We start from the raw sequence: 72089 nt of genomic DNA, 5'->3' as shown, positions 1-72089 counted from the left end.
AACAGAGCTGAAGTTACTTCAAAGTGTATTCACCTTATTGTTTACACCTATCCAGTTGTTTCAGATCTACACAAGTGCTTAGTGAGGAGGGGTTAGGGTTCACTTCTGGACAGGGCCTAACTATACTGGACCAGAAAGCACATGCCCTAGGGATATTCCTTATTGGAACAGTGGTTTGGGTGTTCGTCGCTGGTGACCTGAGTTTGAGTCACGTTATTCTCGCACATTCTTAGCAATACTTGTTAATGTCATTATTTGGCAACAGTTACAACACCCCTAAGTGATCTTTTAAAGGGGAACTGCACCCGCTGATTTGACCTCATTTTTTTGGCTTGCTCCTGAAGAAATTCTGGCGGCCATGACAGAAGCTAAACCTGAGTTGGCCTGGGGGTGTGGTTTGATGTGGGTGTTTCTTAGGTGTGTCCTTGCCACCACCAAGACACACCCATCTGGAACCTTGCCCGCAGTTGCCCCCCCCACAGAGTAATAGAAGAATGCAATTGCTGAATTTATGTAGATATTCTAAACTGCACTTTGAAGTAGATTTCAGCTCTGTTAAAAGGTGCACTCAAGAACAACTATTTTACTGATCATAGTGAATCAGTAACATTAAAACAAGGTAAAATGCCCCACCAACATTAGATCACTACAGAAAGCAAATCAAATCAATGATGAGAGAATAGTCATACTAATTGTAAATTGACACAGATATGGTGATGTAGCAAAAATATTAGAATGCCATGAACCAAGAGGTTGAGAGTTCAAATCCAAGGTGAGGACATGCTGAATCATAATTACTTCTTTTTTTTATTTGTGTCAAATATGTCAGTTGAAAACAGCGTGTGTTAAAACACTGTGTATGTGTGTCTTTAACCTTGCCAACAGACAAAGAGCTGTGAATGTATCAGATCAGTAGTTCACCAATCAGGGCCTTGATGGGCTCGGCAACAGTAACAAGGCGGGATTTGTAATGAAACCATTTTGGGGTGGAGGGGGGGCACTTCTTTGGGACCTGACGTCCTGACAACTGATACACAGAAATGTTCCTGCAACGTTCCCAAGAAATGTGTCTAAATCATTAATATTTTACCTTCTGAGAACATGACAACCATGTTCTGTGTATGATTGGTGGGAAGTTGATGCAACATTCTCCTAACCCTCAGAAAATTGGACAAAGAAATGTTCTTGCAGTGTTCCAATGAAACGTGTCTAGAACATAAATATTGGATATTCTGAGAACATGTCAATCACGTTCTCTGTAAGTTCTCTCTGACATTGAGGGAATGTTCTACTATCTTTAACAACATACTAAATAGGTTCTCAAGATGTTTTTTGTTAACATACATAGAATGTTCCCCTAACTAACGGAAAACTGAACACTCAAACATCTGGGGAACATTACGGTTAACATTATAAAAACGTTCTCTCTCCCTAGAATTGTTAGCTGGGAAGCCTGTCACTTTCCACTGTGAGGCCAGAGGATAGTCAGACGACTATCAATCACACAACTTAAGGAACACACCACCAACACCATACAGGAGTGTTTGCTTGCAGGGGCAGTGAGAAACACAAGATAGCCCATACATTTGTAATCCAAATCTTGGATGTCATATGTTGTAGTGTAGCTAATGTCCTTTACTTTTGAAAAAAAACAACCGCCTTAGATCAAGGTAGAATAAAGACATGGAGGATGTGTGTTCGGTTTTGGTGTGTGTTCGGTATTGGTGTGTGTTCGGTTTTGGTGTGTGTTCGGTTTTGGTGTGTGTTCGGTTTTGGTGTGTGTTCGGTATTGGTGTGTGTTCGGTATTGGTGTGTGTTCGGTATTGGTGTGTGTTTGGTATTGGTGTGTGTTCAGTTTTGGTGTGTGTTCGGTATTGGTGTGTGTTCGGTATTGCTGTGTGTTCGGTATTGGTGTGTGTTTGGTATTGGTGTGTGTTCGGTTTTGGTGTGGGTTCGGTATTGGTGTGTGTTCGGTATTGGTGTGGGTTCAGTTTTGGTGTGTGTTCGGTATTGGTGTGTTCGGTATTGGTGTGTGTTCGGTATTGGTGTGTGTTCGGTATTGGTGTGTGTTCGGTATTGGTGTGTGTTTGGTATTGGTGTGTGTTCAGTTTTGGTGTGTGTTCGGTATTGGTGTGTGTTCGGTATTGCTGTGTGTTCGGTATTGGTGTGTGTTCGGTATTGGTGTGTGTTCGGTTTTGGTGTGTGTTCGGTATTGGTGTGTGTTCGGTATTGGTGTGTGTTCGGTATTGGTGTATGTTCGGTATTGGTGTGGGTTCGGTATTGGTGTGTTCAGTATTGGTGTGTGTACGGTATTGGTGTGGGTTCTGTATTGGTGTGGGTTCAGTATTGGTGTGGGTTCGGTATTGGTGTGTTCGGTATTGGTGTGTGTTTGGTATTGGTGTGTGTTCGGTATTGGTGTGTGTTCGGTATTGGTGTGTGTTCGGTATTGGTGTGGGTTCGGTATTGGTGTGTGTTCAGTTTTGGTGTGTGTTCGGTATTGGTGTGTGTTCGGTATTGGTGTGTTCGGTATTGGTGTGTGTTCGGTATTGGTGTGTGTTCGGTATTGGTGTGCGTTCGGTATTGGTGTGCGTTCGGTATTGGTGTGCGTTCGGTATTGGTGTGTGTTCGGTATTGGTGTGTGTTCGGTTTTGGTGTGGGTTCGGTATTGGTGTGGGTTCGGTATTGGTGTGGGTTCGGTATTGGTGTGTTCGGTATTGGTGTGTGTTCGGTTTTGGTGTGTGTTCGGTTTTGGTGTGTGTTCGGTTTTGGTGTGTGTTTGGTATTGGTGTGGGTGAGGTATTGGTGTGGGTTCGGTATTGGTGTGTGTTCGGTATTGGTGTGTGTTCGGTTTTGGTGTGTGTTCGGTATTGGTGTGTGTTCGGTATTGGTGTGGGTTCGGTTTTGGTGTGGGTTCGGTATTGGTGTGTTCGGTATTGGTGTGGGTTCGGTATTGGTGTGTTCGGTATTGGTGTGTGTACGGTATTGTTGTGTGTTCTGTATTGGTGTGGGTTCGGTTTTGGTGTGGGTTCGGTATTGGTGTGTTCGGTATTGGTGTGTGTTCGGTATTGGTGTGTGTTCGGTATTGGTGTGTTCGGTATTGGTGTGTGTTCGGTATTGGTGTGGGTGAGGTATTGGTGTGGGTGAGGTATTGGTGTGTGTTCGGTATTGGTGTGTGTTCGGTTTTGGTGTGTGTTCGGTATTGGTGTGTGTTCGGTATTGGTGTGGGTTCGGTTTTGGTGTGGGTTCGGTATTGGTGTGTTCGGTATTGGTGTGGGTTCGGTATTGGTGTGTTCGGTATTGGTGTGTGTACGGTATTGTTGTGTGTTCTGTATTGGTGTGGGTTCGGTTTTGGTGTGGGTTCGGTATTGGTGTGTTCGGTATTGGTGTGTGTTCGGTATTGGTGTGTGTTCGGTATTGGTGTGTTCGGTATTGGTGTGTGTTCGGTATTGGTGTGTGTTCAGTTTTGGTGTGTGTTCGGTATTGGTGTGTTCGGTATTGGTGTGTGTTCGGTATTGGTGTGTGTTCGGTATTGGTGTGTGTTCGGTATTGGTGTGTGTTCGGTATTGGTGTGTGTTCGGTATTGGTGTGTGTTCGGTATTGGTGTGTGTTCGGTATTGGTGTGTGTTCGGTATTGGTGTGTGTTCGGTATTGGTGTGTTCGGTATTGGTGTGGGTGAAGTATTGGTGTGTGTGAGGTATTGGTGTGGGTGAGGTATTGGTGTGGGTGAGATATTGGTTTGGGTGAGGTATTGGTGTGTGTGAAGTATTGGTGTGGGTGAGGTATTGGTGTGGGTGAGGTATTGGTGTGGGTGAGGTATTGGTGTGGGTGAGGTATTGGTGTGGGTGAGGTATTGGTGTGGGTGAGGTATTGGTGTGGGTGAGGTATTGGTGTGTGTGAAGTATTGGTGTGGGTGAGGTATTGGTGTGTGTGAAGTATTGGTGTGGGTGAGGTATTGGTGTGTGTGAGGTATTGGTGTGTGTAGAGTATTGGTGTGGGTGAGGTATTGGTGTGTGTGAAGTATTGGTGTGGGTGAGGTATTGGTGTGGGTGAGGTATTGGTGTGGGTGAGGTATTGGTGTGGGTGAGGTATTGGTGTGGGTGAGGTATTGGTGTGTTCGGTATTGGTGTGGGTGAGGTATTGGTGTGGGTGAGGTATTGGTGTGGGTGAGGTATTGGTGTGTGTGAAGTATTGGTGTGGGTGAAGTATTGGTGTGGGTGAGGTATTGGTGTGTGTTCGGTATTGGTGTGTGTTCGGTATTGGTGTGTGTTCGGTATTGGTGTGTGTTCGGTATTGGTGTGTGTTCGGTTTTGGTGTGTGTTCGGTATTGGTGTGTTCGGTATTGGTGTGTGTTCGGTATTGGTGTGTGTTCGGTATTGGTGTGTGTTCGTTATTGGTGTGTGTTCGGTATTGGTGTGTGTTCGGTATTGGTGTGTGTTCGGTATTGGTGTGTTCGGTATTGGTGTGTGTTCGGTATTGGTGTGTGTTCGGTATTGGTGTGTGTTCGGTATTGGTGTGTTCGGTATTGGTGTGGGTGAAGTATTGGTGTGTGTGAGGTATTGGTGTGGGTGAGGTATTGGTGTGGGTGAGATATTGGTTTGGGTGAGGTATTGGTGTGTGTGAAGTATTGGTGTGGGTGAGGTATTGGTGTGGGTGAGGTATTGGTGTGGGTGAGGTATTGGTGTGGGTGAGGTATTGGTGTGGGTGAGGTATTGGTGTGTTCGGTATTGGTGTGGGTGAGGTATTGGTGTGGGTGAGGTATTGGTGTGTGTGAAGTATTGGTGTGGGTGAGGTATTGGTGTGTGTGAAGTATTGGTGTGGGTGAGGTATTGGTGTGTGTGAGGTATTGGTGTGTGTAGAGTATTGGTGTGGGTGAGGTATTGGTGTGTGTGAAGTATTGGTGTGGGTGAGGTATTGGTGTGGGTGAGGTATTGGTGTGGGTGAGGTATTGGTGTGGGTGAGGTATTGGTGTGTTCGGTATTGGTGTGGGTGAGGTATTGGTGTGGGTGAAGTATTGGTGTGGGTGAGGTATTGGTGTGGGTGAGGTATTGGTGTGGGTGAGGTATTGGTGTGGGTGAGGTATTGGTGTGGGTGAAGTATTGGTGTGGGTGAGGTATTGGTGTGGGTGAGCTATTGGTGTGGGTGAGCTATTGGTGTGTGTGAGGTATGGGTGTGGGTGAGGTATTGGTGTGTGTGAGGTATTGGTGTGTGTTCGGTATTGGTGTGTGTGAGGTATTGGTGTGTGTTCGGTATTGGTGTGGGTTCGGTATTGGTGTGTGTTCGGTTTTGGTGTGTGTTCGGTATTGGTGTGTGTTCGGTATTGGTGTGTTCGGTATTGGTGTGTGTTCGGTATTGGTGTGTGTTCGGTATTGGTGTGTGTTCGGTTTTGGTGTGGGTTCGGTATTGGTGTGGGTTCGGTATTGGTGTGTGTTCGGTATTGGTGTGTGTTTGGTATTGGTGTGTGTTCGGTTTTGGTGTGTGTTCGGTATTGGTGTGTGTTCGGTATTGGTGTGGGTTCGGTATTGGTGTGTGTTCGGTTCTGGTGTGTGTTCGGTATTGGTGTGTGTTCGGTATTGGTGTGTTCGGTATTGGTGTGTGTTCGGTATTGGTGTGTGTTTGGTATTGGTGTGTGTTCGGTTTTGGTGTGGGTTCGGTATTGGTGTGGGTTCGGTATTGGTGTGGGTTCGGTATTGGTGTGGGTTCGGTATTGGTGTGTGTTCGGTATTGGTGTGTGTTCGGTTTTGGTGTGTGTTCGGTTTTGGTGTGTGTTTGGTATTGGTGTGTGTTCGGTATTGGTGTGGGTTCGGTATTGGTGTGTGTTCGGTATTGGTGTGTGTTCGGTTTTGGTGTGTGTTCGGTATTGGTGTGTGTTCGGTATTGGTGTGTGTTCGGTATTGGTGTGTGTTCGGTATTGGTGTGGGTTCGGTATTGGTGTATGTTCGGTATCAGTGTGGGTTCGGTATTGGTGTGTTCGGTATTGGTGTGTGTACGGTATTGTTGTGTGTTCTGTATTGGTGTGGGTTCGGTTTTGGTGTGGGTTCGGTATTGGTGTGTTCGGTATTGGTGTGTGTTCGGTATTGGTGTGTTCGGTATTGGTGTGTGTTCGGTATTGGTGTGTGTTCGGTATTGGTGTGTGTTCGTTATTGGTGTGTGTTCGATATTGGTGTGTGTTCGGTATTGGTGTGTGTTCGGTATTGGTGTGTGTTCGGTATTGGTGTGTTCGGTATTGGTGTGGGTGAGGTATTGGTGTGTGTGAAGTATTGGTGTGGGTGAGGTATTGGTGTGTGTGAAGTATTGGTGTGTGTGAAGTATTGGTGTGTGTTCGGTATTGGTGTGTTCGGTATTGGTGTGTGTTCGGTATTGGTGTGTGTTCGGTATCGGTGTGTGTTCGGTATTGGTGTGGGTGAGGTATTGGTGTGGGTGAAGTATTGGTGTGGGTGAGGTATTGGTGTGGGTGAGGTATTGGTGTGGGTGAGGTATTGGTGTGGGTGAGATATTGGTTTGGGTGAGGTATTGGTGTGTGTGAAGTATTGGTGTGGGTTCGGTATTGGTGTGGGTGAGGTATTGGTGTGGGTTCGGTATTGGTGTGGGTTCGGTATTGGTGTGTGTGAGGTATTGGTGTGTGTGAAGTATTGGTGTGGGTTCGGTATTGGTGTGGGTTCGGTATTGGTGTGTGTTCGGTATTGGTGTGTGTTCGGTATTGGTGTGTGTTCGGTATTGGTGTGTGTTCGGTATTGGTGTGTGTTCGGTATTGGTGTGTGTTCGGTATTGGTGTGTGTTCGGTATTGGTGTGTGTTCGATATTGGTGTGTGTTCGGTATTGGTGTGTGTTCGGTATTGGTGTGTGTTCGGTATTGGTGTGTGTTCGGTATTGGTGTGTGTTCGGTATTGGTGTGTGTTCGGTATTGGTGTGTGTTCGGTATTGGTGTGTGTTCGGTATTGGTGTGTGTTCGGTATTGGTGTGTGTTCGGTATTGGTGTGTGTTCGGTATTGGTGTGTGTTCGGTATTGGTGTGTGTTCGGTATTGGTGTGTGTTCGGTATTGGTGTGTGTTCGGTATTGGTGTGTGTTCGTTATTGGTGTGTGTTCGGTATTGGTGTGTGTTCGGTATTGGTGTGTGTTCGGTATTGGTGTGTGTTCGGTATTGGTGTGTGTTCGGTATTGGTGTGTGTTCGGTATTGGTGTGGGTTCGGTATTGGTGTATGTTCGGTATTGGTGTGTGTTCGGTATTGGTGTGTGTCGGTATTGGTGTGTGTTCGGTATTGGTGTGTGTTCGGTATTGGTGTGGGTGCGGTATTGGTGTGGGTTCGGTATTGGTGTGTGTTCGGTATTGGTGTGTGTTCGGTATTGGTGTGTGTTCGGTATTGGTGTGTGTTCGGTATTGGTGTGGGTTCGGTTTTGGTGTGTGTTCGGTATTGGTGTGTTCGGTATTGGTGTGGGTTCGGTATTGGTGTGTGTTCGGTATTGGTGTGTGTGCGGTATTGGTGTGTGTTCGGTATTGGTGTGTGTTCGGTATTGGTGTGGGTTCGGTATTGGTGTGTGTTCGGTATTGGTGTGTGTTCGGTATTGGTGTGTTCGGTATTGGTGTGTGTTCGGTATTGGTGTGGGTGAGGTATTGGTGTGGGTGAGGTATTGGTGTGGGTTCGAAGTATTGGTGTGTGTTCGGTATTGGTGTGTGTTCGGTATTGGTGTGTGTTCGGTATTGGTGTGTGTTCGGTATTGGTGTGTGTTCGGTATTGGTGTGGGTTCGGTATTGGTGTGTGTTCGGTATTGGTGTGGGTTCGGTATTGGTGTGTTCGGTATTGGTGTGTGTTCGGTATTGGTGTGTGTTCTGTATTGGTGTGGGTTCGGTTTTGGTGTGGGTTCGGTATTGGTGTGTTCGGTATTGGTGTGTGTTCGGTATTGGTGTGTGTTCGGTATTGGTGTGGGTTCGGTATTGGTGTGTGTTCGGTATTGGTGTGTGTTCGGTATTGGTGTGTGTTCGGTATTGGTGTGTGTTCGGTATTGGTGTGTGTTCGGTATTGGTGTGTGTTCGGTATTGGTGTGTGTTCGGTATTGGTGTGTGTTCGGTATTGGTGTGTGTTCGGTATTGGTGTGTTCGGTATTGGTGTGTGTTCGGTATTGGTGTGTGTTCGGTATTGGTGTGTGTTCGGTATTGGTGTGTTCGGTATTGGTGTGGGTGAGGTATTGGTGTGTGTGCGGTATTGGTGTGGGTGCGGTATTGGTGTGGGTGAGATATTGGTGTGGGTGCGGTATTGGTGTGTGTGAAGTATTGGTGTGGGTGCGGTATTGGTGTGGGTGAGGTATTGGTGTGGGTGAGGTATTGGTGTGGGTGCGGTATTGGTGTGGGTGAGGTATTGGTGTGGGTGAGGTATTGGTGTGGGTGAGGTATTGGTGTGTGTGAAGTATTGGTGTGGGTGAGGTATTGGTGTGTGTGAAGTATTGGTGTGGGTGAGGTATTGGTGTGTGTGAGGTATTGGTGTGTGTAGAGTATTGGTGTGGGTGAGGTATTGGTGTGTGTGAAGTATTGGTGTGGGTGAGGTATTGGTGTGGGTGAGGTATTGGTGTGGGTGAGGTATTGGTGTGGGTGAGGTATTGGTGTGGGTGAGGTATTGGTGTGGGTGAGGTATTGGTTTGTTCGGTATTGGTGTGGGTGAGGTATTGGTGTGGGTGAGGTATTGGTGTGGGTGAGGTATTGGTGTGGGTGAGGTATTGGTGTGTGTGAAGTATTGGTGTGTGTGAAGTATTGGTGTGGGTGAGGTATTGGTGTGTGTTCGGTATTGGTGTGTGTTCGGTATTGGTGTGTGTTCGGTATTGGTGTGTGTTCGGTATTGGTGTGTGTTCGGTTTTGGTGTGTGTTCGGTATTGGTGTGTGTTCGGTATTGGTGTGTGTTCGGTATTGGTGTGTGTTCGGTATTGGTGTGTGTTCGGTATTGGTGTGTGTTCGGTATTGGTGTGTGTTCGGTATTGGTGTGTTCGGTATTGGTGTGTGTTCGGTATTGGTGTGTGTTCGGTATTGGTGTGTGTTCGGTATTGGTGTGTTCGGTATTGGTGTGGGTGAGTATTGGTGTGTGTGCGGTTTTGGTGTGGGTGCGGTATTGGTGTGGGTGCGGTATTGGTGTGGGTGCGGTATTGGTGTGTGTGAAGTATTGGTGTGTGTGGGTATTGGTGTGTGTTCGGTATTGGTGTGGGTGCGGTATTGGTGTGGGTGCGGTATTGGTGTGTTCGGTATTGGTGTGTGTGCGGTATTGGTGTGGGTGCGGTATTGGTGTGTGTGCGGTATTGGTGTGGGTGCGGTATTGGTGTGTGTGGTATTGGTGTGGGTGCGGTATTGGTGTGTGTTCGGTATTGGTGTGTGTCGGTATTGGTGTGGGTGCGGTATTGGTGTGTGTGCGGTATTGGTGTGGGTGCGGTATTGGTGTGGGTGAGGTATTGGTGTGGGTGAGGTATTGGTGTGTGTGCGGTATTGGTGTGGGTGAGGTATTGGTGTGGGTGAGGTATTGGTGTGGGTGAGGTATTGGTGTGTGTGCGGTATTGGTGTGTGTGCGGTATTGGTGTGTGTTCGGTATTGGTGTGGGTGAAGTATTGGTGTGGGTGAGGTATTGGTGTGGGTGAGGTATTGGTGTGGGTGAGGTATTGGTGTGTGTGGTATTGGTGTGGGTGAGGTATTGGTGTGTTCGGTATTGGTGTGTGTTCGGTATTGGTGTGTGTTCGGTATTGGTGTGTGTTCGGTATTGGTGTGTGTTCGGTATTGGTGTGTGTTCGGTATTGGTGTGTGTTCGGTATTGGTGTGTGTTCGGTATTGGTGTGTGTTCGGTATTGGTGTGTGTTCGGTATTGGTGTGTTCGGTATTGGTGTGTGTGCGGTATTGGTGTGTGTGCGGTATTGGTGTGGGTGCGGTATTGGTGTGGGTGCGGTATTGGTGTGGGTGCGGTATTGGTGTGTGTGAGTATTGGTGTGGGTGCGGTATTGGTGTGGGTGCGGTATTGGTGTGGGTGCGGTATTGGTGTGGGTGCGGTATTGGTGTGGGTGCGGTATTGGTGTGTGTGGTATTGGTGTGGGTGCGGTATTGGTGTGTGTGAAGTATTGGTGTGGGTGCGGTATTGGTGTGTGTGCGGTATTGGTGTGTGTAGGTATTGGTGTGGGTGCGGTATTGGTGTGTGTGCGGTATTGGTGTGGGTGCGGTATTGGTGTGTGTGCGGTATTGGTGTGGGTGAGGTATTGGTGTGGGTTCGGTATTGGTGTGGGTGCGGTATTGGTGTGGGTGCGGTATTGGTGTGTTCGGTATTGGTGTGGGTGCGGTATTGGTGTGGGTGCGGTATTGGTGTGGGTGCGGTATTGGTGTGGGTGCGGTATTGGTGTGTGTGAAGTATTGGTGTGGGTGAAGTATTGGTGTGGGTGCGGTATTGGTGTGTGTTGCGGTATTGGTGTGTGTTCGGTATTGGTGTGTGTTCGGTATTGGTGTGTGTTCGGTATTGGTGTGTGTTCGGTATTGGTGTGTGTTCGGTATTGGTGTGTTCGGTATTGGTGTGTGTTCGGTATTGGTGTGTGTTCGGTATTGGTGTGTGTTCGTTATTGGTGTGTGTTCGGTATTGGTGTGTGTTCGGTATTGGTGTGTGTTCGGTATTGGTGTGTTCGGTATTGGTGTGTGTTCGGTATTGGTGTGTGTTCGGTATTGGTGTGTGTTCGGTATTGGTGTGTTCGGTATTGGTGTGTGTTGAAGTATTGGTGTGTGTGCGGTATTGGTGTGGGTGAGGTATTGGTGTGGGTGCGGTATTGGTGTGGGTGCGGTATTGGTGTGTGTGAAGTATTGGTGTGTGTGCGGTATTGGTGTGTGTGCGGTATTGGTGTGGGTGAGGTATTGGTGTGGGTGAGGTATTGGTGTGTTCGGTATTGGTGTGGGTGCGGTATTGGTGTGGGTGCGGTATTGGTGTGTGTGAAGTATTGGTGTGGGTGCGGTATTGGTGTGTGTGAAGTATTGGTGTGGGTGCGGTATTGGTGTGTGTGCGGTATTGGTGTGTGTCGAGTATTGGTGTGGGTGCGGTATTGGTGTGTGTGAGTATTGGTGTGGGTGCGGTATTGGTGTGGGTGCGGTATTGGTGTGTGTGCGGTATTGGTGTGGGTGCGGTATTGGTGTGGGTGCGGTATTGGTGTGTGTGCGGTATTGGTGTGGGTGCGGTATTGGTGTGGGTGCGGTATTGGTGTGGGTGCGGTATTGGTGTGTGTGCGGTATTGGTGTGGGTGAAGTATTGGTGTGTGTGCGGTATTGGTGTGTGTGCGGTATTGGTGTGGGTGCGGTATTGGTGTGTGTGCGGTATTGGTGTGGGTGCGGTATTGGTGTGTTCGGTATTGGTGTGTGTTCGGTATTGGTGTGTGTTCGGTATTGGTGTGTGTTCGGTATTGGTGTGTGTTCGGTATTGGTGTGTTCGGTATTGGTGTGTGTTCGGTATTGGTGTGTGTTCGGTATTGGTGTGTGTTCGGTATTGGTGTGTTCGGTATTGGTGTGTGTCGAAGTATTGGTGTGTGTGCGGTATTGGTGTGTGTGCGGTATTGGTGTGGGTGAGATATTGGTGTGGGTGAGGTATTGGTGTGTGTGAAGTATTGGTGTGTGTGAGGTATTGGTGTGGGTGAGGTATTGGTGTGGGTGAGGTATTGGTGTGGGTGCGGTATTGGTGTGTGTGAGGTATTGGTGTGGGTGAGGTATTGGTGTGGGTGAGGTATTGGTGTGTGTGAAGTATTGGTGTGGGTGCGGTATTGGTGTGTGTGAAGTATTGGTGTGGGTGCGGTATTGGTGTGTGTGCGGTATTGGTGTGTGTTCGGTATTGGTGTGGGTGAGGTATTGGTGTGTGTGAGTATTGGTGTGGGTGCGGTATTGGTGTGGGTGCGGTATTGGTGTGGGTGCGGTATTGGTGTGGGTGCGGTATTGGTGTGTGTGCGGTATTGGTGTGGGTGCGGTATTGGTGTGTGTCGGTATTGGTGTGGGTGCGGTATTGGTGTGGGTGCGGTATTGGTGTGGGTGCGGTATTGGTGTGTGTGCGGTATTGGTGTGTGTGAGTATTGGTGTGGGTGCGGTATTGGTGTGGGTGCGGTATTGGTGTGTGTTCGGTATTGGTGTGTGTTCGGTATTGGTGTGTGTTCGGTATTGGTGTGTGTTCGGTATTGGTGTGTGTTCGGTTTTGGTGTGTGTTCGGTATTGGTGTGTTCGGTATTGGTGTGTGTTCGGTATTGGTGTGTGTTCGGTATTGGTGTGTGTTCGGTATTGGTGTGTGTTCGGTATTGGTGTGTGTTCGGTATTGGTGTGTGTTCGGTATTGGTGTGTTCGGTATTGGTGTGTGTTCGGTATTGGTGTGTGTTCGGTATTGGTGTGTGTTCGGTATTGGTGTGTTCGGTATTGGTGTGGGTGAAGTATTGGTGTGTGTGAGGTTTTGGTGTGGGTGAGGTATTGGTGTGGGTGAGATATTGGTGTGGGTGAGGTATTGGTGTGTGTGAAGTATTGGTGTGAGTGAGGTATTGGTGTGGGTGAGGTATTGGTGTGGGTGAGGTATTGGTGTGGGTGAGGTATTGGTGTGTTCGGTATTGGTGTGGGTGCGGTATTGGTGTGGGTGAGGTATTGGTGTGTGTGAAGTATTGGTGTGGGTGAGGTATTGGTGTGTGTGAAGTATTGGTGTGGGTGAGGTATTGGTGTGTGTGAGGTATTGGTGTGTGTAGAGTATTGGTGTGGGTGAGGTATTGGTGTGTGTGAAGTATTGGTGTGGGTGAGGTATTGGTGTGGGTGAGGTATTGGTGTGGGTGAGGTATTGGTGTGGGTGAGGTATTGGTGTGGTGCGGTATTGGTGTGGGTGAGGTATTGGTGTGGGTGAAGTATTGGTGTGGGTGAGGTATTGGTGTGGGTGAGGTATTGGTGTGGGTGAGGTATTGGTGTGGGTGAGGTATTGGTGTGTGTGAAGTATTGGTGTGGGTGAAGTATTGGTGTGGGTGAGGTATTGGTGTGGGTGAGGTATTGGTGTGGGTGAGGTATTGGTGTGTGTGAGGTATGGGTGTGGGTGAGGTATTGGTGTGTTCGGTATTGGTGTGTGTTCGGTATTGGTGTGTGTTTGGTATTGGTGTGTGTTCGGTATTGGTGTGTGTTCGGTATTGGTGTGGGTTCGGTATTGGTGTGTGTTCGGTATTGGTGTGTGTTCGGTATTGGTGTGTGTTCGGTTTTGGTGTGTGTTCGGTATTGGTGTGTGTTCGGTATTGGTGTGGGTTCGGTATTGGTGTGTGTTCGGTATTGGAGTGCTCGGTATTGGTGTGTGTTCGGTATTGGTGTGTGTTCAGTTTTGGTGTGTGTTCAGTATTGGTGTGTTCGGTATTGGTGTGGGTTCGGTTTTGGTGTGTGTTCGGTATTGGTGTGTTCGGTATTGGTGTGTGTTCGGTATTGGTGTGTGTTCGGTATTGGAGTGCTCGGTATTGGTGTGTGTTCGGTATTGGTGTGTGTTCAGTTTTGGTGTGTGTTCGGTATTGGTGTGTTCGGTATTGGTGTGTGTTCGGTATTGGTGTGTGTTCGGTATTGGTGTGTGTTCGGTATTGGTGTGTGTTCGTTATTGGTGTGTGTTCGATATTGGTGTGTGTTCGGTATTGGTGTGTTCGGTATTGGTGTGGGTGAGGTATTGGTGTGTGTGAAGTATTGGTGTGGGTGAGGTATTGGTGTGTGTTCGGTATTGGTGTGTGTTCGGTATTGGTGTGTTCGGTATTGGTGTGTGTTCGGTATTGGTGTGTGTTCGGTATTGGTGTGTTTGGTATTGGTGTGGGTGAAGTATTGGTGTGGGTGAAGTATTGGTGTGGGTGAGGTATTGGTGTGGGTGAGGTATTGGTGTGGGTGAGGTATTGGTGTGGGTGAGGTATTGGTGTGGGTGAGATATTGGTTTGGGTGAGGTATTGGTGTGTGTGAAGTATTGGTGTGGGTGAGGTATTGGTGTGGGTGAGGTATTGGTGTGGGTGAGGTATTGGTGTGGGTGAGGTATTGGTGTGGGTGAGGTATTGGTGTGGGTGAAGTATTGGTGTGGGTGAGGTATTGGTGTGTGTTCGTTATTGGTGTGTTCGGTATTGGTGTGTGTTCGGTATTGGTGTGTGTTCGGTATTGGTGTGTGTTCGGTATTGGTGTGTTCGGTATTGGTGTGGGTGAGGTATTGGTGTGGGTGAAGTATTGGTGTGGGTGAGTTATTGGTGTGGGTGAGGTATTGGTGTGGGTGAGGTATTGGTGTGGGTGAGATATTGGTTTGGGTGAGGTATTGGTGTGTGTGAAGTATTGGTGTGGGTGAGGTATTGGTGTGTGTGAAGTATTGGTGTGGGTGAGGTATTGGTGTGGGTGAGGTATTGGTGTGGGTGAGGTATTGGTGTGTGAGGTATTGGTGTGGGTGAGGTATTGGTGTGTGTGAAGTATTGGTGTGGGTGAGGTATTGGTGTGTGTGAGGTATTGGTGTGTGTAGAGTATTGGTGTGGGTGAGGTATTGGTGTGGGTGAGGTATTGGTGTGGGTGAGGTATTGGTGTGGGTGAAGTATTGGTGTGGGTGAGGTATTGGTGTGGGTGAGGTATTGGTGTGGGTGAGGTATTGGTGTGGGTGAGATATTGGTGTGGGTGAGGTATTGGTGTGTGCGAAGTATTGGTGTGGGTGAGGTATTGGTGTGGGTGAGGTATTGGTGTGGGTGAGGTATTGGTGTGGGTGAGGTATTGATGTGTGTTCGGTACTGGTGTCGGTGAGGTATTGGTGTGTGTTCGGTATTGGTGTGTGTGAAGTATTGGTGTGGGTGAGGTATTGGTGTGGGTGAGGTATTGGTGTGGGTGAGGTATTGGTGTGTGTTTGAGGTATTGGTGTGGGTGAGGTATTGGTGTGGGTGAGGTATTGATGTGTGTTCGGTACTGGTGTCGGTGAGGTATTGGTGTGTGTTCGGTATTGGTGTGTGTGAAGTATTGGTGTGGGTGAGGTATTGGTGTGGTTGAGGTATTGGTATGTGTGGAGAAGGATGTACACAGGGTCTTTATCTGCGTCTGGCTGCACGGCTGGTCGCTGGTCGTTGGTGGGAAGTGTGTGTGTGTACGTGTGTGTGCACTTCCATACATGTGTCTGTCTGCCTGCCGTGTGTGTGTCTGCCTGCCGTGTGTGTGTCTGCCTGCCGTGTGTGTGTGTGTGACTGAGGTCTCTTTGTTTGGTTTTGATGGACTCTGCCCGCCTTTGTTAGGGACGTGCCACTCTGTGGCTGTGCTGTGGACAGCTACCATTCCCTCTGAGGGAGAGAAGCCCCCAGCTGGCCAGCCCACCGCCACCGTCCTCTCCTCCCGTCCCGGCCAATAGCTGCCTCTCTGCCTGCTCTCCTCTCCTCCTCCAACCAGACAAGGAGGGACACCCCATGCCCCCCGGTGGAAGACACCTGTACATGCACCCCTTTCTACCGTGATGATGAAATACCAAGTACACTAGTGGTGGGGGTGATAGTGTGCCTCCAGTCTGAGGGTGCATCTGAAGCACTTTATTCCCTAAATAGTGCACTGCTTTTGACCAGAGCTCCAATGAATGCACTCTGCTGACTGTCTGTTACAGTTGGTTGGGATTTAAATGAGAATCATTCAGTGTGGATTTCCAGCTGACATCAGAGGGCAAATCGGTCCAGGTGGGAGGGATTAAAACAAATTCGAATCTCCCTGCAACCAGCATTCTGTTGGTATGGTAACTAGCGTGCCCACTTGTCAAGCAACAACGCTGTTGTGTATGCCTGCTGTTTGGGATATGATGTCATCATGGGTGGTGACATTGTCTTAAGTGGAATTTCCAGCATTTGAATAATATGGGTGTTCATGGTTATTAATGGACATTTAACTGGTTAAAGTCAGAGTCCTCTGGGCACTGGTCAAAAGCAGGTGCCATTTGTAACACAGACCCTCTATTTAATTTAGCCGCCATTCCAGTCTAATCTCCTCTCTCCTTTCCGTTTGACACAGAAAGACAACCAGACAGTCCCAATGCATAGCATGCCATGTCCTTGGCTTATTCTGGGACCCCTGCCCAGGCCTATCGGGCCATGCCACGATCTTTGTGTACTGGGGGGGGGGGGCCTAGGCTGGGAACAGAGCTGTTCTTCACCTACATCATTCTATAGTAGAGAGAGAGAGAGAGAGAGAGAGAGAGAGAGAGAGAGAGAGAGAGAGAGAGAGAGAGAGAGAGAGAGAGAGAGAGAGAGAGAGAGAGAATCCCTGCTTGTAAATGTTACTTTAAACTTCCCAGGGCTCAGAGTTCACCCTGAGACTCAGCACACACACAAGAGGTAGACGGCACTCTAATTAAAATGCGGAGGTGGTGGCACCTCTGTGGACTTTGATCATTACAGATGGACAGATATCTGCTACAACACTCATTTACTTCTAGTCTTTGAGCACTACCTCTGTTCTTAATTTGTATTCCTGTGAGACTCTTTTCCAAACTCTCTAAAGGTAATCTCGTGAATTTGAAGGGATTTCAGGATTTTATTTTTCTACGCTGCTTAAAGTGGATGAAGTATCAATCACATTCTGATGCTACAATGATGCAATGTTTCACTCTTTTTTCATCTTAAAGGAAGAAAGGTTACTGAGACTGAGATATTGATGTATTTCTTCAGCTAAATCTGACCTTTCCTTTGCCTTGTTAAATGTGTCTTGCCCTGGACATGACCACAGCTATAATAATAATAACAATAATAAACAATAATAACAGCTATAGAACCTTGCCAGAATATCATTGAGGAAATATGTGAATATTTCAAATAGAATTCATAACTGGCTCCACAGAGCATGGAGGCTGTGTATCTGAAAATATGATTCATTTATTTAGCCAAACCAGTTAAGAACAAATTCTTATTTACAATGACGGCTTACCCCGGCCAAACCCAAACAACCAATTGTGCGCCAATTGTGCGCCGCCCTATGGGACTCTCAATCACAGCCAGATGTGATACAGCCTGGATTTGAACCAGGGACTGTAGTGACACCTCTTGCACTGAGATGCAATACCTTTGACCACTGCGCCACTCGGGAGATACATTACTTGAATGAACTAAAAGTTTATTAACTAAAAGGTTATTAACTAAAAGGTTTATCACACAAAAGTTTACAAATGTCCAAGTTTTTGTATTTCGGTTGTGATAAGAATGACAACAAGTCAGATTAAAGTGCATGTAAACATTTACTTTTCAATAGAATTTAAAGCATTCACAAAAGAGGCAGTGTTTGCAGCAAAGTGCCGCAAAAAGCATTCCATTTAGAAATTCCTGCATTCAAGTGCATTTTCTTAAGTATAAATATAATAGAATATCTGAGTAATAATTATATAAATTGTCATGTAAAATCTAAAAACATTTCATAGTAGGAAATGTACGGGTACATAAAACAGAATATATTATTATTAATATACAGATAAAAAGTGGCTGATCAGCACCATGGACAGTATTTTCCCCAAAACTCCGTAGAAAACAGGATGCATCATCACAGAACTAGAAAAGGATTATAAAGCTACTGTATAATAAATTAAAATCAGCACATATGCTATTTGCTCTCATTCTAGAGTGAGACAGACAGAGCCAATTTGCTCCCTACTCCTCCCGCTCGCCCATAACCCTTCCATGTTTGAAGATCTGAAGGTCCTGGACAGGTATACAATGAACATAAGCAGTGTAGTGGTGAAGCTTCTATCATATTGCTTCCACCTTACAGATCTACAAACATCAAAGGGTTAGGACAAAAAAAGGTGTGGTAGCAAATTGGGACCTATCACAGGACGACAGTGCCACAGGACACAGAGAATAGATTGTCCTAGCCAGGATAAGAAGGGCAGTACAGAATATAAATATAATTTATAGAATGGACAGCCCCATTAAGTGCACCCATGGCTTTACCAGTCAAATTGCAGTGTGCTAAACAACTGTCCGTTCTATAGATTCTATTTATATACAGTACAATGCAGTATAAGGGCTCTAGTCACTCTTCTTGCAGCTCTCTGTCTCAGTGCTCTCCGACTGCACTTTGGCCTTCTTTGGTGAGCCCTTTCCCCTGTTGTGTGCTGCAGTCTTGGACGAGAACCCTGGGGCCTTGGAGGTCTCAGGGACCGCTGCTCTGTTCAAGCTCTCACCGGTGCCCTTCTTCACTACAGAGGTCTTGTTCTCAGAGGTGAAGGATGGCGATGGCCCGGCAAAGAACGTGCGGTGCACGACAGACTCGATAGGAGCGAAGGGCGAAGAGGAGGAGCCGGTCAGCATCATACTTGTCTGGGGGGAAAATAAATAGATGGAAGGATTTAAAGAGATGGAGAGACAGGATGGAGTGATGAGAATGACTACAGAATGACTAATAAAGAAGTAGACATACGATTTATCATATGATTTATCAGATTAAATGTAACTTTAATGAGTTGATGGGAGAACTCTAATCTAACAGTTGGGAGAGTTCTGAGAACCTGTGATTATATTTATAAGATGTCAAGAGCAGGAGACATCACTCAATGTGAGAGGATTGAGGAGGAATGATGCAACGAGAAGAAAATGATGCAAAATTCTCCTGCTAGAGGCAATACAAGACTAAAGTTGAGTCATAGCTAAATATAAGTATAAGATAGGTCATTCAAATAACATGGACTGGATGTTGTGAGACAGTCAACATGGAGAAAGAATGTTTTTGATTGCCATAAACATTATGTATTGGGAGGTTTCCCAGATCAAGATTGAAGCCATTTCTAGACTAAAAAGTATTTGAGATTCTCCATTGAGCATGCTTTTTGGTCCAGGTGTAGGCGTTACCTATCTTGATCCCAGATCTGATTGTGCCACAATGACCATAGGAGTTGGCTATATAGCACAAACAGATCTGGGACCACGCTTGATCTGGGTCCAGGAAACTGGCCCTATGTCTTTGTAGAGGCCCTGCCCTGTGATTGTTAGGGTTGAGGCTAGGGATAGGGCTAGGGTTAGGATCAGGTTAGTGACTGACTTTGTTGACAACGGTGAAGACGGTGTACAGCAACATGAGGTGGTGCTTCTGGATGGCCAGGTACTGGGTCTGCTGCAGGGCGAACAGCACTGCTCCTATCAGGGTGATCTTAGTTGGGCTGCACACAAAGTCAGAGGTCAGTCAGGTCAGTAACTTCATCATTATGGCTATGAACAGATCTCGATCTCTCTGTTTTTTTCTTTATTTAACCAGGTAGGCCAGTTGAGAACAAGTTCTCATTTACAACTACGACCTGGCCAAGATAAAGCAAAGCAGTGCGACAAAAACAACACAGAGTTACACATGGGATAAACAATCGTACAGTCAATAACACAATAGAAAAATCTGTATACAGTGTGTGCAAAATAAATAAGGAGGTAAGGCAATAAATAGGCCAATAGTGGCGAAGTAATTACAATTCAGCAATTTACACTGGAGTGATATATGTGCAGATGAGGATCTGCAAGTAGAAATACTGGTGTGCAAAAGAGCAGAAAAACAAAAACAAATATTGGGATGAGGTAGGTAGTTGGTTGGATGGGCTAATTACAGATGGGCTGCGTACAGCTGCAGCGATCGGTAACCTGCTCTGACAGCTGACGCTTAAAGTTAGTGAGGGAGAGATAAGTCTCCAACTTCAGTGATTTTTGCAAATCGTTCCAGTCATTGGCAGCAGAGAACTGGAAGGAAAGGCGGCCAAAGAAGGTGTTGGCTTTGGGGATGACCAGTGAAATATACCTGATAGAGCGCTTGCTATGGGTGGGTTTTGCTATGGAGATATTTACCTAGCAAAGACTTATAGATGACCTGGAGCCAGTGGGTTTGGCGACGAATATGTAGCGAGGACCAGCCAACGAAAGTATACAGGTCGCAGTGGTGGGCAGTATATGGGGCTTTGGTGACAAAACGGATGGCACTGTGATAGACTGCATCCAATTTGCTGAGTAGAGTGTTGGAGGCTATTCTGTAAATGACATCGCCAAAGTCAAGGATCGGTAGGATAGTCAGTTTTACGAGGGTATGTTTGGCAGCATGAGTAAAGAAGGCTTTGTTGCGAAATAGGATGCCGATTCTAGATTTAACTTTGGATTGGAAATGCTTCTCCAGGTTCATTTCTCTGTAGGTAATGGCTTTGTTATGGAAGGTTTGGTCTTCCTTTTAGGTGGTTGTAGAATTAAACGGCTCTTTTCTGGATTTTGATAACTAGCGGATATCGGCCTAATTCTTCTCTGCATGCATTATTTGATGTTTTACGTTGTACACAGAGGATATTTTTTTGCAGAATTCTTCATGCAGAGTCTCAAGTTGGTGTTTGTCCCATTTTGTGAATTCTTGGCTGGTGAGCGGACCCCAGACCTCACAACCATAGAGGGCAATGGGTTCTATAAATGATAAAGTATTTTTTGCCAGATCCTAATTGGTATGTCGAATTTTATGTTCCTTTTAATGGCATAGAATGCCCTTCTTGCCTTGTCTACTCAGCTCATTTACAGCTTTGTGGATGTTACCTGTGGCGCTGATGTTTAGGCCAAGGTATATATAGTTGTTTGTGTGCTCTAGGGAAACGGTGTCTAGATGGAATTTGTATTTGTGGTTCTGGCAACTGGACCTTTTTTTAGAACACCATTATTTTTGTCTTACTGAGATTTACTGTCAGGGCCCAGGTCTGACAGAATCTGTGCAGAAGATCTAGGTGTTGCTGTAGGCACTCCTTGATTTGGGACATTGGAGGGCCCCTCTCTCTCTCAAGAGAATAAAGACATACATCATCATTCATCACAGTGGTTTTAGAGGTCAACATCAACATCTACATACTCAGCCAGCCAGTAACCGATGTGTCACTCAGTGAATCTCCAATTAAATAATTGGGTTTGTGTGTACAACATCACACAGACCTAGCCTGGTCTCAGATCAGTTTGTGCTGTAAAGCCTACATCAGAGGTATCAAACTCATTCCACCGGGAGGCTGAGTGTCTGCAGGTTTTTCTTTTTTTCTTTCAATTAAGACCTAGACAACCAGGTAAGGGGGCTTCCTAAGTAATTAATGACCTTAATATTATAAATGCAACAGTTGGACAATGGATGAAGATACTTCAAACCTTATAACAAATAATGAGTCCAGGGATTTGTTGGAATTCAGGTATTTAATTTATTGTAAAATGTATTATTTTTTTTTTATCATAGATTGCACTCATATATACATTTTCTAATGTTATAAGGTATTTTGTGTTAAAATAAAAATAATTATATGTGCCTCATTTGCATAAATACACAGGTGTAATTGCATATATTAATACATTAACGTAAAGGGGTGGAGCGGGGCTGAAACCACCAAAACCTTGCTCTATCGAGGGGCCGAGGTCTACATGCAATCACCTGTGCTGTCTAGACTGCGTCATGAATTACTGTTGTTGTCACGTTCTGCTGCATAATTCAACAAGGTGTGTCAACAGCCGGATGCCCTCGGATTAAAAATCCACATGCTTGGCTCTAGATCACACCTATCTACACGTATACAGAATTTCCAATGTTTGTAAGATCAGACATAACATCACTACAATCTGAATGTTCATTTTCGGGAAGTAGCTTTCATTTTAAGGCATTTCATTGGTAATCACTTCAACTGTATTAAATTATTACTTTTTTCAATTCCACAAAAAAGAACACCCATAACAATAAAGTTATCTTTCTTCTCATGTAAGTGTTGAGACGATGCGTTAAATCCCGACTAAACTTTATTGTTCTTATAGAGGCAACGGAAAGTATTCCATTGAGTCCATTTCAGCCAATACTGGGATGAGTTTGACAGGTCATTACAAACATTTACGTGGTCGTAACGTTAACGGAAAAAAAAACGACAGAAGTATGAAAGAGTCACAGGAGTAAAAGGAACGCAATGAATCCAGCGAGATTTAAATGACAAGTGGATTTTGCACAGGAAATAGATGGCTGAAAAAGACAGATCCTTATGAGGGCGGGTCATGCGCGTTGCTTGTCATTGTCATGCCAAACATAGGAGTTAGCTATAAACAACGCAAACAGACGTGGGACCAGGCTAACACAGACACTCAACACATTATTCTATCCTCCTTCTAACTGATCCTACAGTACGAGGCCACAGAGAGGAGGGGACATACTAACTGATCCTACAGTACGAGGCCTCAGAGGAGGGGACATACTAACTGATCCTATAGAACGAGGCCTCTGAGGAGGGGACATACTAACTGATCCTACAGTACGAGGCCTCTGAGGAGGGGACATACTAACTGATCCTACAATACGAGGCCTCAGAGGGGACATACTAACTGATCCTACAGTACGAGGCCTCAGAGAGGAGGGGACATACTAACTGATCCTACAGTACGAGGCCTCAGAGAGGAGGGGCCATACTAACTGATCCTACAGTACGAGGCCTCAGAGAGGAGGGGACATACTAACTGATCCTACAGTACGAGGCCTCAGAGAGGAGGGGACATACTAACTGATCCTACAGTACGAGGCCTCAGAGAGGAGGGGACATACTAACTGATCCTACAGTACGAGGCCTCAGAGAGGAGGGGACATACTAACTGATCCTACAGCACGAGGCCTCAGAGAGGAGGGGACATACTAACTGATCCTACAGTACGAGGCCTCAGAGAGGAGGGGACATACTAACTGATCCTACAGTACGAGGCCTCTGAGAGGAGGGGACATACTAACACATCCTACAGTACGAGGCCTCAGAGAGGAGGGGACATACTAACTGATCCTACAGTACGAGGCCTCAGAGAGGAGGGGACATACTAACACATCCTACAGTACGAGGCCTCAGAGAGGAGGGGACATACTAACTGATCCTACAGTACGAGGCCTCAGAGAGGAGGGGACATACTAACTGATCCTACAGTACGAGGCCTCTGAGAGGAGGGGACATACTAACTGATCCTACAGTACGAGGCCTCAGAGAGGAGGGGACATACTAACTGATCCTACAGTACGAGGCCTCTGAGAGGAGGGGACTTACTAACTGATCCTACAGTACGAGGCCTCAGAGAGGAGGGGACATACTAACACATCCTACAGTACGAGGCCTCAGAGAGGAGGGGACATACTAACTGATCCTACAGCACGAGGCCTCAGAGAGGAGGGGACATACTAACTGATCCTACAGTACGAGGCCTCAGAGAGGAGGGGACATACTAACACATCCTACAGTACGAGGCATCAGAGAGGAGGGGACATACTAACTGATCCTACAGTACGAGGCCTCAGAGAGGAGGGGACATACTAACTGATCCTACAGCACGAGGCCTCAGAGAGGAGGGGACATACTAACTGATCCTACAGTACGAGGCCTCAGAGAGGAGGGGACATACTAACTGATCCTACAGCACGAGGCCTCAGAGAGGAGGGGACATACTAACTGATCCTACAGTACGAGGCCTCAGAGAGGAGGGGACATACTAACTGATCCTACAGTACGAGGCCTCAGAGAGGAGGGGACATACTAACTGATCCTACAGTACGAGGCCTCAGAGAGGAGGGGACATACTAACTGATCCTACAGCACGAGGCCTCTGAGAGGAGGGGACATACTAACTGATCCTACAGTACGAGGCCTCAGAGAGGAGGGGACATACTAACTGATCCTACAGTACGAGGCCTCTGAGAGGAGGGGACATACTAATTGATCCTACAGTACGAGGCCTCAGAGAGGAGGGGACTTACTAACTGATCCTACAGTACGAGGCCTCTGAGAGGAGGGGACATACTAACACATCCTACAGTACGAGGCCTCAGAGGAGGGGACTTACTAGGTCATCTTGAGAAGCTCATTGGTTTCTGGCTTCCAGACTCCTCTGACCAGCTGTTCAAAATTACTGATCAGACCTCCTCCAGCACCTGAAGAGAAAGAGATACAACCCTGCGTCATTGTCCTGGACTGGTATAACATCTTTATAGACCCGTTTGTGCTGTCTGGCTCCTATGGTCTGTTTGGCATAAAAAGGAGTTAGGCTATAAAGCACAAACAGATCTGCGACCAGGCTAGTAGCTGAATAGTCTTAAGGTCTAATAACACCTCAACAAAGTCAAATCAGAAAGCTCTATTTCTTTGTGATGTATAAGGAATGCTGGGCTGCTTGCTATTCAAAGCACAGAGCTGAACAGCGAAACTATAATCTTCAGGATCACAATTAGTGTCAATGCAACCTCATGTTATTTAGAAGTATTTGTACGGACCAAAAGGTCAGGACTAATAACCACAATAGTAATGGGTTTGATATCCATTACATTCCTGAAACTTGTCTTATGAATGATTACCAACAGGGCTCCTCCCAAATTGATTTATAACCAATTTATATTGAATGTGTGAGAGAGAGTTTATATATCTGTGTGTGTGTGTACTAGATCTGGCCATATCTTCCACATGCTTGTCAGTGAGCAGCACACACACAGTGCTACCAGTGATGTAGTGGTAAAACAAAATAGGTGGGTAAACTCTGACCGTCAGTCGCAGTGAAAAAGGTAACGCTCCCTATACTTTCAATGCATTTTCCTGCAAAAGGTGGGTAAACTGTATTTACTCTGAACTTCACCACTGAGTAGTTCCGTAGCATAGCGCATGGTGGCCAGAGGTTGACAGAATCATATCAAATTTTATTTGTCACCTGCGCAACAACAGGTGTAGGTAGACAACAGGTGTAGGTAGACCTTACAGTGAAATGCTTACTTACAAGCCCTTAATCTGTATGGTTGTGTGTATTGCATTCACAACACATACACTGTATGGCCAAAAGTATATGGACACCTGCTCGTCGAACATCTCATTCCAAAATCATGTTGGGTCGATTAGGTCTGGCTCGCAGTCGGCGTTCCAATTCATCCCAAAGGTGTTTGATGGGGTTGAGGTCAGGGCTCTGTGCAGGCCAGTCAAGTTCTTCACACCAATCTCGACAAACCATTTCTGTATGGACCTCGCTTTGTGCACCGGAGCATTGTTATACTGAAACAGGGAAGGGCATTCCCCAAACTGTTGAAAGCAAAGTTGGAATCACAGAATCGTCTAGAATGTCATTGTAAGCCGTAGAGTTAAGATTCCCCCTCCACTGGAACTAAGGGGCCTAGCTCGAATCATGAAAAACAGCCCCAGACCGTTATTCCTTTTCCACCAAACTTTACAGTTGGCACTATGCATTCGGGCAGGTTGTGCATTCGCCAAACCCAAATTAGTCCGTCGGACTGCCAGATGGTGAAGCGTGATTCATCACTCAAGAAAACACGCTGCACACTGCTCCAGAGTCCAATGGCGATGAGCGTTACACCACTCCAGCCGACGCTTGGCATTGCGCATGGTGATCTTAAACTTGTGTGCAGCTGCTCAGCCATGGAAACCCATTTCATGAAGCTCCCGGTGAACAGCTCTTGTGCTGAGGCAGTTTGGAACTTGGTATTGAGTGTTGCAACCGAGGACAGAGGATTTTTATTCGCTACGCACGTCAGCACTCTGTGGTCTCATTCAGTGAGCTTGTGTGGCCTACCACTTCGAGGCTGAGCCGTTGTTGCTCCTAGACGTTTCCACTTCACAATAACAGCACTTACAGTTGACCGGAGCAGCTCTAGCAGGGCAGAAATTTGACGAACTGACTTGTTGGAAAGGTGGCATCCCATGATGGTGCCACATTGAAAGTTACTGAGCTCTTCAGTAAGTCCATTCCACTGCCAATTTTTGTCTATAAAGATTCCATGACTGTGTGCTCAATTTTATTCACATTTCAGCAACAGCTGTGGCTGAAATAGCCGAATCCAATAACTTGAAGGGGTGTCCACATACCTTTGGCCATGTCGTGTACTTGTCAGTATACAATAAACAAAGGTACTTACCTTAAAAATAAATTATACTATACCATGAAGAGACTTTGTCTGTGTACAGTATATACTAAAACAGTGATATTCCCATCTTTAACCCATCCTATAGCGATCATCACCTTTAACCCATCCTATAGCGATCATCACCTTTAGCCCATCCTATAGAGATCATCACCTTTAGCCCATTCTATAGCGATCATCACCTTTAGCCCATCCTATAGCGATCATCACCTTTAGCCCATCCTATAGCGATCATCACCTTTAGCCCATTCTATAGCGATCATCACCTTTAACCCATCCTATAGCGATCATCACCTTTAGCCCATCCTATAGCGATCATCACCTTTAGCCCATCCTATAGCGATCATCACCTTTAGCCCATCCTATAGCGATCATCACCTTTAGCCCATTCTATAGCGATCATCACCTTTAGCCCATCCTATAGCGATCATCACCTTTAACCCATCCTATAGCGATCATCACCTTTAGCCCATCCTATAGCGATCATCACCTTTAGCCCATCCTATAGCGATCATCACCTTTAGCCCATTCTATAGCGATCATCACCTTTAGCCCATCCTATAGCGATCATCACCTTTAGCCCATCCTATAGCGATCATCACCTTTAGCCCATTCTATAGCGATCATCACCTTTAGCCCATTCTATAGCGATCATCACCTTTAGCCCATTCTATAGCGATCATCACCTTTAGCCCATTCTATAGCGATCATCACCTTTAGCCCATTCTATAGCGATCATCACCTTTAGCCCATTCTATAGCGATCATCACCTTTAGCCCATTCTATAGCGATCATCACCTTTAGCCCATCCTATAGCGATCATCACCTTTAGCCCATCCTATAGCGATCATCACCTTTAGCCCATCCTATAGCGATCATCACCTTTAGCCCATTCTATAGCGATCATCACCTTTAGCCCATTCTATAGCGATCATCACCTTTAGCCCATCCTATAGCGATCATCACCTTTAGCCCATCCTATAGCGATCATCACCTTTAGCCCATTCTATAGCGATCATCACCTTTAGCCCATTCTATAGCGATCATCACCTTTAGCCCATCCTATAGCGATCATCACCTTTAGCCCATCCTATAGCGATCATCACCTTTAGCCCATTCTATAGCGATCATCACCTTTAGCCCATCCTATAGCGATCATCACCTTTAGCCCATCCTATAGCGATCATCACCTTTAGCCCATTCTATAGCGATCAGCACCTTTAGCCCATCCTATAGCGATCATCACCTTTAGCCCATTCTATAGCGATCATCACCTTTAGCCCATCCTATAGCGATCATCACCTTTAGCCCATTCTATAGCGATCATCACCTTTAGCCCATCCTATAGCGATCATCACCTTTAGCCCATCCTATAGCGATCATCACCTTTAGCCCATTCTATAGCGATCATCACCTTTAGCCCATCCTATAGCGATCATCACCAGAAGTCCATCCTTGTACTTGCTGTGTGCCTCAGCCACGCCCCCCAGGACTTTCCATGTGCGGGTCACCTCCTTCATGCCGGTCAGCACCAGATGCACAGGGAAGAGGGCAGTACAGGAGTACACCATGTCCTGGGGGCAGTAGAACACCAGGTACCTACAACATAGACACAGACTGCATTTTTTCCCCCCCCAATGTTTTTATGAATATCGCTATCAACAACAGAATAAACTAATTTGGAATTACATTAATTCTAATGATATTTCTCAACACCTAATGTTGAGCATATTACACTCACTGGAGTATCTGACATAGGCTTTGAAAAATCACCCGCGAATAGGCTACTACCAGTCAATAGGGCCATACCAGTCAATAGGGCTACCAGTCAATAGGGCTACCAGTCAATAGGGCTACCAGTCAATAGGGCTACCAGTCAATAGGCTACCAGTCAATAGGGCTACCAGTCAATAGGGCTACCAGTCAATAGGGCTACCAGTCAATAGGGCTACCAGTCAATAGGCTACCAGTCAATAGGGCTACCAGTCAATAAGGCTACCAGTCAATAGGCTACCAGTCAATAGGGCTACCAGTCAATAGGGCTACCAGTCAATAGGGCTACCAGTCAATAGGGCTACCAGTCAATAGGGCTACCAGTCAATAAGGCTACCAGTCAATAGGGCTACCAGTCAATAGGGCTACCAGTCAATAGGCTACCAGTCAATAGGGCTACCAGTCAATAGGGCTACCAGTCAATAAGCTACCAGTCAATAGGGCTACCAGTCAATAGGGCTACCAGTCAATAGGCTACCAGTCAATAGGGCTACCAGTCAATAAGGCTACCAGTCAATAGGGCTACCAGTCAATAGGGCTACCAGTCAATAGGGCTACCAGTCAATAGGGCTACCAGTCAATAGGGCTACCAGTCAATAAGGCTACCAGTCAATAGGGCTACCAGTCAATAGGGCTACCAGTCAATAGGGCTACCAGTCAATAAGGCTACCAGTCAATAGGGCTACCAGTCAATAGGGCTACCAGTCAATAGGCTACCAGTCAATAGGGCTACCAGTCAATAGGGCTACCAGTCAATAGGGCTACCAGTCAATAGGCTACCAGTCAATAGGGCTACCAGTCAATAAGGCTACCAGTCAATAGGGCTACCAGTCAATAGGGCTACCAGTCAATAGGGCTACCAGTCAATAGGGCTACCAGTCAATAAGGCTACCAGTCAATAGGGCTACCAGTCAATAGGGCTACCAGTCAATAGGGCTACCAGTCAATAGGGCTACCAGTCAATAAGGCTACCAGTCAATAGGGCTACCAATGCGGCAAGTGCCGCTGGCTGCTGTTAAGCTTTCTTGACTTAATACATTTTTGCCAACACATGTCTAACCTTTGTTTACCAGTTAAACAGCTGCTCTTCATGAAAATGCCTATAAGATTGAAAGGTAACTCCTATGTTAGAGTTTATCCTTCCTCTTCCAATTATACTGAACAAAAATATAAATGCAACAGGTAAAGTGTTGGTCCTATGTTTCATGAGCTGAAATAAAAAAAATCCTGACAAAAAGCTTATTTCTCTCAAATGTATTTATTTTACTAAGCAAGTCAGTTAAGAACAAATTCTTATTTACAATGACGGCCTAGGAACAGTGGGTTAACTGCCTCGTTCAGGGGCAGAACGACAGATGTTTACCTTGGCAGCTCGGGGATTCGATCTAGCAACTTTTTGGTTACTGTCCCAACGCTCTAACCACTAGGCTACCTGTTAGTGAGCATTTCTCCTTTGCCAATATAATCGATCCACCTGACAGGTGTGGCATATTAAGAAGCTGATTAAACAGCATGATCATTACACAGGTGCACCGTCTGCTAGGGACAATAAAAGGCCACGGTTTTGCGGTTTTGTCACACAACACAATGCCACAGATGTCTCAAGTTTTGAGGGAGTGTGCAATTGGCATGCTGACTGCTGGAATGTCCACCACAGCTGTTGCCAGAGAATGAAATGTTCATTTCTCTACCACGCCAGCCCAGGACCTCCACATCCGGCTTCTTCACCTGCGGGACCCCTGCCCAGTCATGTGAAATCCATAGATCAGGGCCTAATTAATGTATTTCTAGTGACTGATTTCCTTACATGAACTGTAAACTCAGTAAAATCTTTGAAATTGTTGCATGTTGCGTTTATACTTTTGTTCAGTCTATAATGTGAGGTAAAAATAATGAAATAATATCTATTGTATCTATTTATTTGAAAATGTTGATGATTTCCCCTTGCCATTATCATTTCCCTGATGATAAGACAAGACATGGGAAAATAAAGTGTTTTCTAACATATGATGGGACCCCCTGGGTTGCCGGGCAAGAATATACAGTCAGGAAGTAGTAAGCTGATTAAATACAATATTCACAGTTCCACTGGAGAACAAACGAATCCTTCAATGCCTGTGAAATACGGCCCAGCTGACAGAGTTACAATGTGGCAGCATATTTGTTTTGTTAAAAAAAAAGCAAACACTAATTATTCTGTTTTGGGTTTTCTATGATGTGCATTGCCTGGCTTGATCTTGTGTGTTGATATGATACAGTGATTCATCTTCTCAGGCTGGAGCATGGCTAATGGCTGAATAAATGGCTTATTGTCCATTCCTCTGTGTGGTCATTTACCCGCTAATTTGTATATTCTGTCACACTAGCACATAGTCACAATCATCCAATGTGGGTAATATCGAAATCAGAGGAGGTTGGTGGGAGGAGCTATAGGAGGACAGGCTTATTGTAATGGCTAGAATGGAATGGTTTCAAACACATCAAACAAATGGATGCCACATGTTTGACTCCATTCCGTTAATTCCATTCCAGCCATTACAATGAGCCCGTCCTCAAATAGCTCCACCCACCAGCCTCCACTGATCAAAATATCCCTAATATGGCTCCTACTTAGTTGTATTTTATTAAGGATCCCCATTAGCTGCTCTCAAGGCAGAAGCTACTCTTCCATTATACTTCTACAGTATAATGCAAAAGGTAACCAGAACCAGACAAACGCAGGTTCTTAAATATCCATATCTAAATTAAATATTGGATTGAGACAAAACAAACAATCTAGTTCAACAGTCAGTAAGCTATTCTATAAAAAAAAAATACTGGCAGAAACTCAAACAGGAAGTATCCGTGCTAAGGTCTGTTCATCGTTGGTCTGACCAATCAGAATGCATGCTTCAAGATAGTTTTGATCACGCGTACTGGGATATGTTCTGGGTAGCCTCTGAGAATAACATTGACGTATACACGGACACGGTGACTGAGTTTATCAGGAAGTGTATAGGGGATGTTGTTCCCACCGTGACTAATTAAAACCTACCCTAACCAAACAACGTGGATAGAGGTGATAGAATAAAACACATAATGTGTAGGGTGGAGAGAGGGTTGGTTTGACAGGTTTACTTGCTCTGGATTATCAATACTGCATGTGTCCTAGGCTGTTGTGCCGTGGCTGTGTCGGAATCTATTGTGAGTTGAACTTGAGTATGCCTTCCCATAAGGGAGTGCCCGGGGTTGGCTTGCGGTCGGCTCTGGCACAGCCATGGCGCGATACAACAGGATATAATGTGATGCCTATGACAAATCTTTACCTGCAGTCATTAGCGGCCTTTAGAATCTATGTTCCTTTTTACTTTTTTGGTCAGAATACAACAGGATATAAGGAGGACTACATGAAATATGTCTTGCATGTAATGGACATTTTTTTAAAAGGGACTGGTCTTGCGATATATTTACGTTGTTTTCTCTTCTTTTCTTCATATATTACATTTTTTTTTGCGAACAATTGCATCCAATGAACTGAGCAAGCTGGGCTGACATGCTTATAGCCTTGATAGGACTTTCCAATATGAGCAGGCATGTATACGATTGTGCTGTTATTATTTATATTAACATTATTTATCATTGATTTTATTTGTAATTTTTTTTGTTACTAGTTTCCCATGTTATTTGGTTAGTTGTCTTAGGCATCCTCATAGATAATTATGTTATCATGGGACTGCCCATATTTCCCTCTGGCCAACGCCAATTGGCGGCCAAGGGTTTGTTTTAGGATGCAAAGGTGTGTCATGAGTCAGGGTGATGGTCTGATGGTCTTAGTGACAACAGACCTAGATATGTTGGGAGGTTTTAGTGGGTGGAATATTAGGACAATTGGAGGTTTACAAAGTTGCAGCTACAGTATGCTTAACAGTGCAAATTATTATGGTACAGCTATATGGACACTTAATCATAATGGTAAGTTTACAAACATTGGTTGTGGTAAGTATAATTGAAACTTGGGTATCATTATGGTAAGTGGGGAAATACATATTGCAAGTTATAATTGTAATGGCTTAGCAGATCATAAAAAAAAGTAGATCAATTTTTACATGGCTAAAAGATAAAGAATATAATATCTATTGTTTACAGGAAACTCATTCTACAAATATAGATGAGGTTGGGTGGAAAAAGTAAATATTTTTTTGTCATGGTCAAAGAAACTCAAAAGGGGTGATTATACTAATTAATACAAATGTTGATCCGATTGTGAAAACTGTGCAAACAGATCCGCAAGAAAGATGGATTATTTTAAATATGCTATTGGACCAAAAACAGATCTGGCTAATTCATCTATATGGGCCAAATAATGATGATCCACACTTTTTCGAAAATATATATAATAATCTATTGAGCTCACAAGCAACGACATAATCTATTATTATGGTGGGAGATTATAATACGGTTTTAAGTACCTCAATGATTCGTAAAGGAAATCATTCTACAAGCTATCACCCTCAAGCACATAAGGAGATCACAAAGATCATGGCTACATTACAACTAGTGGATATATGGAGGTTGAAAAACCCTGACCTAGTGAGATATACATGGAGGAGGCTTAATCAAGCTAGCCGTCTTGATTACTTCCTAGTCTCGTTCTTGCTGGCATCAAAAGTAAAAAAAAAACGTATTAATAGGAGACCGAATGAATCGGACCATTATCTAATTGGCTTCCATATAACTCTTACAGAATTTCCACGTGGACGGGTATATTGGAAATTAATCAAGGCCTATTGGATGACAATTTGTTCTTAACTAGGACAAAATAATTCATAATTTACTTTTTTTTGTACAACATACGGGACACTTTCAAATGTACTTTTAGAAGCCATTCAGTACAATACTCATCATTAAAACAAAAGCAGTTTAGGTCAAAAGAGATTAGACTAATAAAGGAAATAGAGGAAGTAACAGCGCAGGGAGATGGTAATGGGAACTGTATTATAGAGGCACAAAATAGGTTAGAGGAAAAACAAAAAGACATCGAGGTACTTATTCACGAACAATTAAGTGTAATGTATTCCAAAAATAAAGCGAATTGGATGGAAAATGGGAGAAAATGCACAACATTTTCCTTGAATCTTCAACACAGAAATTCTACCAACAATAATTTACAGAAACTCGTTACAAATGATGGAGTTATCCATGATTCACCAAATTATATTTTGAAAGAGGAAGCAAAATATTTTAAGCATATGTTTTCTTTTCAGTCTCCTCCATTTCCACTGAAATATGTTAACTGTAAGGATTTATTTTCTAATAATAATAATAATAATAATAATGTAAAATTAACACATTTATAGAAAGACCGGTGTGAAGGCCAACTTACAGACGAGGAACTTTTTGAGGCAATGAAATGTTTTCAGTCTGGAAAAACACCTGGGCTTGACGGTAAACCACTAGAGGAACAGTTGAAGTCGGAAGTTTACATACACTTAGGTTGGAGTCATTAAAACTCATTTTTCAAAAACTCCACATTTCTTGTTAACAAACTAGAGTTTTGGCAAGTCGGTTAGGACATCTACTTTGTGCATGACACAAGTAATTTTTCCAACAACTGTTTACAGACAGATTATTTCACTTATAATTCACTGTATCACAATTCCAGTGGGTCAGAAGATTACATACACTAAGTTGACTGTGCCTTTAAACAGCTTGGAAAATTCCAGAAAATTATGTAATTGCTTTAGAAGCTTTTGACAGGCTAATTGACATCATTTGAGTCAATTGAATGTGTACCTGTGGATGTATTTCAAGGCCTACCTTCAAACTCAGTGGCTCCTTGCTTGACATCATGGGAAAATCAAAAGAAATCAGCCAAGACCTCAGAAAAAAAATGGACGTTGAGGAAACAGGTACAAAAATATATATATCCACAGTAAAGCGAGTCCTATATCGACATAACCTGAAAGGCCGCTCAGCAAGGAAGAAGCCACTGCTCCAAAACCTCCATAAAAAAGCCAGACTGTGGTTTGCAACTGCACATGGGTACAAAGATCGTACTTTTTGGAGAAATGTCCTCTGGTCTGATGAATCAAAAAATAGAACTGTTTGGCCTTAATGACCCTCGTTATGTTTGGAGGAAAAAGGGGGAGGCTTGCAAGTCGAAGAACACCATCCCAACCGTGAAGCACAGGGGTGGCAACATCATGTTGTAGGGGTGCTTTGCTTCAGGAGGGACTGGTGCACTTCACAAAATAGATGGCATCATGAAGTAGGAAAATGATGTGGATATATTGAAGCAACATCTCAAGACATCAGTTAGGAAGTTAAAGCTTGGTCGCGAATGAGTCTTCCAAATGGACAATGACCCCAAGCATACTTCCAAAGTTGTGGCAAAATGGCTTAAGGACAACAAAGTCAAGGTACTGGAGTGGCCATCACAAAGCCCTGACCTCAATCTTATAGAAAATTTGAGGGCAGAACTGAACATGTGTGTGCGAGCAAGGAGGCCTACAAACCTGACTCAGTTACACCAGCTCTGTCAGGAGGAATGGGCCAAAACTCACCCAACTTATTGTGGGAAGCATGTTGAAGGCAACCCGAAACGTTTGACCCAAGTTAAACAATTTAAAGGCAATGCCACCAAATACTAATTGAGTGTATGTAAACTTCTGACCCACTGAGAATGTGATGAAAGAAATAAAAGCTGAAATAAATCATTCTCTACTATTATTCTGACATTTCACATTCTTAAAATAAAGTGGTTATCCTAACTGACCAAAGACAGGGAATTTTACTAGGATTAAATGTAAAAAATTGTGAAAAACTGAGTTTAAATGTATGGGTACAAGGTATGTGTATAAGGTGTATGTAAACTTCTGACTTCAACTGTATGTAAATGTGATATTTCAGTTTATTTAAAAAAAAAATGTATTAGCAAAAACTTTTTGGTTTGTCATTATGGGGTAATGTGTGTTGATTGATGAGGGAACATTTGTTTTAATCAATTTTAGAATAAGGCTGGGACCTAACAAATTGTGGAAAAAGTAAAGGGGTCTGAATATTTTCCGAAGGCACTTTATATACTGTATTCTAGTCAATGCCATCCTATTCAACTATTGCTCTATATATATACTATTCTATCCTATGTATTCTACAGATATACCTACTCATTCAAGGGTTTTATTTTAGTTTTACTATTTTCTACATTGTAGAATAATAGTGAAGACATCAAAACTATGAAATAACACATGGAATCATATAGGAACCAAACAAGTGTTAAACAAATCTAAATATATTTGAGATTCTTCAAATAACCACAATTTGCCTTGATGACAGCTTTGCACACTCTTGGCATTCTCTCAACCAGCTTCACCTGGAATGCTTTTCAAACAGTCTTTAAGGAGTTCCCACATATGTTGAGCACGTGTTGGCTGCTTTTCCTTCACTCTACGGTCCGACTCATCCCAAACCATCTCAATTAGGTTGAGGTTGGTGGATTGTGGAGGCCAGGTCATCTGATGCAGCACTCCATCACTCTCCTTCTTGGTAAAATAGCCCTAACACAGCCTGGAGGTGTGTTGGGTCATTGTCCTGTTGAAAAACAAATGATCATCCCACTAAGCCCAAACCAGATGGGATGGCGTATCGCTGCAGAATTCTGCGGTAGCCATGCTGGTTAAATGTGCCTTGAATTCTAAATAAATCACAGGCAGTGTCACCAGCAAAGCACCCCCACACCATACCATAACACCATCTCCTCCATGCTTCACGGTGGGAAATACACATGCGGAGATCATCCGGTCACCCACACCACGTCTCACAAAGACACGGCGGTTGGAACCAAAAATCTCCAATTTGGACTCCAGACCAAAGGACAGATTTCCACTGGTCTAATGTCCAATGCTCATGTTTCTTGGCCCAAGCAAGTCTCTTCTTCTTTTTAGTGTCCTTAAGTCGTTGTTTCTTTGCAGCAATTCGACCATGAAGGCCTGATTCACACAGTCTCCTCTGAACAGTTGATGTTGAGATGTGTCTGTTACTTGAACTCTGTGAAGCATTTATCTGGGCTGCAATTTCTGAGGCTGCTAACTCTAATGAACTTATCCTCTGCAGCAGAGGTAACTCTGGGTCATCCATTCCTGTGGCGGTCCTCATGAGAGCCAGTTTAATCATAGTGCTTGATGTTTTTTGCGACTGCACTTGAAGAAACTTTCAAAGTTCTTTACATTTTCCATATTGACTGACCTTCATGTCTTAAAGTAATGATGGACTGTCGTTTCTCTTTGCTTATTTGAGCTGTTCTTGCCATAATATGGACTTTTACCAAATAGAGCTATCTTCTGTATACCTACCCTACCTTGTCACAACACAACTGATTGGTTGAAACGCATTAAGAAAGAAAGAAATTACACAAATTAACTTTTAAGAAGGCACACCTGTTAATTGAAATGCATTCCAGGTGACTACCTCATGAAGCTGGTTGAGAGAATGCCAAGAGTGTGCAAAGCTGTCATAAAGGAAAACGGTGGCTATTTGAAGAATCTCAATCTGTTTAACACTTTCTTTACTATATGATTCCATATGTGTTATTTCATAGTTTTGATGTCTTCACTATTATTCTAAATGTAGAAAATAGTAAAAATAAAGAAAACCCCCTTAATGAGTAGGTGTTCTAAAACTTTTGACCGGTAGTGTATACTAAATATTCTACCCACATACTGTCCATAATGTCTATACATCCCACCATATATATATATATATATATATATATATATTTATTCTCTGGACTCCGACATTGGTCACCCTAATATTTATATATTTCTTAATTCCATTCTTTTACTTTTAGATCTGTGTGTATTGTTGTGAATTGTTAGATATTACTACACTGCTGGAGCTAGGAACACAAGCACTTCACTACACCTACAATAACATCTGCTAAATATGTGTATGTGACCAATAGCGTTTGATTTGATTTGAAATACATGTTGGCTTTCAGCCCAGCAGAGGGCACTAAAACACTATGGTATTGAAGAGGAAGCATGGTGGATGTTTTTTAATCAAGGAGCTTAATGGATCCTCTATTTTTCAGTCGCACACCAGTTGCTCTGATACATCCCCCCATCCCACAATTATTTTTCCAGAAATAGCATTTCTCTATCAGCTGTTTACTGCTGTGTTATAGTATATCCGGAATGTGAGAGCCTCATCACTGGTGTAAGAGTGGCAGGTAGCCTAGTGGTTAGAGCGTTAGGCTAGTAACCGATATGTTGTTAGATCGAATCCCCGAGCTGATCTGTCATTCTGCCCCTGAACAAGGCAGTTAACCCACTGTTCCCAGGCCGTCATTGTAAATAAGAATTTGCTCATAACTGACTTGCCATAAAAAGTACTTAAGTAAAAGTATTTTTTTGGGGTATCTGTACTTTAATATTTATATTTTTTTCAACTTTTACTTTTACTTCACTGCATTTCATAAAGAAATAATGTACTTTTTACTCCACACATTTTTCCTGACACCCAAATGTACTCGTTATATTTTGACAGGAAAATGGTCCAATTCACGCATTTATGAAGAGAACACCCCTGGTCATCCTCTGCCTCTGATCTGGTGCTCACTAAACACAAGTGCTTTGTTTGTAACTTTTGTCTGAGTGTTGGAGTGTGCCCCTGGCTATCTGTAAAACAAAAAAAGTAATAACATTTAATTGTGCCTTCTGGTTTGCTTAATATAAGGAATTTTGATACTTAAGTATATTTAAAACCAAATACTTTTAGACTTTTAGTCAAGGATTATTTTACTTGGTGATTTTCACTTTTATTTGAGTCATTTTCTATTGAAGGCATCTTTACTTTTACTCAAGTATGACAATTGAGTACTTTTTCCACCACTGAACCTCATAGGGAATCTACAGTACAGTGGTTTTCAGGGTCCACTGACACAGTATTCTACTGGTCAAATGTCTTTACCATATGTTATCCTGTTAACTCTTTCTTCTTCCCCCTCCCTCCTCTCTCTCCCTTCTCTCTCTCTCTCCCTCCCTCCCTCCTCTCTCTCCTCTCTCTCTCTCCCTCCCTCCTCCTCTCACCAGATGACTGAGGCCATGAGGACGTTGATGCTGTTGGACAGAGGGGCTATGGGGGCCTCAGCCATCATGAGGCCAGAGAGAATTCCCCCTCCGAAGCAGTAGAGCATAGAACTGAACCAGCAGGCAAACGGGCTCCTCCTCGCCACCTCCAGGGCTCCTGTAACCCAGTCACCAGCAGAGGTTAGTGGTTCATCTAAAACTAAAGTCAAATAACAAACAAAGTACAACATAACATCAAACACCATGTGAAGGATGATGAGAAACCCTGGAAGGGCTTAGAAAAAAAGCCTGACCGTTTTCTATTAGCAGAGACTTCCATCCTCATTCTCCTAATCATCATCGTCATCATCATACAGTGAGGGAAAAAAGTATTTGATCCCCTGCTGATTTTGTACATTTGCCCACTGACAAAGAAATGATCAGTCTATAATTTTAATGGTAGGTTTATTTGAACAGTGAGAGACAGAATAACAACAACAAAATTCCAGAAAAACGCATGTCAAAAATGTTATAAGTTGATTTGCATTTTAATGAGGGAAATAAGTATTTGACCCCCTCTCAATCAGAAAGATTTCTGGCTCCCAGGTGTCTTTTATACAGGTAATGAGCTGAGATTAGGAGCACACTCTTAATCACAGTTTGTTAGCTGTATAAAATACACCTATCCACAGAAGCAATCAATCAGATTCCAAACTCTCCACCATGGCCAAGACCAAAGAGCTCTCCAAGGATGTCAGGGACAAGATTGTAGACCTACACAAGGCTGGAATGAGCTACAAGACCATCGCCAAGCAGCTTGGTGAGATTATTCGCAAATGGAAGAAACACAAAAGAACTGTCAATCTCCCTCGGCCTGGGGCTCCATGCAAGATCTCACCTCGTGGAGTTGCAATGATCATGAGAATGGTGAGGAATCAGCCCAGAACTACACGGGAGGATCTTGTCAATGATCTCAAGGCAGCTGGGACCATAGTCACCAAGAAAACAATTGGTAACACACTACGCCGTGAAGGACTGAAATCCTGCTTCGCCCGCAAGGTCCCCCTGCTCAAGAAAGCACATATACATGCCCGTCTGAAGTTCGCCAATGAACATCTGAATGATTCAGAGGAAAACTGGGTGAAAGTGTTGTGGTCAGATGAGACCAAAATGGAGCTCTTTGGCATCAACTCAACTCGCCGTGTTTGGAGGAGGAGGAAAGCTGCCTATGACCCCAAGAATACCATCCCCACCATCAAACATGGAGGTGGAAACATTATGCTTTGGGGGTGTTTTTCTGCTAAGGGGACAGGACAACTTCACCGCATCAAAGGGACGATGGACGGGGCCATGTACCGTCAAGTCTTGGGTGAGAACCTCCTTCCCTCAGCCAGGGCATTGAAAATGGCTCGTGGATGGGTATCCCAGCATGACAATGACCCAAAACACACGGCCAAGGCAACAAAGGAGTGGCTCAAGAAGAAGCACATTAAGGTCCTGGAGTGGCCTAGCCAGTCTCCAGACCTTAATCCCATAGAAAATCTGTGGAGGGAGCTGAAGGTTCGAGTTGCCAAACGTCAGCCTCGAAACCTTAATGACTTGGAGAAGATCTGCAAAGAGGAGTGGGACAAAAACCCTCCTGAGATGTGTGCAAACCTGGTGGCCAACTACAAGAAACGTCTGACCTCTGTGATTGCCAACAAGGGTTTTGCCACCAAGTACTAAGTCATGTTTTGCAGAGGGGTCAAATACTTATTTCCCTCATTAAAATGCTAATCAATTTATAACATTTTTGACATGCGTTTTTCTGGATTTTTTTGTTGTTATTCTGTCTCTCACTGTTCAAATAAACCTACCAGTAAAATTATAGAATGATCATTTCTTTGTCAGTGGGCAAACGTACAAAATCAGCAGGGGATCAAATACTTTTTTCCCTCACTGTACATGTTGAAGTCATCAGCTATTGATAGACTTTCTCTAACATCAACATCCTAACCTTATTTTGGAACAATGTGACAGCTGCTGACCTGATGTAAAAGGCTGCAATGGGTCTCTGTAAAACACTTTGTGACAACTGCTGATGTAAAAAAAGGGCTCCATAAAATACATTTGATAGATTGATTAATTAGAACAAGTCTACAATTATATAAAACAAGAAGTGTATTGTGTGTTCTTGTTTAATGCTCTCTACTTGTCTGTTGTAGCAAACGTGTTGCTGTAAAACTGCAGAGGAGCTAAAGCAAAGCAGAGCAATATGTTCACAGTGAGAGGAGAGATTACAGTGGAGGAGTTTCACATTATAGGAGCGTCGCTGTTTGAGGAAGGTCCTTTCAGACTTCCAGGGTCAGTAGATATACAACTGAGAACCAGGTCAGGCCCAGAGACACGATATGAGCTCGTCTCACCTACACACAGATTTCTACGGATATGAGAATCCGTTTTCTAAGATTTCAGAGTAGAGTGTAGAGCTCAAAGGTTGATTGTTGATTAGTGCTGGTACCTGCTCAATGTCCGTACCGTCTCCCATTATGCAAAGCCTTTCAGGATTGTGACTATGGACACTGTCTCAAATAAATAAGGATCCAAGATCAAGTAGTAAGACTTCTGAGTATTAGAGACAAACACTGACAGTGGGTTCACTCAGGTCAGTTAAAAGGTCATTAAACCACAAACTGTGTGGCAAGCAAGCTAATAAACCCCACCTACTATGACTAACACATTTTACGGTCAATTAAAAATAAGGCTAAATATAGTATGCTCACACAGTGATGTTATACTGGTCAAGAATAGGATCCAGTTCCTACTATCTCAAAGCGCTTCAAAATAAAAGGAAAACAAGCGACACATCATGAGCCTAGCAATAGCTAGCTGATGCACAGGATCAAGTTCCCAACAACTTCATCTGTACTTGACTACTTGATCTTGTATTTGACTAGTCCATCATGTGAGCATAGGAGGTACACGCCAGCTGATGCCCTTTTAAGAGCCATATATAACACTGGCCCTTCTTAGTCTTCATTTTCCAGTTCCCAAGTAATCTACTTCCTGGTCTTGTGTACAAGGTTATCCCAACTCTAGCCAAGTCCTGTAGAGTCAGGCTGGTTAATCTGAGGGATTAAAGACTCCTGGAGAGGCAGGCAGGAAACCCTCCTGTCCTAAGCACAAGCATAATTATATGCGCCATGTAGATTACAGTTCTAACTATGAAGCCATGTAGATTACAGTTCTAACTATGAAGCCATGTAGTTTACAGTTCTAACTATGAAGCCATGTAGTTTACAGTTCTAACTATGAAGCCATGTAGTTTACAGTTCTAACTATGAAGCCATGTAGTTTACAGTTCTAACTATGTAGCCATGTAGTTTACAGTTCTAACTATGTAGCCATGTAGTTTACAGTTCTAACTATGTAGCCATGTTGTTTACAGTTCTAACTATGAAGCCATCTAGTTTCCAGTTCTAACTATGAAGCCATGTAGTTTACAGTTCTAACTATGAAGCCATGTAGTTTACAGTTCTAACTATGTAGCCATGTAGTTTACAGTTGTAACTATGTAGCCATGTTGTTTACAGTTCTAACTATGAAGCCATGTAGTTTACAGTTCTAACTATGTAGCCATGTAGTTTACAGTTCTAACTATGTAGCCATGTAGTTTACAGTTCTAACTATGTAGCCATGTAGTTTACAGTTCTAACTATGAAGCCATGTAGTTTACAGTTCTAACTATGTAGCCATGTAGTTTACAGTTCTAACTATGAAGCCATGTAGTTTACAGTTCTAACTATGTAGCCATGTTGTTTACAGTTCTAACTATGAAGCCATGTAGTTTACAGTTCTAACTATGAAGCCATGTAGTTTACAGTTCTAACTATGTAGCCATGTTGTTTACAGTTCTAACTATGAAGCCATGTAGTTTACAGTTCTAACTATGTAGCCATGTAGTTTACAGTTCTAACTATGTAGCCATGTAGTTTACAGTTCTAACTATGTAGCCATGTAGTTTACAGTTCTAACTATGAAGCCATGTAGTTTACAGTTCTAACTATGAAGCCATGTAGTTTACAGTTCTAACTATGTAGCCATGTAGTTTACAGTTCTAACTATGAAGCCATGTAGTTTACAGTTCTAACTATGTAGCCATGTTGTTTACAGTTCTAACTATGAAGCCATGTAGTTTACAGTTCTAACTATGAAGCCATGTAGTTTACAGTTCTAACTATGTAGCCATGTTGTTTACAGTTCTAACTATGAAGCCATGTAGTTTACAGTTCTAACTATGTAGCCATGTAGTTTACAGTTCTAACTATGTAGCCATGTAGTTTACAGTTCTAACTATGAAGCCATGTAGTTTACAGTTCTAACTATGTAGCCATGTTGTTTACAGTTCTAACTATGTAGCCATGTTGTTTACAGTTCTAACTATGTAGCCATGTAGTTTACAGTTCTAACTATGAAGCCATGTAGTTTACAGTTCTAACTATGTAGCCATGTAGTTTACAGTTCTAACTATGAAGCCATGTAGTTTACAGTTCTAACTATGTAGCCATGTAGTTTACAGTTCTAACTATGTAGCCATGTTGTTTACAGTTCTAACTATGTAGCCATGTAGTTTACAGTTCTAACTATGTAGCCATGTAGTTTACAGTTCTAACTATGTAGCCATGTTGTTTACAGTTCTAACTATGTAGCCATGTTGTTTACAGTTCTAACTATGTAGCCATGTAGTTTACAGTTCTAACTATGTAGCCATGTTGTTTACAGTTCTATCTCCTGACCACAACTACTGTAGGGCCCTTTATAATACTGCAGACAGCGCAGAGTAGATCTACACTTAATTATTTATATTTGTTTCAATAATTCAACAGCAGCAAGGTCAAGCATGTTGTGTTGTGTAAAATACATGTATAGTGATAGGTCTGGTTTCTGAGCTTTAACTATGATGAATCATTAGTTCTAAAAGAGACATGAGGGGTGACATCATGAAGCTTGGGAGGGGCTGAGTGCAGGGGAAAGGATCGCGCGTGCCAGGACTGATAAGGAGAGGAACCGTTTAAGGCTCATATCATTCAGCTTCCTGCCTAGCAATAATGATGCAATGTTTAGCGATAACGAGGAGACTCCATCCAAAGTGGGGTATGTATACTACCACGGGTGAAACCATGTTTTTGTCTAATGCAGCTGTATTGATCCTCTGGGAAGAATAAACTTGGCTTAAAGCGTTCATAGTGTCCGTTGAGTTTGTACTCTGAGAATTAGAACCTAACACCAGTAACAAACTGGTTTAGATTTTTTGTACTTAAAATGGAACATTAGAAATGAGAAGATTAGAACAGGATTAGAAACGGAAAGAGTGGAGAGAGAGATGGAACACATGCAGGTCTCCTGGGATAATGAGTGGTGTGGAGTTGGCAGAGTCAATGTTACCGCTAGACTAAACTCCAACAAAACAGCCAGCATCAACATATCAAAGAGGAGAGAACAGGAGAAACTAACAGCAGTGAAACATTCACTATCACTGGGCATCTCACACACTCTTGTTAAATATCATCAAACATCACATGGATAGGCTCCAACAATACAGATGAGTGATTACCCGGGTACACGGTTATAACACACACACACACACACACACACACACACACACACACAAATAAACAACACACAAAACAAGCACAAAGGTTCTTCACAACTACAGCTCGCAGGCGTCGCTGTACCAACAACCAGCATTTGCACAACCATTGAATAGCTGATTAAATCACATTTTGTGCATCACTGTTCACTACAGATGGACAGCCAGCTTTGCGCAGCAGTAGCCATCTGAACACACACGTACATCAGAACCTACAGCCTCCATGGTCGCCAGCGTTTGGCATTGGAGTATAGTAACTGAAATAGTGGTTATAGTACCTCAACACCACAACAACGTCACTAATCAAAATAACTGCAATCATGCAAATCTTCAATTAAAAGCAGGTTGTAGTCAATTGACGGCAGGTTATAAACAGCCTTAATAACCTCTTAATAAGCTTAAGAAACAGTAATATAATAGTGGTCGCAGGATTAGAAGAGGAGAAAAGCCATGGCTCCTTCTCCATAACACAGACACAACAAAGCTTAAATATAGCCTGGTCCCAGATCTGTTTGTGCTCTCTGGCCAACTCCTCATGCAAACAGTTTTCAAGTCCACACAAACAGATCTGGGACCAGGCTAGGTTAAATAAAGATTATAAAAAAATAAGTATGGAGCGGTATCCATGCATGCATCAGATCCAGGACAAAGCCTTCTGGGAAAAAGACTTGTCGACAGTGGATCCCTGAAGCTGGATTTACTCGGAGACATACAATATATACAGAGTGTATGGCTCGGTCTTAACTATAGCAGTAGTACTGTAGTAGTAGTACTGTAGTAGTACTGTAGTAGTAATACTGTTATAGTAGTACTGTTGTAGTAGTACTGTTGTAGTTCTGTAGTAGTAGTTCTGTAGTACTGTAGTAGTACAGTAGTAGTAGTACTACTGTAGTAGTACTGTAGCAGTAGTACTGTAGCAGTAGTACTGATGTAGTAGTACTGTTGTAGTTCTGTAGTAGTAGATCTGTAGTACTGTAGTAGTACAGTAGTAGTAGTAGTACAGTAGTAGTAGTACCGTAGCAGTAGTACTGTTGTAGTAGTACTGTAGCAGGAGTTCTGTAGTACTGTAGTAGTACAGTAGTAGTAGTAGTACAGTAGTAGTAGTACAGTAGCAGTAGTACTGTAGCAGTAGTACTGATGTAGTAGTACTGTTGTAGTTCTGTAGTAGTAGTTCTGTAGTACAGTAGTAGTAGTACAGTAGTAGTAGTACTGTTGTAGTACTGTAGTAGTACAGTAGTAGTAGTACTGTAGCAGTAGTACTGTAGCAGTAGTACTGTTGTAGTAGTACTGTAGCAGTAGTTCTGTAGTACTGTAGTAGTACAGTAGTAGTAGTACAGTAGTAGTAGTACTGTAGCAGTAGTACTGTTGTAGTAGTACTGTAGTACAGTAGTAGTAGTACAGTAGTAGTACTGTAGCAGTAGTACTGTAGTAGTAGTACTAGTAGTACTGTAGTAGTACAGTAGTAGTAGTACAGTAGTAGTAGTAGTACAGTAGTAGTACTGTAGCAGTAGTGCTGTAGTAGTAGTGCTGTAGCAGTAGTGCTGTAGCAGTAGTGCTGTAGCAGTAGTGCTGTAGCAGTAGTACTGTTGTAGTAGTACTAGTAGTACTGTAGTAGTACAGTAGCAGGTGGATGGGATGGTTACAATAATGACTGGTGAAATAGTAACATACCTGTCTACTGGGACACATAACCTGCAACATCAGCAAAGGCACAACATTAATGACTATGTACATTATTTAGTACCTACCTACGCAAGTAAGTAAAAACAATTCATTTAATGCCTTTTTACTTTTTAAATGCTACTGTAGCTGTTATTAAAATATGTATAGATAACTAATGCAATTTTCTTGGCATCTTATCAACAACTTTGAAACTGATATTTACAGACTATCATTTACAGTAGCCTATCCCTACGTACAGTCAGTAGGCCTATCCCTACGTACAGTCAGTAGGCCTATCCCTACGTACAGTCAGTAGGCCTATCCCTACGTACAGTCAGTAGGCCTATCCCTACGTACAGTCAGTAGGCCTATCCCTACGTACAGTCAGTAGGCCTATCCCTACGTACAGTCAGTAGGCCTATCGCTACGTACAGTCAGTAGGCCTATCGCTACGTACAGTCAGTAGGCCTATCCCTACGTACAGTCAGTAGACCTATCCCTACGTACAGTCAGTAGGCCTATCCCTACGTACAGTCAGTAGACCTATCCCTACGTACAGTCAGTAGACCTATCCCTACGTACAGTCAGTAGTACTATCCATACGTACAGTCAGTAGGCCTATCCCTACGTACAGTCAGTAGGCCTATCCCTACGTACAGTCAGTAGGCCTATCCCTATGTACAGTCAGTAGGCCTATCCATACGTACAGTCAGTAGGCCTATCCCTACGTACAGTCAGTAGGCCTATCCCTACGTACAGTCAGTAGGCCTATCCATACGTACAGTCAGTAGGCCTATCCCTACGTACAGTCAGTAGGCCTATCCCTACGTACAGTCAGTAGGCCTATCCATACGTACAGTCAGTAGGCCTATCCCTACGTACAGTCAGTAGGCCTATCCCTACGTACAGTCAGTAGGCCTAGTCCCTAGTGGGTTGAGAAAGCATAACTAAACAAGAGAGGTTTTGTCAACAAACACTTTTAGTTCCACTGCATACAGCTTGAGTACATTTGTAATTAGTGAAGCTTGTGCTTTGTCTATTATCCTGGTCCCACAACAGTTTGTGCTGTCTTTCCAAAGTTCCCAACAGCTTGCAAGAGGCACAAGCAGATCTGGGACCAGGCTAATTTGGCAAAACAGCAAAAGCAGACCTGGGACCAGGCTAATTTGGCAAAAGAGCAAAAGCAGACCTGGGACCAGGCTAATGGTCTATGCCTTGGTACAGAGAAGCCATTAAGAATGGGTGAACAAGTTATACTGCCAGCTAGGGACTGTTATTCATTGAGTGGGTTGTTGCTACTTTGCATGTAGAAGAGGTTGCTTGTCAATACAGAAAATCTCTGACAAATGGGTAAACAAGCTTTTCTGCAAGTAAAGGGAACTTAGAGTGAGTCCAAGAGATGTTTGTGTTTCAAGAGTCCCATGAAGAGCCTAAAATATTTTATCTACACTATGTCATGGAAACTACTGAATGTCCCTTTTTGTGAATTACAGTATTTGCCCAGTGGATATTGTGAGGGAAAATGACGTATTTACCTGCTTTGTTTACTACATCAGCATGAATATTGACTCTCTGATTCAGAGGGGTTGGGTTAAAAGCGGAAGACACATTTCAGTTGAATGCATTCAGTAGTACAACTGACTAGGTAACCCCCTTTCCCTTTCCCTAAAAAACTACAAGCTTAACAATAGCAGGAGATTTTCATAACTACCAATGCTGTGCTTCTGAAAAAGGATGGTTCCCCTCCAGCTCCCTCCAGCTGGTCTCAGCCTACTGGTCTCTGCCTACTGGCCTCAGCCTACTGGCCTCTGCCTACTGGCCTCTGCCTACTGGCCTCTGCCTACTGGCCTCAGCCTACTGGCCTCAGCCTACTGGCCTCAGCCTACTGGCCTCAGCCTACTGGCCTCAGCCTACTGGTCTCAGCCTACTGGTCTCAGCCTACTGGTCTCAGCCTACTGGTCTCAGCCTACTGGTCTTTGCCTACTGGTCTCTGCCTACTGGTCTCAGCCTACTGGTCTCAGCCTACTGGTCTCTGCTTACTGGTCTCTGCCTACTGGTCTCAGCCTACTGGTCTCTGCCTACTGGTCTCATGGTGTGACTCCAAATAGAGATAACTTGAGGAATAGAACAGACCTGTTATTGTTTCGAATCATCTTTGCTTCTGAGAAACTTGGTGTGTGGCCAAAGACAAAAAGCCTTTGAGAGTGACCACAGCTGTCCTTTGCATAACTGTGTTGAGATATGAAGAGAACAGAGGCTGGCTTGAGAAAAGGGAGTAACGGAACTGGCGTTATCACTTGTTTTAGCGCTATGATCTCACACACCTGATAGTTTATGATTAAGCATTTTTAGGTCTACTATATAAGACTTCTGCATTTTCAGTATTGTTGAGCTCTCGGTCCTACACTCAAGAGTCTGTGGCCGACCAGCTTCATTATTGCAGTTCTTTTTAATAAAAATGATTGTTTGAAGAAACGACAAAGTCTCTTTCACTTGTTAGAATTCCCACAACAATATACAGTACTGAGAGAGATAGGCAGTGTTTACACTGTGAAGGTTTGGTGAGCACTTTACTTCTGCATTCTGACATGTACTGTTGGTAAACTGTTATGAATGACACAATGAATGCTTGCTGGAATCCAATCTCTCACCAGGAACTCACTTAGAGTCCCGAACACCAGCAGAGTGAGACACACTGTAGAGACAGCTTGTTTAGTTGACCAGTATAGAAGGCACTGCACACCAGAGGAGGCTGGTGTGAGGAGGTATAGGAGATGGGCTCATTGTAATGGTTAGAATAGAAAGAAATGGAATTGAATCCAACATGTTGTTTACATGTGTTGGATGTGTTATGTACCATTCCAATATTCCATTCCAGTCATTACAATGAGCCTGTCCTCCTATAGCACCTCCCACCAGCCTCCTCTGATGTACACTATCTCTAAGCAGACTGTGTAGGTCACACAATGACCAGCAGGACACAAGATACCTTGTGGTAATCAGCTTGATTTGCATTCAGAGGGCATTTACAAGTCAAATCTTACCTGTGGGCAAAGTGGGAAAAATATCTGATGCAATGACAAACTGACCACAGCTCTGAGCTCTACCTGCACTTCTGGTGTTGTCCTTGGGACTTATAGCCTGTTCCCAGATCTGTTTTTTGCTGTCTTGTCACATTCAATAACAACGACCACATAGGAGTTGGCTATACAGCACAAACAGATCTGGAACCAGGCTAGAAGAGATGGCCCCAGTCTGTGATCATTTCAAATGCTCTCCAAACAGAAGGGACAGAATGTAGTGTAACCTGTCGTTCTGTAGTTCCGGGCTACAGAGTACATTCATTATGTTGCAAACAGAACCTTGTTTCTATAGAGGTTTGTTCATAAAACACTTTTATGTGTCTTTAGATGTCACCCTGAGGAAACAGTCTTATATCACACAGTCTTATATCCAATAGAGTTTGGGAGAGACTGGGGAGAGTCTCTCTCTCTCTCTCTCTCTCTCTCTCTCTCTCTCTCTCTCTCTCTCTCTCTCTCTCTCTCTCTCTCTCTCTCTCTCTCTCTCTCTCTCTCTCTCTCTCTCTCTCTCTCTCTCTCTCTCTCTCTCTCTCTCTCTCTCTCTCTCTCTCTCTCTCTCTCTCTCTCTCTCTCTCTCTGCTCTGAGAATCCTGCTAGAGGATGGAACACTTATTATTAGGTTACAGATTGTTCACAGCACAATGACTTATAACTAATGTTCTGTTTTCCATGTTAGACCTCACTCAGTGTAGTTTGGACAGAGCTTGAGATAACTCTTCCTTATAAAGACAAGTAAAAGTGGCCCTGTGAAAAATAATTATAATGTTACTATTTATAAGTCTGTAATAAACAGTAAAGGGCAAACTAATGTTCAGTAGAGCTTTTCATTGAGCCTCTAGTCTAGAATGTGCCAGCTATTATAAGGAAAAATGTAAAGTCCAAGTGTTTTGTGGGAATCATGACAAGATCCAGCGCTGTCTAAAAATAGAGAGCAGCTCCGGTGTTCTAGTAAGCTCCGGTGTTCTAGTAAGCTCCGGTGTTCTAGTAAGCTCCGGTGTTCTAGTAAGCTCCGGTGTTCTAGTAAGCTCCGGTGTTCTAATAAGCACCGGTGTTCTAATAAGCTCCGGTGTTCTAATAAGCTCCGGTGTTCTAGTAAGCTCCGGTGTTCTAGTAAGCTCCGGTGTTCTAATAAGCACCGGTGTTCTAATAAGCACCGGTGTTCTAATAAGCTCCGGTGTTCTAGTAAGCTCCGGTGTTCTAGTAAGCACCGGTGTTCTAGTAAGCTCCGGTGTTCTAGTAAGCTCTGGTGTTCTAGTAAGCTCTGGTGTTCTAATAAGCACCGGTGTTCTAGTAAGCTCCGGTGTTCTAGTAAGCTCCGGTGTTCTAGTAAGCTCTGGTGTTCTAGTAAGCACCGGTGTTCTAGTAAGCACCGGTGTTCTAATAAGCACCGCTGTTCTAGTAAGCTCCGGTGTTCTAGTAAGCTCCGGTGTTCTAGTAAGCTCCGGTGTTCTAATAAGCACCGGGGTTCTAATGTTTTAAGTTCTACAATCTATCTCTGATATGGCTCTACAGTCGTGGCCAAAAGTTTTGAGAATGACACAAATATGAATTTTCATAAAGTTTGCTGCTTCAGTGTCTTTAGATATTTTTGTCAGATGTTACTATGGAATACTGAAGTATAATTACAAGCATTTCGTAAGTGTCAAAGGCTTTTATTGACAATTACATGAAGTTGATGCAAAGAGTCAATATTTGCAGTGTTGACCCTTCTTTTTCAAGACCTCTGCAATCCGCCCTGCCATGCTGTCAAATAACTTCTGGGCCACATCCTGACTGATGGCAGCCCATTCTTGCATTATCAATGCTTGGAGTTTGTCAGAATTTGTGGGTTTTTGTTTGTCCACCCGCCTCTTGAGGATTGACCACAAGTTCTCAATGGGATTAAGGTCTGGGGAGTTTCCTGGCCATGGACCCAAAATATCAATGTTTTGTTCCCCGAGCCACTTAGTTATCACTTTGCCTTATGGCAAGGTGCTCCTTCATGCTGGAAAAGGCATTGTTCGTCACCAAACTGTTCCTGGATGGTTGGGAGAAGTTGCTCTCGGAGGATGTGTTGGTACCATTCTTTATTCATGGCTGTGTTCTTAGGCAAAATTGTGAGTGAGCCCACTCCCTTGGCTGAGAAGCAACCCCACACATGAATGGTCTCAGGATGCTTTACTGTTGGCATGACACAGGACTGATGGTAGCGCTCACCTTGTCTTCTCCGGACAAGCTTTTTTCCGGATGCCCCAAACAATCGGAAAGGGGATTCATCAGAGAAAATGACTTTACCCCAGTCCTCAGCAGTCCAATCCCTGTACCTTTTGCAGAATATCAGTCTGTCCCTCATGTTTTTCCTGGAGAGAAGTGGCTTCTTTGCTGCCTTTCTTGACACCAGGCCATCCTCCAAAAGTCTTCGCCTCATTGTGCATGCAGATGCAATCACACCTGCCTGCTACCATTCCTGAGCAAGCTCTGTACTGGTGGTGCCCCGATCCCGCAGCTGAATCAACTTTAGGAGACGGTCCTGGCGCTTGCTGGACTTTCTTGGGCGCCCTAAAGCCTTCTTCACAACAATTGAACCGCTCTCCTTGAAGTTCTTGATGATCCAATAAATAGTTGATTTAGGTGCAATCTTACTGGCAGCAATATCCTTGCCTGTGAAGCCCTTTTTGTGCAAACCAATGATGACGGCATGTGTTTCCTTGCAGGTAACCATGATTGACAGAGGAAGAACAATGATTCCAAGCACCACCCTCCTTTTGAAGCTTCCAGTCTGTTATTCGAACTCAATCAGCATGACAGAGTGATCTCCAGCCTTGTCCTCATCAACACTCACACCTGTGTTAACGAGAGAATCACTGACATGATGTCAGCTGGTCCTTTTGTGGCAGGGCTGAAATGCAATGGAAATGTTTTTGGGGGATTCAGTTCATTTGCATGGCAAAGAGGGACTGCAATTAATTGCAATTCATCTGATCACTCTTCATAACATTCTGGAGTATATGCAAATTGCCATCATACAAACTGAGGCAGCAGACTTTGTGAAAATTAATATTTGTGTCATTCTCAAAACTTTTGGCCAAAATTGTTGACTCCATTACTATCGTTTGGCTTGATGTGTTGTAGAATTCATGAAAATGAAGGCCACAAACATATTGTGTTACACACACATAAAGAAAAGTTAAATAAAGGTTGAATAAAAATTTTAATAAATAAAAAACAAACACACACACACCCAGAGGAGGGGTGACATGAGGACCCCCGGTGTGTGTTGGATGACAGTGTGATATTTTGGGATGGTTGACAGCCAAGGGAAACTGCACCAGGCCAACTCTTCCATTACTCAATCCATCAATCACTCCCAGAGAGCCTGTGGAAGACAGAGCCTATATCCCCAGTTCTACCCTATTCCTTATATAGTGCACTACTTTTGACCCATAGGGCTCCAGTCAAAATAGTGCACTACTGTATATAGGGAATAGGGTGCCATTTAAGACACAGCCATAGCCTATGAGTACAGGCTGAGGTATTGACACTAGGCCAGAGGGAATGTGATGCCACACAAGTAAGTGAAGCCACGCTGCTCTAAAATAGACTGCTGTTACACTGTGGTCGCCAGGGACAACAATGGGAGGTTTGACCCAGACCTGAGCCCAAAACACCATTTCAAATCATTTCAAATACTTTATCTGGGCTTGATTGAACTTGCCTGCTGCAATGGAACCAATAGAATATTTTCAAAGTGCAAACCTGGCCTGTCTGGCACTCCAATGAGACTACAGAAAACACTAAAAGTGTTTGAATGATTTCAAATTGTACTTGAACCCATGTGTGGTTTGTTTGGAGCAAAGGTCAATGTTGAGGCAGTAAAAGTCCACCTGTCTTCAGACTGAGCCACGACCAGAGTTACATATAAACATAACAGATGTGGCATAGTGTCCGTCAACTCAAGGTACAGTAGCCCAGTCCTGTTCCTACTTGAATTACACATTCTGTGTTATAATCCAGTTTTGTTATAACTTATTTGGGCCATGTGTTTCCTCAGTGAATCTTGAGGCAACCTTGATGCCAGAAAATAACAAGAAAGGAGGACCATTACATTATTGATGGGCCTCGCCTCCCATCCCTGGCAATAAGTATCAAAAGGAATATATATGTCTGCAAAGCTTCGGCAGTACAGATCTAAGTTAGTGTAGTATGATGAGTCTAACCACCCTGATACAGCACAATACCTCTATGGTTGTTGGACTGGGAGTACTCAATATTTTTTTATTTAACCTTTATTTAACTAGGCCAGTCAGTTAAGAACAAATTGTTATTTTCAATGACGGCCTACTGGGGAACAGTGGGTTAACTGCCTTGTTCGGGGCAGAACGACAGATTTTTACCTTGTCAGCTCAGGGATTTGAGCTAGCAACCTTTCGGTTACTGGCCCAACACTCTAACCACTAGGCTACCTGCTCTAACCACTGGGCTACCTGCTCTAACCACTGGGCTACCTGCTCTAACCACTGGGCTACCTGCTCTAACCACTGGGCTACCTGCTCTAACCACTGGGCTACCTGCTCTAACCACTGGGCTACCTGCCCTAACCACTGGGCTACCTGCCCTAACCACTGGGCTACCTGCCCTAACCACTAGGCTACCTGCCCTAACCACTAGGCTACCTGCCCTAACCACTAGGCTACCTGCCCTAACCACTAGGCTATCTGCCACCCTCAATATGGCTCTCGCTGTGTGTGTGTGTGTGTGTGTGTGTGTGTGTGTGTGTGTGTGTGTGTGTGTGTGTGTGTGTGTGTGTGTGTGTGTGTGTGTGTGAAGATCACTGGGACAACACATGTATTTTGTTCACAAATATGTACTTCAAAAGTTATATTTAAATACTTCAAGAGTGCAAAAGTGGTGTGACTTACCCTTATTCATTTCAACTGGGCAAATAGGTCCACCATAAGTAGATTTGGAAAGTGGACTAAAGCATAAATGTTACTCTTAAAAATGAGGGATCTCAAAATATCCGTGCAGTAATAATCCATTGCATAATTTTATTATGCCATCCAGTTGTGGGGATTTAGAAAATGAAAATATGATAGTAAACGATCTCAATATCAACGTGGCCAAATAGGGAGAATTGTGTGGAACTTTCTCTCAAGTTTCATGTTCTTTCAAACACGCTAATTTAGTGGCTAGAGGCTGAATTCTGTCATGGGGGAGCAAAACGTGTAGCCTTGCCTAACATTCAACAAATTGTCATTAAAATATGAAAAGTAAAGAACCAAAACATTCAATAGGCTCGTATATTAGGTTCTAAAAAAAAGTTTGAACACTTGTGATGAGCTAGACCTGTCCAATACAACCGGTTGTTGAATGTCCTTTGCTTACCTGGCTGTTCTCGTAGAGCCATCACTGACACAGTGTAGTGCGCCGTGTCAAAGTATGGAAACATGGACAGACCAGCCAGTCCATGGGACACTTCGTCCAAATTCAAAACCCTAAACAAATCCATAGTTCTGTTACTGTTGAACCCTTCACTTGGAGTTTTCCCTATGTCTAATCCTCGAGGTGTCAAAGCAGTCAGTTTGGTTTATCCCCGGTCTGTCCCTGTCTGTTTTGTCTTCCGACCAAAACAGCTGGATCTGACGACAGCGCAAAACAAGCTGCCAACAGCTGGTTAGAGGACTCCTGGGGATCTCCGCTGGTCGCTCAGCAACGGCTCCCTACCGGATAGGAAATACACGGACGCGGTATTCCTGCTCCTTCGGTCCGCCATTGCTATGATGTGGCAGACCGAGCAAACCGAGCTCTCTGATTGGGAGATAGTGTGAGGATTAGCCAATCAGAGGTGTGTGTGTCTAGAGTAGTAATACTACAGGTTTAGAACCATTTACAGTCAGAGGACAGGTTCTCGCGCGTGGACACACACGCATAGGCAGAGAGTTCATTATTTAGATATACTTAGATCATGGTAATTATATGAGCAGACGGATACAGTTATGCACATGTTATTATCGTTGCGACTGTTTACATGGTAATTACATAGGCAGACCTACTGCTGTATACAGGTGTAAGATCTTAATTTGATCACTCTTTTGTTGCTGAGAATCTTCCTGCAGATGAGCTTCGTGATTTACATAAATTCACAAAAAAAGCCACACTAACACACGGTTATATTAATAGTATTGCACTTTTAATGCAATTTGTGTAGGCTACCCAGTGTAGGCTACTTGCCAAAAAGATAATTGGGATGCATGTTTTTATGGGGAGGCTTAGTTTGATGCAACAGTACATGAACAAGAACATACTTTGATCCAGTTTGGGGCTCAACGGACACAACGAACATACATCATTCCGCCACCAGAGGGCAGCAGTGTATAATTATTCTTTCTCTATTCGTCAGCAATTGGAAATGTATGTGGAAAGCTCCTGCCCAGTACCCAGTGATCTGCAATGCGCAGTAAAGGCCAGTCGATGGAGACAATAGATCAGATACTGAGTGACATTGGTGTGTACTTTATTTGACCAGAAACCTGATAAGTAGGCAGGCTAATGTGATTTTCAATGTTTTCTTGGACAAACATACAGTACCAGTCAAAAGTTTGGATACACCTACTCATTCCATGTTTTTTCTTTATTTTTACTTTTTTCTACATTGTAGATTAATAGTGAGACATCAAAACTATGAAATAACACATAACACCAAAAAAGTGTTAAACAAATCAAAATATATTTTATATTTGTGATTCTTCAAAGTAGTCACCCTTTGCCTTGATGACAGCAATTGTTACCTAAAGTGAAATACATTTAGTTTCACAATGGATTATAGACCTATGAGAAGTTCATATGAGACATGGTGGAAAGTCCCCTTGTGAGTGATGACACAGCACTGAAACTGTGAGGGATGTATTTGAATGCCTTGAGGTAGTCCAGAGCACGTGCACAGTAGGAGTGGGAGAGAGTAGAGTTTAGACAGGTAAATGCATCCTATAGCAGTGGAACAATTACAAAAGCAGGTTACTGTGACAACAACCATGTTTATACCTGTGAGAGAAGACTGTGAGAGAAGACTGTGAGAGAAGACTGAAAACAAAAGACTTGAGTTGGCACCCTAAGGTAATACCTACCCTAGGCTTTAGCTCAGCTTGCTGTGGTACGAAGGAGACACAGATTCAAACCCCACTGTAACCCCCCCCAAACCCCCACCACATCTCCACTGTTCCCACCCACCAGCCCTCCTCACTGTCACCCCTGTCCCCCAGTCCCACTGTGACTATCCAACCCACCTCTCATTCCTCCTCACTGTCACCCCTGTCCCCCAGTCCCACTGTGACTCTCCAACCCACCTCTCATTCCTCCTCACTGTCACCCCTGTCCCCCAGTCCCACTGTGACTCTCCAACCCACCTCTCATTCCTCCTCACTGTCACCCCTGTCCCCCAGTCCCACTGTGACTCTCCAACCCACCTCTCATTCCTCCTCACTGTCACCCCTGTCCCCCAGTCCCACTGTGACTCTCCAACCCACCTCTCATTCCTCCTCACTGTAACCCCTGTCCCCCAGTCCCACTGTGACTCTCCAACCCACCTCTCATTCCTCCTCACTGTAACCCCTGTCCCCCAGTCCCACTGTGACTCTCCAACCCACCTCTCATTCCTCCTCACTGTCACCCCTGTCCCCCAGTCCCACTGTGACTCTCCAACCAACCTCCCATTCCTCCTCACTGTCACCCCTGTCCCCCAGTCCCAGTGTGACTATCCAACCCACCTCTCATTCCTCGTCACCCCTGTCCCCCAGTCCCACTGTGACTATCCAACCCACCTCTCATTCCTCGTCACCCCTGTCCCCCAGTCCCACTGTGACTCTCCAATCCCCCTCTCATTCCTCCTCATTGTTACCCCTGTCGCTCAGTCCCCCAAGACACTGATCTTGGGGCACTTTGGCATTTTCCCCACTAATATTTTGATTTGTACCTAGGGGAAACCTCACCCCGGAGTGAATTATACCTATATCCCTTCCTGATGGACACCACATAATGACAGTGCTGGATGTTAAGGAGTCCATGTTGGAGTTTTCTCTAGTGTCTCTCTGTGTTGTGGGTGAAGAAAAAGATAGCAGAGTGCAGTCTGGTCTACCAACCACTCCAGGATATGAAATGAGAGAAGGAAACTGTAGAGCTCTCTGACTATTTGTAAACTCTCTCTCTCTCTCTTCCCCCACTCTCTCTCTCTCACTCTCTCTCTCACTCTCTCTGTCAATATCTCTCTCTCTCTCTCTCTCTCTCTCTCTCTCTCTTCTCTCTATGTCAATTTAAGGGGATTTATTGGCATGGGAAACATATGTTTACATTGCCAAAGCAAGTGAAATAGATAATAAACCAAAGTGAAATAAACAATAAAAAGTTAACAATGAACATTACACTCACAAAAGTTCCAAAAGAATAAAGACATTTCAAATGTCATATTATGTCTATATACAGTGTTGTAATGATGTGCAAATAGTTAAAGTACAAAAGGGAAAATAAATAAACATAAATATAGGTTGTATTTACAATGGTGTTTGTTCTTCACTGGTTGACCTTTTCTTGTGGCAACAGGTCACAAATATCGCTGCTGTGATGGCACACTGTGGTATTTCACCCAATAGATATGGGACCAACAAATTCTTTGTGGGTCTGTGTAATCTGAGGGAAATATGTGTCTCTAATATGGTCATACATTTGGCAGGAGGTTAGGAAGTGTAGCTCAATTTCCACCTCATTTTGTGGTCAGTGTGCACATAGACCGTCTTCCCTTAGAGCCAAGTCTGCCTTCAGTGGCCTTTCTCAATAGCAAGGCTACGCTCATAGTCAAAGATTTCCTTCATTTTGGGTCAGTCACAGTGGTCAGGTGCCATTGTGTACTCTCTGTTTAGGGCCAAATAGCATTCTAGTTTGGTCTGTTTATTGAAGAATGAGTTTCAAATGAATGAATGAATGAATGAATGAATGAATGAATGAATGAATGAATGAATGAATGAATGAATGAATGAATGAATGAATGAATGAAGTGTCAGTCATTAACCTCAGTTTTTTAAGGAAAGTGGGACAAAACATTGAATTTATGGTAACTATAGTGACAAGACATTCCTAAACATACACAAAAGCCACTCACACACTCCTGAATCCTGAGTGACTGTTTTCCTCTGGATGTTTGTTATATTAGTTGGATTGACCTCCATGGGCTGCAGCTGTGCCTCTTCCATCTTCCCATTCTCTTTCCCTGTCTGAGTCAGGTCTGGTGATTCAGTGGTTGATCCCTCCAGTCCGGCACCCCCCTGCCCTGCCTAAGAGTTACAATAGAGCCTATATCATCACCTCTGTGTGTTTATCACTCACTGAGTGGCCTAGCACTCACCAAACACACACACACACACACACACACACACACACACACACACACACACACACACACACACACACACACACACACACACACACACACACACACACACACACACACACACACACACACACACACACACACACACACACACACACACACACAGGTTGGGTCCGGGCCAATCATTGGTCGATGCCTGCTGTGTCCCCCAGAGCAGTGTTTGGCTGGGTAGTGGCCCTACCACGTCACGGCTGGTCCAGATGAGTAATGCCTGTGTTGAACAGGCAGGCAGGGGAGACAGAGGGCTATAAATCACACATACAGGGAACCACCATGCTCCTCCATCCATAGCCCTGCTCTCTCTCCGCATATATTTATCTGCCTATCTCTTTCTCTCTCTCCCTATCCCTCTCCCACTCTTTCTCACTCTCTCTCTCGTCTCTCTGTCTCTTTCTGACTCTCTCCCTCCCTCTCCTTTTCTCTCTCTCTCTCTCTCTCTCTCTCTCTCGCTCTATCTATTTTTCTCTCATCGTCTCTCTCTCCTTCTCTCTCTCGCTCTCTCTCTCTCTCTCTCTCTCTCTCTCTCCCTCTGTCTTTTGACCAGGGCCCCATAGGGTCCACAGAGGTCTGGTCAAATAGGGTGCCAGGTGGGATGCAGCCTATGTGGTGGGTCAGGAAATGCCTTGTCATGCTGCTGCCTGCAGGATGTTGTTTCCACTCTGGATCACTAGCTCACATGGGGTACTGCGCCATTTGTCTGTGTGTATGTGTGTATGTGTGTGTGTGTGTGTGTGTGTGTGTGTGTGTGTGTGTGTGTGTGTGTGTGTGTGTGTGTGCGTGCGTGCGTGCGTGCGTGCATGCGTGCCTGCGTGCGTGCGAGCGTGTGCATGTGTGTACAGCTCTCAATATTTCAGAAATATGTCTGTAATAGCCTTTCTTGCAGTCTCAGAGATGCTGCTTTCTCTGCCCAGTCCTAGAGATGGTTTCAAATCAAATCAAATGTTATTTGTCACATGCTTCGTAAACAACGGGTGTAGACTAACAGTGAAAATCTTACATACTGGCCCTTCCCAACAATGAAGAGAGAAAGAAAATAGAGAAATAACCGAAAAGTTAAACACGTAATAATTAAAGGGTTTAGAAAATACACAATGAGTAATGATACACGGGGTACAAAATAATTGAGGTAGGTATGTACAGTGCCTTTGGGAAGTATTCAGACCCCTTGACATTTCCACACTTTTTTACGTACCAGCCTTATTCTATAATTGATTAAATTATATTAGATCCTCATGAATCTACACACAATACCCCATAATGACAAAGCAAAAACAGGTTTTTAGAAATGTTTGCTAATTTATTTATTTTTTAAATGAAAAATGTTTTTCATCAAGGATCTCTCTGTACTTTGCTCTGTTAATCTTTGCCTCAATCCTGACTAGTTTCCCAGTCCCTGCCGCTGAAAAACATGCCCACAAAATGATGCTGCCACCAACATGCTTCACCGTAGGGATGGTGCCAGGTTTCCTCCAGACGTGACGCTTGGCATTCAGGCCAAAGAGTTTAATCTTGGTTTTCTCAGACCAGAGAATCTTGTTTCTCATGGTCTGAGACTCTTTAGGTGCCTTTTGGCAAACTCCAAGATAGAAATGTTTTGGTACCCTTTCCCAGATCTGTGCCTCGACACAATCCTGTCTCGGAGCGCTACGAACAATTTCTTCAACCTCATGGCTTAATTTTTGCTCTGACATGCACTGTCAACTGTGGGACCTTATATAGACAGGTGTGTGCCTTTCCAAATCATGTCCAATCAATAAAATGTACCAAAGGTGGACTCTAATCAAGTTGTAGAAACATCTCAAGGATAATCAATGGAAATGCACCTGAGCTCAACTTATTTTATATTTTTTGTGTTTTTGTTTCAAATCGGCACGATATTCGGCACAATATTCAACCAAAATCGATGTTCTGTCATTTTTGTTTTTTGGGGGGTTTTGTTTTAAATTGAGCTCAAGAATGCCCCTGAGCTCAATTTCGAGTCTCATAGCAAAGGGTCTGAATACTTATGTAAATATGGTATTTCTGTTTTTTATATTTACTAGATTTGCAAAAGATTATTTAAACCGAGTTTTCGCTTTGACATTATGGGGTATTGTGTCATTAATGTGTCATTATGGGGTATTGCTAAGGAAAATGTTTTATTTAATCCATTTTAAAATAAGGCTGTAACGTGACAAAATGTGGAAAAAGTCAAGGGGTCTGAATACTTTCCGCAGGCACTGTACATACAGGTATAACTAGGAATAAAGTGGCAGATAATAAACAGTAGCAGCAGCGTCAAAAGGGTCAGTTAAATAGTTAAATAATTAACCAAATAGCTACCCAGACTAACTATTTATCAGTCTTATGGCTTGGGGGTAGAAGCTGTTCAGGGTCCTGTTGGTTCTAGACTTGGTGCATCGGTACCGCTTGCCGTGCGGTAGCTGAGAGAAGAATCTATGACTTGGGTGGCTGGAGCCTTTGACAATTATTAGGGCCTTCCTTTGACACCGCCTGGTATAGAGCTCCTGGATGGCTGGGAGCTCAGCCCCAGTGATGTACTGGGCTATATGTGCTACCCTCTGTAGCGCCTTGCGGTCAAGCAGTTGCCATTCCAAGCAGTGATGCAGCTGGTCAAGAGGATCTCAATGGTGCAGCTGTAGAACTTTTTGAGGATCTGAGGGCCGATGTCAAATAGTTTCAGCCTCCTGCGGTGAAAGAGGCATTGCCGTGCCCTCTTTGATTTATTTTTTGATTTATTAGGATCTCCATTAGCAAACGCCAATGGCAACAGCTAGTCTTACTGGGATCCGACACATAACAAATAATACATTACAGACAAAATACTTTACAATTTACATACTGAACATTTAAAAACATGAACATGTAGTGTGCGTGTGTGTGCATCTATCAGTTACACATACACACAACAAGTAGGTCACATAAGGGAGAGATGTGCTGTGAAGTGTTTACTGTTCACTTGCACTATATGAGATGGACGGGAGTTCCATGCACTCATGGCTTTGTATAATACGGTACGTTTCCTTGAATTTGTTCTGGACCTTCATGACTGTGTTGGTGTGTGTGGACCATGATAGATTGTTAGTAATGTGGATTCTGAGGAACTTGAAGCTCTTGACCCGCTCCAATATAGCCCCGTCAATGTGAATAGGGGCGTGCTCGGCCCTACGTTTCCTGTAGTTGTCAATGGCACCACACTGCCAGGTCTTTGACCTCCTCCCTATAGGCTGTCTCACCATCGTCGGGTGATCAGGCCTACCACCTTCATGTTGTCGGCAAACTTAATGATGGTGTTGGAGTAGTGCGCGCATTCGTGGGTGAACAGGGAGTACAGGAGGGGACTAAGCACGCACCCATAGCGTGTTCCAGAAAGCATATCTGTCCAAAGACGCATTTTTATAAAGAAATACATGTTTACGTTCAAATGCCTCTCCTGTGAAGTAGTGAAACGTGACATATACAGATGAAGTTGGAAGTTTACATACACTTAGGTTGGAGTCATTAAAACTTGTTACTCAACCACTCCACAAATTTCTTCTTAACAAACTATAGTTTTGGCAAGTCGGTTAGGACATCTACTTTGTGCATGACACAAGTAATTTTTCCAACAATTGTTTACAGACAGATTTTTTCACTTAGAATTCAATGTATCACAATTCCAATGTGTCAGAAGTTTACATACACTAAGTTGACTGTGCCTTTAAATAGCTTGGAGAATTACAGAAAATGATGTCATGGCTTTAGAAGCTTCTGATAGGCTAATTGACATCATTTGAGTCAATTGGAGGTGTACCTGTGGATGTATTTCAAGGCCTAACTTCAAACTCAGTTCCTCTTTGCTTGACATCATGGGAAAATCAAAAGAAATCAGTCAAGACCTCAGAAAAGAAAATGTAGACCTCCACAAGTCTGGTTTAGCCTTGGGAGCAATTTCCAAACACTTGAAGATACCACGTTCATCTGTACAAACAATAGCACGCAAGTATAAACACCATGGGACCACGCAGCCATCATACCGCTCAGGAAGGAGACGCGTTCTGTCTCCTAGAGATGAACGTACTTTGGTGCGAAAAGTGCAAATCAATCCCAGAGCAACAGCAAAGGACCTTGGGAAGATGCTGGAGGAAACAGGTACAAAAGGTATGTATATCCACAGTAAAACGAGTCTTATATCGACATAACCTGAAAGGCCGCTCAGCAAGGAAGAAGCCACTGCTCCAAAACCGCCATACAAAAGCCAGACTACGGTTTGCAACTGCACATGGGGACAAAGATCGTACTTTTTGGAGAAATGTCCTCTGGTCTGATGAAACAAAAATATAACTTTTTGGCCATACTGACCGTCGTTATGTTTGGAGGAAAAAGGGGGAGGCTTGCAAGCCGAAGAACACCATCCCAACCGTGAAGCACGTGGGTGGCAGCATCATGTTGTGGGGGTGCTTTGCTGCAGGAGGGACAGGTGCACTTCAAAATAGATGGCATCATGAGGTAGGAAAATTATGTGGATATATTGAAGCAACATCTCAAGACATCAGTAAGGAAGTTGAAGCTTGGTCGCAAATGGGTCTTCCAAATGGACAATGACCCCAAGCATAATTCCAAAGTTGTGGCAAAATGGCTTAAGGACAACAAAGTCAAGGTATTGAAGTGGCCATCACAAAGCCCTGACCTCAAGCCTATAGACAATTTGTGGGCAGAACTGAAAAAGCGTGTGCGAGCAAGGAGGCCTACAAACCTGACTCAGTTACACCAGCTCTGTCAGGAGGAATGGGCCAAAACTCACTTATTGTGGGAAGTTTGTGGAAGGCTACCCAAAACGTTTGACCCAAGTTTAACAATTTAAAGGCAATGCTACCAAATACTAATTGAGTGTATGTAAACATCTTACCCACTGGAAATGTGATGAAAGAAATAAAAGCTGAAATAAATCATTCTCTCTACTATTATTCTGACATTTCACATTCTTAAAATAAAGTGGTGATCCTAACTGACTTGAGACAGGGATTTTTTTACTAGGATTAAATGTCAGGAATTTTGAAAACTTGAGTTGAAATGTATTTTGCAAAGGTGTATGTAAACTTCACCTTAGTTTCTTGAAACAAGTCACATTTTATTATAATAAAGCATATTTTTCCCCTCCTGAAGCGGAGCTTGTCTAAAGGCTGTGGTGGGTTTCATCACAGTGTGGATATCATATGACATTTTGTGAATCGCTGACATTGAGAAGTCTGTGATTACCGTATAGCTCACACCACCATAATCTTCCTGAAATGTCATTTTGGTTGCTTTATATTTCTGACACAAATGTAAACGTCAGAGAGAGAGGAGCTATAGTAGTGCCCTATATAAGGAATAGGGTACCCCTTTAGGACACAGGCACAGTCACGCTAGGCTGCATGGTGACTCACATTCCTCATTGTCTCTCTGCCCTCTAATCCCTAGAAAGAGCGTGGTGGAAGCAGCCTCAACATATCTGAGGCCTGAGACCAGTGTCATTTTGGTGGTTTCAGACCAAATATGACAAACCATGGAAGAGGTTATACTGGTGGCATATTCCTCATTCAGTTTGTGAATAGCACATTGTCACGCTGCTTAAACAGGGGTATGCTGTGGACTCAAACAAAGACCCCATGGTCTGCCTGTTAAATCCACCAGCTTGCTACCCCTAATGATAAAGAGATTGAGAATTCAGGCGACCCTGATATGCCGAAGATGACTGTGGGCACACACACACACACACACACACACACACACACACACACACACACACACACACACACACACACACACACACACACACACACACACACACACACACACACACACACAGCTGATTAATCCCTGTTCTTTTCAAACATTTTATCTCATCTGATGAACTTTAATTGTATGAAATCAAGACAATTGGTTTCAATCAGACGGTGGCGTCGAGCCAACAGTTCCATTTAGGGACCTTCCTGCCTGGCCCTTCCTGCCTGGCCCTTCCTGCCTGGCCCTTCCTGCCTGGCCCTTGCTGCCTGGCCCTTCCCTTATGAGTCTGCACTGCAGCATACTTTGTGGAGAGAGAGAGAGAGTTAGTACATCCTGCTACTGTCCTGACTGAGAGCGTGGTGGGTTACAGTGGGTTAGAGTGGTTACAGTGGGTTAGAGGGGTTACAGTGGGTTAGATTGGGTTAGAGTGGTTACAGTGGGTTACTGTGGGTTAGAGTGGTTACAGTGGGTTAGAGTGGTTACAGTGGGTTAGAGTGGTTACAGTGGGTTAGAGTGGTTACAGTGGGTCAGAGGAGTTAGAGGGGTTATAGTGGGTTACAGTGGGTTACAGTGGGTTAGAGTGGTTACAGTGGGTTACAGTGGGTTACAGTGGTTACAGTGGGTTAGAGTGGTTACAGTGGGTTACAGTGGGTTAGAGTGGTTACAGTGGGTTAGAGTGGGTTAGAGGAGTTAGAGTGGGTTACTGTGGGTTACAGTGGGTTAGAGTGGGTTAGAGTGAGTTACAGTGGGTTACAGTGGGTTACTGTGGGTTACAGTGGGTTAGAGTGGTTACAGTGGGTTAGACTGGGTTAGAGGAGTTAGAGTGGGTTACTGTGGGTTACAGTGGGTTACAGTGGGTTAGAGGGGTTACAGTGGGTTACAGTGGGTTACTGTGGGTTAGAGGGATTACAGTGGGTTAGAGGGGTTAGAGTGGGTTAGAGTGGGTTACTGTGGGTTAGAGTGGGTTACTGTGGGCTACATTGGGTTACAGTGGGTTAGAGGGGTTACAGTGGGTTAGAGGGGTTACAGTGGGTTACAGTGGGTTACTGTGGGTTACAGTGGGTTAGAGTGGGTTACTGTGGGTTACAGTGGGTTACAGTGGGTTACAGTGGGTTAGAGGGGTTACATTGGGTTACAGTGGGTTACAGTGGGTTAGAGTGGGTTAGAGGGGTTACAGTTAGTTACTGTGGGTTACTGTGGGCTACATTGGGTTAGAGGGGTTACAGTGGGTTAGAGTGAGTTACATTGGGTAGATTGGGTGAGATTGGGTTAGAGGGGTTACAGTGGGTTAGAGGGGTTACAGTGGGTTACAGTGGGTTAGAGGAGTTAGAGTGGGTTACTGTGGGTTACAGTGGGTTAGAGGAGTTAGAGTGGGTTACATTGGGTTACAGTGGGTTAAAGGGGTTACAGTGGGTTACATAGGGTTACAGTGGTTTACAGGGGTTACAGTGGGTTAAAGGGGTTACAGTGGGTTAGAGGGGTTACAGTGGGTTAGAGGGGTTACAGTGGGTTAGAGGGGTTACAGTGGGTTACATAGGGTTACAGTGGTTTACAGGGGTTACAGTGGGTTAGAGGGGTTACAGTGGGTTAGAGGGGTTACAGTGGGTTACATAGGGTTACAGTGGTTTACAGGGGTTACAGTGGGTTAGAGGGGTTACAGTGGGTTAGAGGGGTTACAGTGGGTTACATAGGGTTACAGTGGTTTACAGGGGTTACAGTGGGTTACAGTGGGTCACAGTGGGTTAGAGGGGTTACAGTGGGTTGCATAGGGTTACAGTGGGTTAGAGGGGATGTGTAGGTCAGTCTATGACTCAACATTGCTCCTTCACAGGAATGTCACACCGTCGATGTCAATTATGTGACTTCGCCACAGTCCTTCCATGCATGTATCACACCACCCACCCCACCACCCCTCGAGCTCCACACATCCGTCTCACTCTCTCTGTGATGACTCTCTCTTCCCCTGCCTCACACACTCTGACCAAACCACACAGTGACACATGGAACACTGCAGCTGACGTCAGATCAGGCCCTGCCTTAATAACACATTTATTTATCCTTTATTTAACCAGAAAGTCCACAATCAAAAAGGGATTACGTACAACTTGATAGCTGAGCTCCAATATACAGCACCAACAACCATCCTTGAAATGTCTTTGAAATTGCAATGGAACATTTTTCAATTGCTGTAAAATGAAGGGGAATAACATGATAGGTAGATAGCTCCAAAATACCCCACCAACAACTATCCTTATATTTTTGTAATTGCGATGGAAAAAGCCATTACATTCAACAGTTTCTAGGATGTGGGAAAGATCTAGCTGGTGTGATTGTTGTTGTGATGTTGGCAGGAGATGTTTCCTTCTCCGGATGCGGCGGCTGTTTTCCTAGCGGAACAGAGAAGCTGGGAATGCTGCTGAGGGTTCCTGTGTGTCGCCAAGGCTGCTGGGGGATTATTGGCTTCAACCTTACTCTTTTTCACTTGCTTCATCTCGCTCTCTCTTTTTACTCTTTCTCCCTCCTCCTCTCTCTGTTTCCATCAAGCTCTCTCTCTCTCTCTTTTTCCCCCCTCTCTCTCTCTCTCTCTCTCTTTTCCTCTCTCTCTCATTTTGTCTTCCTCTCTCTCCTTTCTCACTCTTTCTCACACATACACTCAGCCTCTCTATCCATTTTCTCTCTCCATCTCTGGTCTGACAGAATCCACAGGCACTAAATTAACATGTTTTTTTTGGTAGTTGTCACGTCCTGACCAGTAAAAGGGGTTATTTGTTATTGTAGTTTGGTCAGGGCGTGGCAGGGGGTGTTTGTTTTGTGGGTTTCGGGGTTTTGATGTATGTTCTATATTTTCTATTTCTATGTTCATTCTATGTTCCCTATCTATGTTTTGTATTTCTTTGGTTTTTGGCCTGGTATGTTTCTCAATCAGGGACAGCTGTCTATCGTTGTCTCTGATTGGGAGCCATACTTAGGTAGCCCTTTTTCCACCTGTCTTTTGTGGGAAGTTGATTTTGCATTGCTGTTAGTAGCCTGCGAAACTGTTCGTTCGTTGTGTTGCTTCTTGTTTATTGTTTTTGCTGGTTCACCGTTTATATTAAAATATGATGAACCCAACCCACGCTGTGCCTTGGTCTCACTCTAACGACGGACGTTACAGTAGCACTGGTGCTTCCAACTTAAAAACATTAATAGCACAACACAAAATCTAGGAGCACCAGAAGTATATATATATATATATATATGTTTTATTGATTGAGCCATAGCATAGTGGGCCTATATAAATTCTAGCTACTTTTGAAGCACATGTTGTGCTCTGTAAATTAATATAAAAAAACAAACATTTTGATACAAAAATTGTGTAAAAGCACTACCTATTGAGATGTAATACATAGCAAATTCTACACTGTCTCTTTAAGAGCGTCATGTTGCGAGTGATAACATGCAAGAGATCAGTCATTCATTCATTGCGATGATCATTGATATTCTAAAGAAGCTATCCCTTTCCTTTTCTTTCTGTACCTCCAAACTGGGGCGGCAGGTAGCCTAGTGATTAGAGCGTTGAACTAGTAACCGAAAGGTTTCAAAATCAAATCCCTGAGCTGACAAGGTAACAATCTGTCGTTCTGTCCCTGAACAAGGCAGTTAACCCACTGTTCCTAGGCTGTCATTGAAAATAAGAATTTGTTCTTAACTGACTTGCCTAGTTAAATAAAAACTAACTTCTTGGTCCACCATCCACTGTGGCAGGTAGATGAAAAAATATACTAGCCACTCAGAATTATAGGCCAATACATTTATTAGCCAAATTAACACCTAAAAGCACACAAAAAATGTATCAGTTTTGTTTTTCCAGGTTTCGATATTCACTCTCAAAATCACACTATTTTAATAGAAAAACAAGTAAATTGGATGCTTAAACCACATCAGGAGAACACTTTTGAGGTCTGAGGAAATAAATAAAAATATATATTTTGGAGGGTATAGTTTCCCTTTAATTGAAATTGTTCACTTCAAGAGTCTGCCCTAGAGACTGCACACACTGAATGAAATTACATTGAACCAATGTGGAATAGACGTTTAATTGACGTCTGTGCCAAGTGGGTGTTTGACAAAAGAGCACCCGATCGATACAAATCATCATGATATCTTTTCCGTCTGCCAGGTAAGCCTACCTGCAGTGAGCATTTAATTTTGAACCTTTCAGGGAAAACTCTTTAGAAATGACTGTTTTCGGCATTGCTAACTGACTACACAAAGTGGTAGTTACAGGCATTCCCATGCCATTACGTCTTCAGAAAGTTGCAAGAAATACAAATCACTGATGCATTCTTTAATATTCGTTATATGTAGGCTTTGGATTGAATGAATCTGCACTATATATTTTTAGTGCAGATGGAGGTGGAGGGCTGTCTCTAGGGCACCCGGAAACAACTGCACAGTGAAGCCTATCAGGACAACAATTATTATCTGGGTGATTTGCTTCCTGGTTGCACTGGTGCACAGCATAATGTCTAGGAGCATATGGTCACACTGGGAAGAGTCTCCAGATCAGGGTGTAGTCTTCTCTGGTGCAGGCAGACCACACCACAGGGGAGCGGTGGAGGGCTGTTTTGAGGGCAATGTCCTAATCACTCCCAGTTAGACCAGCTTAATGACACCACCACCCGGAGGCCTGGAGGTAGCTCCTGTATTATAACTGGAGGGTTGGGTGGCAGTGAAACTGCTACTCTGTATTAAATGCCTTCAAAGAACCGCTACTGTCTGCCTCCACTCTTTGTGATAGTAGCCATCCCGTTAGGTGTGACAATGGCATGTGAATACAGCAGGGGTCAAAAGTCCTCTCGTCACTACGTCACATATGTCATTTGATCATTGTGGTCATGTATGTGATGTCGTATAAAACCATAGATCTCAAGAATGGTTTGTATCAGAAAGACTATCACAACACACACGTGGTGGGAGCTGCAATCTCCTTGGGTCAGAAGGCCTCAAGCACCCCCTCCCCTGTCCTTCCTTTCGCTTCATTACCATGGAGATAAACCTGAGACTCCTCTTTGGACTTGAGGAGCTGATGGAGTTAAAGGAAGAGGAGAGGGGAATGGGGAGGAGGTGCAAAGTTTAAGCACACTGAAACACCGGAGGGTCAATGCTTCTTTGCCCTTTAACTTGTAGGTTGTTAAAAAGAGGTGAACCATAATATCCCCCAGACCACACGCCCTCAGGGACAGACAGGGGGAGTCGACCATCCCATCCCCCTCCCTGACTGAGCACCTGGTTCCCATGTGAGTAGATGATTAACCCTTACTTTACTAGGTAAATTGACTGAGAACACATTCCCTTTTACAGCAAAGACACTTGGTATAGTTGCAAGGGAGAGGGAGTAAATGAACTAATTGAAAGTTGTCTGTCAGTGATCTATCTATCTACCCCCTGTTTGTTTGTTTTTTATCCACTGGTATTGGTGGAAGACTTTATAGGCTTGGGATTAGCTGTCATTTGGTTTGGACCAATCACCTGATGGCAATACCCCCATTGGCTTTGAATAAGCTTTATGTCACTCTGTTGGTGTATATAGTTGGTTTTGTGGCTGGGTGTGTACAAACTGTGGCACTGGTAGACTGTTGTGAAGTAAACGCAAGGTGAAGTCTGTCTTGTTTGATGTTGTTTGCTATTATGCATCTGTTATTACTGTTTTATTTCTATGATTTTAAATAGGTAGGCTTCTATGGGAAGTTATAAAGGTGTTTTATATCTGATAGATTTAATGTGAAATACATCAGATTTAATACATGTTTACATATTTTCCTACAACTGTTGATTTGGTTTTAGACTTAAAGCCACACAATCCCAAACACTGTTGTCTTTACCCTCCGAAAATATTTAATTAAACGAGGGGCCCTGCTGTGGATTTTAATTTATGAATTCCTATAGAAGAAACCAGAGGATTTGCAGTGCTTGTACAGGGTTGAAAGGATCAGATTGGAAGAAATTGCTTTGAGAATCAGATAAACCCTGTCTTTGTGAATGTGTTCCTTTGAAAGTCCCCGGGCCTCCAGGCTACACAGTGGAGAGGCAATACCAAAGTCCCCGGGCCTCCAGGCTACACAGTGGAGAGGCAATACCAAAGTCCCCGGGCCTCCAGGCTACACAGTGGAGAGGCAATACCAAAGTCCCCGGGCCTCCGGGCTACGCAGTGGAGAGGCAATACCAAGCACATTCTTCTCCCTCCTAGGATGTGTCCCAAATGTGGCATCCTATTCCCTATGTGGCACCTTATTCCCAAACTGACGGTATTGAGGTGCCACGTAGGGAATAGGGTGCCACGTAGGGAATAGGGTGCCACATAGGGAATAGGGTGCCACATAGGGAATAGGGTGCCACATAGGGAATAGGGTGTCACATAGGGAATAGGGTGCCACATAGGGAATAGGGTGCCACATAGGGAATAGGGGGTACGCGCAATGCCGTCGGGGGTAAGCCAAATAAAAATGGGATTCACATAGTACTTTTGCACGTGTAAAATATATATCTCACAACTCTATGAAACCTTCACTCTTGCGGAGACGTTTAGAAACTAAACATGCCAATTTGAAAAATAAGCCACGGGAGTTTTTAAGAGAGAGAATTAAGACGACTTTCCAGTAGTAAGACATGTATAAAAGCAACAGATACCATTAATAAGAAGGGGCTAGAAGTGACTTTTTTGATGAGCTACCGAGTGGCTAGGACAGGCAAACCCCATACTATTGTAGAGGACTTAATTCTTCCTGCTGCTATCGATATGGCTGGGACAATGCTGGGGGAAATAGCCCCAAAAACAACACTGTTTCCCGACACATCAGTGACATGGCAGGAGATGCTTTTACTGCTTTGCATACAAGCCAGTGAATTCTATGTGTTACAGCTGGATGAGTCAACAGACATGGCGGGACTGGCACAGCTCCTGGTACATGTCTGTTACGTTTATGGGGGGTCAATTAAGGAAGACTTCCTCTTCTGCAAACCACTGGAAACCAGGACAACAGAAGAGGATATTTTTAAAGTACTGGACAGCTTTGTGACATCAAATGGACTTTGGTGGTCAAGATGTGTTGGTGTCTGTACTGATGGCGCAAAAGCCATGACAGAGAGACATAGCGGCGTGGTAACGAGCGTGAAAGCAGTTGCTCCTGACGCCACTTGGGTACACCGCAGCATCCACCAAGAGGCTCTTGCTGCCAAGGGAATGCCTGACAGCTTGAAAGACGTTTTGGACACTACAGTAAAAATGGTTACCTTTGTTAAAGCAAGGCCCCTGAACTCTCATGTATTTTCTGCATTATGCAATGATATGGGCAGCGACCATGTAACGCTTTTACAACATACAGGAATGCGCTGGTTATCAAGGAGCAAAGTATTGACACGTTTTTCTGAAATGAGAGACGAGCTTAAAGTTTTCTTTACAGACCATAATTTTCACTTGTCTGACCGCTTGCATGATGAGTTTCTCACACGACTGGCCTATCTGGGTGATTTTTTTCCCACCTGAATGATCTGAATCTAGGATTACAGGGACTCTCCGCAACTATATTTAATGTGCGGGACAAAATTGAGGCTATGATTAAGAAGTTGGAGCTCTTCTCTGTCTGCATTAACAAGGACAGCACAAGTGAACTCAAGTGTGATATAGCGAAGCACCTGAGTAAGCTGGGTGCGCAATTACGCAGGTACTTTCCCGAAACGGACGACACAAACAACTGGATTCGTTATCCCTTTCATGCCCTGCCTCCAGACAACTTACCGATATCTGAACAAGAGCCTCATCGAAGTTGCAACAAGCAGTTCTGTGAAAATTGAATTGAATCATAAGCCACTGCCTGATTTCTGGATTGGGCTGCGCTCAGAGTATTCTGCCTTGGCAAATCGGCGGTTAAGAAACTGATGCCCTTTGCAACCACGTACATATGTGAGAGTGGATTCTCGGCCCTCACTAGCATGAAAACTAAATGCAGGCACAGATTGTGTGTGGAAAATGATTTAAGACTGAGATTCTCTCCAATACAATCCAACACTGCAGAGTTATGCACATCCTTTCAAGCACACCGTTCTGATTAACCTGTGGTGAGTTATTCACACTTTTTGATGAACAAATAAGGTTTTATATAAAAGATGGTTAAATAAAGAGCAAAATGATTGATTATTATTATATTATTATTTGTGCCCTGGTCCTATAAGAGCTCTTTGTCACTTCCCACGAGCCGGGTTGTGACTAAAAACTCACACTCATTCTTATGTTTAATAAATGTATTGTATAGTGTGTGTGTGTGTGTGTGTGTGTGTGTGTGTGTGTGTGTGTGTGTGTGTGTGTGTGTGTGTGTGTGTGTGTGTGTGTGTGTGTGTGTGTGTGTGTGTGTGTGTGTGTGGGTGGCAGGCTTACAATGACGGCAAAAAATAACATTTGAGAATACGCTGACTCTGGTGCTAGAGGGGGTACGCAGCTGGAGGTTGAATGTTTTAAGGGGTACGGGACTATAAAACGTTTGGAACCACACTACCCTAGGGTATAGGGTGCTATTTAGACCAGAGCCTCTAAGGGTTGTGTTTCCGCTATCTCTTTTTCTCTCTCTTTTTTCCCCCTTCATTCACTCTCTTTCAGTTCTTCTTTCAGGGACTGTTTTGGACCCCTGTCTCATGTACGCTTCCTTTAGCGCTCTTCTCTTTCCCCCAGCTTTGCAAAGAGGAAGTGGACCAAAGGTCAATTGAACCATCCAAATCCACTAGGAGCTTGCCAGAAATGTTACCCACTGTCTTGGTCAGGTCTATGCTGAGGGAATTTTCCCAGACCTTAACCACAAAAGTGAAAGAAAAGAGGGTGGTGGGAAAAACGAGGTTTTTTGTGTCTTGGAT

The 72089-nt window shown here is 43.9% G+C and overlaps 1 protein-coding gene across 4 annotated transcripts; it reads right to left on the bottom strand.

Moving 5' to 3' along the window:
* Nucleotides 1–17171: 17171 nt before the first annotated feature.
* On the bottom strand, nucleotides 17172–53815 carry LOC106568452 (trimeric intracellular cation channel type B). 4 transcript variants are annotated; one of them, XM_045692563.1, is made up of 7 exons: nucleotides 53408–53815; nucleotides 44973–44993; nucleotides 37694–37850; nucleotides 27271–27473; nucleotides 23783–23870; nucleotides 18987–19104; nucleotides 17172–18268 (listed from the first exon to the last, which is right to left on the bottom strand). In XM_045692563.1, exons 3-7 carry the CDS (start codon nucleotides 37798–37800, stop codon nucleotides 17978–17980), a joined length of 807 nt encoding a protein of 268 aa, XP_045548519.1. In that variant the 5' UTR covers nucleotides 37801–37850; nucleotides 44973–44993; nucleotides 53408–53815; the 3' UTR covers nucleotides 17172–17977. The 4 variants fall into 4 exon arrangements, with proteins under 4 accessions (XP_045548519.1, XP_045548520.1, XP_045548517.1 ...); XM_045692564.1 differs by having other exon boundaries at nucleotides 27271–27455; nucleotides 53408–53814; XM_045692561.1 differs by lacking the exon at nucleotides 44973–44993.
* Between the last annotated feature and the right edge of the window lie 18274 nt (nucleotides 53816–72089).

This window comes from Salmo salar, chromosome ssa13 (assembly GCF_905237065.1).
Source record: "Salmo salar chromosome ssa13, Ssal_v3.1, whole genome shotgun sequence".
In the NCBI taxonomy this organism is placed as follows: Eukaryota; Metazoa; Chordata; class Actinopteri; order Salmoniformes; family Salmonidae; genus Salmo; species Salmo salar.
This window is presented reverse-complemented; position numbering and strand designations above follow the sequence as displayed.

Coding starts and splice junctions, on each gene's coding strand:
- LOC106568452 (XM_045692561.1), bottom strand. CDS start 53,531: ATGGATTTGTTTAGGGTTTTGAATTTGGACGAAGTGTCCCATGGACTG. Junction 37,851..53,407: donor GGCTCTACGAGAACAGCCAG/GTAAGCAAAGGA, acceptor ACTGGGTTACAG/GAGCCCTGGAGGTGGCGAGG. Junction 27,474..37,693: donor CTCATGGCCTCAGTCATCTG/GTGAGAGGAGGA, acceptor GAAAAAATGCAG/TCTGTGTCTATGTTGTAGGT.